The sequence below is a fragment of the Xiphophorus hellerii genome, chromosome 18 (genome assembly GCF_003331165.1).
Source record: "Xiphophorus hellerii strain 12219 chromosome 18, Xiphophorus_hellerii-4.1, whole genome shotgun sequence".
In the NCBI taxonomy this organism is placed as follows: Eukaryota; Metazoa; Chordata; class Actinopteri; order Cyprinodontiformes; family Poeciliidae; genus Xiphophorus; species Xiphophorus hellerii.
The window spans coordinates 33,063,702-33,135,790 of NC_045689.1; the positions used below are offsets into that span (position 1 = coordinate 33,063,702).

General features: G+C 38.6%; 3 protein-coding genes across 7 annotated transcripts in view; 1 reads left to right on the top strand and 2 right to left on the bottom strand.

The window, feature by feature from the left end:
- Positions 1–1,477: 1,477 nt before the first annotated feature.
- Positions 1,478–48,090, bottom strand: brip1 (BRCA1 interacting helicase 1). Of its 4 annotated transcripts, XM_032545263.1 has the most exons (21): positions 47,860–48,090; positions 47,600–47,693; positions 46,934–47,045; positions 46,040–46,237; positions 45,678–45,823; positions 44,146–44,283; positions 34,640–34,918; positions 31,733–31,954; positions 31,417–31,616; positions 31,205–31,337; positions 29,207–29,361; positions 28,945–29,122; positions 28,661–28,801; positions 27,574–27,735; positions 17,703–17,862; positions 17,056–17,177; positions 7,853–7,965; positions 7,694–7,776; positions 7,470–7,552; positions 7,268–7,376; positions 1,478–3,934 (listed from the first exon to the last, which is right to left on the bottom strand). In XM_032545263.1, exons 2-21 carry the CDS (start codon positions 47,687–47,689, stop codon positions 3,285–3,287), a joined length of 3,474 nt encoding a protein of 1,157 aa, XP_032401154.1. In that variant the 5' UTR covers positions 47,690–47,693; positions 47,860–48,090; the 3' UTR covers positions 1,478–3,284. The 4 variants fall into 4 exon arrangements, with proteins under 4 accessions (XP_032401154.1, XP_032401152.1, XP_032401153.1 ...); XM_032545261.1 differs by having other exon boundaries at positions 7,268–7,552; positions 47,938–48,090; XM_032545262.1 differs by having other exon boundaries at positions 7,268–7,552; positions 17,709–17,862.
- Positions 48,091–50,115: 2,025 nt separating this feature from the next.
- Positions 50,116–60,339, bottom strand: ppm1da (protein phosphatase, Mg2+/Mn2+ dependent, 1Da). 2 transcript variants are annotated; one of them, XM_032545265.1, is made up of 6 exons: positions 59,166–60,339; positions 55,683–55,911; positions 54,322–54,446; positions 53,405–53,586; positions 53,018–53,242; positions 50,116–52,825 (listed from the first exon to the last, which is right to left on the bottom strand). In XM_032545265.1, the coding sequence occupies exons 1-6, from the start codon at positions 59,689–59,691 to the stop codon at positions 52,454–52,456; spliced, it is 1,659 nt and encodes a 552-aa protein (XP_032401156.1). In that variant the 5' UTR covers positions 59,692–60,339; the 3' UTR covers positions 50,116–52,453. The 2 variants fall into 2 exon arrangements, with proteins under 2 accessions (XP_032401156.1, XP_032401155.1); XM_032545264.1 differs by having other exon boundaries at positions 50,116–52,828; positions 59,166–60,338.
- Positions 60,340–68,284: 7,945 nt separating this feature from the next.
- Positions 68,285–72,089, top strand: part of appbp2 (amyloid beta precursor protein (cytoplasmic tail) binding protein 2) — an 18,962-nt gene continuing 15,157 nt past the window's right edge. Inside the window, exons 1-2 of the mRNA XM_032545250.1 lie at positions 68,285–68,687; positions 71,972–72,060. Of these exons, the coding sequence (XP_032401141.1) occupies positions 68,550–68,687; positions 71,972–72,060 (227 nt within the window). The 5' untranslated portion in view covers positions 68,285–68,549. The remainder of the gene's footprint in view (positions 68,688–71,971; positions 72,061–72,089) is intronic.

Sequence of the window (72,089 nt, forward strand, 5' to 3'; positions counted from 1 at the left end):
GATGAACGTTGGTTTTGGAGACAGGCAAAACTGGCGACCCAAGATGATGAGGTGGGGAATTGAAGCCACACTGTGTCATGATTCCTCTGACATTTCATTTCACTTCATATTAAACTTATTCATAGATCAACTTTTTCATAAGTTTTTAAAATCAGAAGTGTTAATGTTTCTGCTGATGAGCCATAACTATAAGGATCGCTACAAAAAAAAGGCCTATGAATCAAATCAATCTTAAACTCTGCACAACATTTCATCAAAGTTTTTTCACTATCGCATTACTCTCTCTGGCTGATCACCAGGGTGATGTGCACCATAGATTAACACATAAAATGTGACTAGTTGTCAGCATCAAAGTGACAGCTGTAAATATGGGAATGCTGTGGTGACACTTGTGCATAATGTTGCATGATGGATGCATTGGCAACTGGGAGAATCAGGAAGGAAATTCTAACTATTGGGCCCTGATGTAATGACGCAGTTTTCCACTATAACCTGCAGTGGACTCTTCGGACTCTTCAGTGGCAGAATTCACTCTCATCCAATCACTAGGTGCTCTGACTTACAGATAAATTGTGTTCCTCTTCTTCCATATTATGGCTCCAATAGCACTCACTGGAACATTCAAAACTTTTTTGAAGGGGTACCTATTTCCATAAAGATGTATTACAACTGTCTGATTTTTTGCAAAGGTCTATTAGCTTTCATAATAGCTGTGCAATCATTTAGTAATGAAAAACCTTCTCAAGCCCATCAGTTAATATTAAACCAGCTGATACTGGCCTTCACATATAGCAACAGAAATGCTTTCTAAATACTGGCAGATTTGCTCTGGGTTCCTTGAATTTCTGTGCACATTCTTCTCTTCAAGTGTTCAATACGTATTCCATCTAATATCCTACTTCATTACTCATAACTTTATTTAAGCACCAATTTGCTTTGACTTCTTTGTATGTTTGGATTACTCAGGTTGTTGTCAACAATTTTACGTCAATAAAAATATTAGAAACATATTTCCTAAAAGCAAAAAAAAAAGACAGACATCCTCAATACTTATTGTGCCAGCTGCAGATATAAACTAAATCATCATTAGCAAGAGTACTTACTGTAACATGAGCAATGGAAGCAAATCATTTTGAGAGTAATAAATGCATCCCAGCTATAATTTTATTATTTAACATTATGGTCTAGAAATCAAATAATGTTTAAAATTTTGGATTAAGCCAAAACATTACATACAATACAAAACATTTCCCAGTTACTGAACCAGCTCTTTGACTGGCACTTATAACCCCTAACAATAGTTTTTCTAGATATGCAAAAACAAGTATGTGTGTGTGAGATTAATCATCTTCAGAATACTTGAAATGGGAAATCTTTTTTTAGTAACAGACTTTGTTAAATTGTCTCACATGCAATTTTAACACAATGTCTCTAAGTGCAGATTTAATGCTCTGGCTGAAGAAAAGTCTGAAATATGTTAATGGAAAAACATTTTAATTGCAGACCACAACTGAGTCTTTGAGTAACATGGGCTGCCCATTAAGAGCTTTTAACACACATTCGCAGTCCTCTCTACGCTCTGAGTTTTCATTATGTTAACGAGAGGTCATGCACGATTACACCGACAAGGGTCTTGGTTAGGCAGCTGATGGGGAAAGAAAGGCTTTAATGGAACACTTGTCTCCTCTGCGCAAATCCCACATTGGTGAAGATTTTTTTGTGTAATGAGAAGGATCAAATCAGGGTAATCATCTTTCATGTTATTGTTCAGTCTTTCTTCCACTCAGGCTGTTTGATGAGCCTACACTTCGCATCGACCTGATTAAATGACATACACTCTTCATGCTGAAACACTCAGATATGGCGCTTAAAGTGCTGATTAAAAGACTGTATCCAAAGTCACAAATGTGTGTTATTTAAAAAAAATTAATAAATAAAAAAAAAAACTGTAAAGCCCGGGGATGTCACGATGTAATGCCAGGTGTAGGCTCAGGTAGTGAAGCACTGCAGACTGGAGTCTTTTTAAGACTTATAGATATCTCACTACTGACCGCCATGATGAGCTGTTACCTCAGAAGGACAGTCCAAAGCTGAGATCCTTAAACTAGCTTTTTTTTTATTATTATTATTATAGGAAAAATACTGACAACTTATAACATCTCAAAACATCCATACTTCAAAAATCTAAAAAAATCCCTTTTTGCAATATTCTGTTAGGAAATGTTTTAATGGGTAATAACTTAAAGAGACAGTTGTTTAAGATGGTAAAGACCCCAGATTGTTTTGTTATATTTCATTCTTGTTCGTTTACACAGCCAGATATTAAATATTAAATCTGTATTTATTCAAACAGTTTGCACTGAAATTCCAATTGTTATTATCACAGAAAGTAAAGGAATCATTAACAACTCTAATAAGAGTATAATTGGGAGAAAATACATAAATGTATATCTTCTAACATCAGTGCTACTCAAAGAACCCCAAATACAAGCAATGAAAATAACTCAAAGCAGGGCATCATTTAGTGATGACATCTAAACAACTAACTTTTACTGATTATATCTGTTTTATTTAATGAAAGCGGCATCATCATTCATGTAGCGTAGGGTGGGTTTATTTATATTATTGCTTTTCTACCCATAACACTTTGAAGGATTTAGAAGAAAAAACAGAAAAAAAACAATTAAATGAAATAGTAAAATTCTACTTTAGCTTAACTAGCTATTTATCAGTATATGATCCAACAGTAAAACAAATCCATACCAAACCCACAGTAGATAACCTAAAACTACTTAATTAGTGAGATGGTCCTCCATTCAGGATTCAATCGGGCATAATAGAGCTTCTGCTGTGTTCACTCATTACCGACAGACACATCATTAAACTGAACTACATAATTATTTACTCCTGCAGAAAATGGATGAATTCCTACTTGTGTATTTTAATGATTTAAAAAAGAGATGTTCAGTTTATGCAGCAATCTTGATAATGTTGGTTGGTTTTCTTTATTTGAGCTTTAACAAGAAGAGCCGTCACAACACATGAGCAGCAGGCAAGCGACGGCTGCGTGCAGTGTCAGAGTATTAATTGCCTGAGGCAGCTGGAACATTCAACATTAAGGGAATATAAACAATTTAAGATCGAACATGATTAAGAATCAAGAAGCAAAAACACAATATAAACACAGACAATTTCATTGCATGGTTTGAGTCCTTTGCTAATATTTGGTGGAAACCTTCCTTCTCTGTAAGGATGCAGTGTGTGTGCTACTCTGTGTGTCCAGGCTATTGGTTACCTGTCTGACTGAGGGAAACTCTCTGTCTGGACCTGGACAGCCTGTGAAGTCTACTTCCTCTCTGTCTGCTCTGGCTCTCATTCTCCTCTGTTTTCTCACTTTGCTGCAGTGCCTCCGTGTCCTCTTTCTGGCCCTGTGATAGCTCTGTGCTTTGCTTACTGACTGAAACAACACTCTGTTCACCAAATGCAGTGGCTAAATCCTGAGATGGAGTGGCTGATCTCTCTGTGCCAGGATCAACTCTGGGAGAGGACACATGGTTCTCTTTCGGCGGGTTTCCTTCATCCTCAAAAAGTTCCGGAGTATAGAAAACACTCTTGTCCTCGTCATCATCAGAAGACTTTGCTGGTACTGGTGATTCACTTTTAAAGCCGGGAGGGGTGGTTATTGTGGACACCCCCGGAGCCTCAGTGTTTTCACTGAGACAGTTTCCATCCGTTTGGTTAGTGCGCAATGTTTCCAGATTCATTGGTGGAGAAGAGATCTGCAGGGCCCCAGGCCGGACGGAGCAGTTCGCTGGTTTCGCTTTAAAGATGGGCGTCTTAAGGTTGGTGTTTGTAGGGTTGATGGTGAAAATGTGATACAAATGCTGGGCTGAGAGTTGCTTAGCTGGAGCACTTCGCAGTGCCTTCAGTGGCTCTGTGCAAACAAAAAACAATTTCAAATCAGCTCACAGACCACTTGTTTTACTTTTTAACTAGCAAAACTAGACAGTGTGTCATGACTGGGAGATAAAGATCCAGTCAATGTGGGCATACGCTCAATATAACCCAAACAAAGGTCAATGGGAATTAATTAAAAGCAACAGTCCAACATCTGCTCATCAACTCGCTGCAGCGCCACTCAGGCACGCAAAAGATCTTACAGTAATGAGGCGAGCCACTCTACCTACCCCATGCTACCCCCCAAAAACCGCCCACCCCCCCAATTCTGAGGGAGCCGGAGGGGTAGAAGGAGGTGGACTGCTGCCTTTCTACCATTTCATTCACCTCACTGAAATAGCTGCTTAACCTCCACATGAACCCAAAGACAATAGGTGCTCACCAAGGCAATGTGCAAACACGCCACCTCGGCACATTTTCTGCTACTGATGTCATCCCTACACATATCCTGAGTGTAAAAATGGTTGAAATGGAATAATAACTATTTCTGTACAAAACATTCAGTAGTTACGTTGGTCCAACTAGAACAAAAAATAGTAAAAGTGTCCTTTATTAGACACATAATGCACCACTGTATCAATTATTAATAACACACCAATGAACTTTAGTGTTGTATTAAATTTACATGTTTACATGAGAACCTAAGGTCTTAAAAACATAAATGCATTCGAAGTGCAGTTTACACATTTTCAATGCAATAATCTGGTAAAAAATGTATTTCAGTTTTCATTCTTTAAACAAATGTAAAGAATTGTGAATAAAGATACTAGAGAATCAACAAATACAGTGGTCAAAATAAACACATTAAGGCTTTAGGACTTAAAATTGTGTATTATGTCAAAATATTTTATGCTCAAAAATCTTCCGGTAACCACAAACTATGTTTTGGTTATAATATGAATTCATATTTAAATATACATCTGAACTAACATCATCCACATACAAAATCTCTTTGTGTGAGCTCATTGGGACTCATTGGGAAAGTCTAAATGAAATGAGAATGTGATCCTCTCACTAATTTGTAAATATTTTCTTTGAATTTTTATGGATTTTAAATGGTAGCATGTTCAGAATATTTTCTGTGAAATAAAAACCCGTAAAACATAGGCACTTAGGTGTTTCAGTCTTTTACTGAGTAGAAGACTGAATAGAAATAGAATCTATTTGTTTTTATTTCTTGAAATACAAATAATGAAAAACAAAAAATGATTACAGAGCATCAATCTGAAGTCGACAAACGTGCTGTTTTTAAGATATTGCAATCAGTCTTGATTGTACATATACTTTTTCATTTTCAAACAGGCATTTCTTGAGCCAGCTGTTGTGTTGACAAAGTGAGAAATACCATAAGTACTTTGCTGTTTACCAAAGACCAAATAGATCCTAGAGCAACATGCATACATCTATACCTGATCTCCAGCTGTCTCTGGATAACAATGACAGTTGGAACATTCCAACATCTGCTCATCAGCTTGCTGTAGCGCCACTCAGGCACGCAAAAGACCTTACAGTAATCAGGCTAGCCACTCAACCTAGCCCATACTACCCCCCAAATCTGAGGGAGCCGAAGGCGTAGGTCACCAGTCCATCACAGGGCAACACAGAGACACACAGCACAAACACCATGTTCACACACACTCACACCTAAAGACCAAAATAATGGCACCAGTTAATCCAATATGAATATTTCGGGACCGTGAGGGACAGCAGTAGTACACAGAGAGAACTTGTGCAAGCACATCACATAGAGAAGGTTCATGCAGGAGGGCCCTGACTGCTATTTGACTCCTACAACCCAGCAAGCCAACTGCTGCTGTGCAACCTGCGGTTGGCTCTCTATGTACTAAATTCTAAGTAACAAAAAATCATTACCAGAGAAAACAGTGCATTCTTAAATTCCAAAGCATTTCTTTAAAGTTAAATTAAAAAAGGAACATAGAAAAGTATTCATCAGTTTAAGCCAATAAAGGATTGATTTGTTTTCTAAATTGCGTGTGTGTTGGGGCGTGGGGGAGTACAACGGGCGACAATCTAACAACAGAGAATAGAACACAAAAGAAAATTTTAACAAATAAAAAGCACAATTCATCTGTGTTGTTTGTTTTTGTACAGCTGGAACAGCATCTTAAGGTCAGGAGCTGGAACGAAACAACAAAATGTCTCCACCACCAGGTCAATAGAATTACAAAAGAAAAACGAAGCTTCTGCTCCAACCAGTTCACTTCAGTCTGAGTTCCCAGAATGAATAAAAACATGTTAGCTAAATGAAACAAACAGTACTGTCCAAATATCCCGCTTTAAACTTTAAATATTGTACGCCAACCTGTAGTGTCAATATAAGGTTAATGTGGTGAACAGGATCAGCATTCTGGACCAGGTTAAAGACTTGCTGGGAGTTTGGAGTATGCTCTTACTGAAACTGATAAACATAGAAATATGATAAGGCTATCATATTTCTATGTTTACATGTTTACATGAGAACATGTAAACATGTTCTCATGTTTACATGAGAGCCATTCATTAATATGAATTAATTCATATTAATGAATTAATTCATTAATATGAATTAATTCATATTCATTAATATGAATTAATTCATATTAATTCATATTAATATGAATTAATATGAATTAATTAATATGAATTACATATTAATTCATATTAATATGAATTAATATGTAATTCATATTAGAGTATGAATTACATTATCTTTTTTAAATTGCTCTGAAACTGTGAAAAACTGGAGATCATGTAGGTATAAGTTACAGTATGAATTTGGAAAAATGTTAAATTATATTTTTATCTCCTTTTTTTCATATAACTGGTACCTTCAGTATCCTAAAAGGTTTTCACAGCTCTAAACATCCCAACATGAACCCATGTGTGAATCTCATCACAAATCCTCCAGTACATCTTGGTATTGAATCTGTGTATCCTCTTCTCTGATCCTTATATTGCTTTCCTTTCATACATTAGTTAATGTCTTTTCATACCTTGATAGTTATTCAGTTAATTTGTTCCTTTATTTATATTTGTTATGTAAAAGTGGCCAAGAAATCTTACTTTAGTCACATCAGACATGACGGAACTTCAAAGGTAGTAGATAGAAAAACACAGCAGTAATCCTGGTACAAATGCTGCATGTTTAAATGCCTCTTCTTGCCATTTAAAAAGGAACCTTATCAGGTATGACGTTCCAAATCAGTAGATAAGTTTCATATGTAAAGTTTGGTTTGTGTTCGACAATAAATAAGCATGTCTTAAGACTTAAATTCTAAAGTAAGTCAAGTAAAATTTTATGTTTCCTCACCTGCTGTGTTACTGTGTTCAGTTTTCAGCTGTGTGATTGTGTTCTGCTGGGAATAAGGGGGTTTGTTACATGAATTGGTTCTCCGAGGTTCTGGTTCTCCATTAAAACTCTGAGCCGACACAGACAAGGGACTACTGTTAGACAAATCAGAAACGTTGAGCGTCGGGTTGTTCACAGGGGCCACCTCCACATTCTGTTGCACCTCAGAGAAAGCTTTCAGGGACTGCATAGCATTGCTGAAGGTGTCGTGATGCTGGACAAGCTGGCGGACCCATTTAGACAAACCTAGGATTGCACAAACAGACAAACAGCAGAGGTAACCGGCTCAAAGAGTCGCTCAGTGGATAAATATTGCCATCTAGTGCTCAAACTGAAAGGTTATGTGAGACTGACTAACAAATTGAGTTCATCAAAAACATTCAAAACCTGCAATGTATTTATTAGGATTGTTCTTGTATCGGTCATCCACCAGAATCAGGGCACCCCAGTCATTTCTGTGCCGGATGCATCTGTAAAATAACATGGAAACATGTCATTACAGAAGGAAGTGCAAATAGCACCTTTAGGACAGAGTGAGGCGTTTACCTCCCCAGCGCCTGGTTTAGAGCTCTGTAGGCCTGGATCTCATACCAGCGATGGCCTGGAAGGAGACCTCTCGACTTGCAGTGCTGGTCATTGTACTTCATCTTTAGTTCCACCTAAAAATCACATACAACACATTTGTTACGTGATGTTTGTTTTTTTACTATTCTAAAGAAAACACTTTACTTTTGTATATTAAAGCTGCACCATGTAACTTTTATAAACAATATGCTTTTTACATGTTTCTTAAAACTGTCATTGTATCCTGACAGTTTTTTCTGTGAAAAAAATCAACTCCTCTCCTTTCTCCCTGTGGTCCTACTGCCATCTGCAGAAGCTCCCTGTCGGAAACCAATCAGAGCCAGGCGGAAAGTCTTAGTCTTAGTGCTGTCAGACACTCTCGTGTACATGCTGATGGTTTTAACAAATATATAAAAAACATTTTGTTTATAAAAGTTACAAGGTGCAGCTTCAAGCATTGCACCAGGCATCTAATAAATCTGTGCTTCACCTACATTTTCTTGTAATTATTTGGACTATTTGTAATTTACTGCACACAAATTATTAAATGTGCTAAAAGAATAAAAACTTTCACAATGAAATTGTGCATGTACTGTACACTCTAATTGTTGAATAAATTATGAAATTAAGCAATATTATAGTTTCAATTCAATTAAAGTAAAGACGCTAGAAATTAGTCATTCATAGTAAATTCAACAACAGAGTCCAGATAACCCTGCTTCAAGTACAATTCCAGTCAGATTCATCATAAAAATGTTAATAAATATTGGTCTCTGAGGTATGTTTTAAAGTGACGGATTGCATCAAATCTTTACTTGGATGCAGTCATTTGTCTTGCGTAGAAACATGACAGTGGCAAGGAAGCATTGTTTAACTAGGTAACGGTTTAAAGGACAGGACATAGACAGAGACACTGATGGGGCTGGTAACAATCTCTTTATTCCATAAAGTTAGTAAACATAATTGTGAATGTTAACATCAAGAAGAGGGGAAATGTGATGGAAAATGCTCAAACTATTCTGGCCTCCAAACAGCCTAATCTCAGCCTAATCTCTAGAAATATTTGTTTCTCTGGGTTTTATCATCTTATTAAAATGGAACATTTTAAGCACAGTTTTAAGAGTAATGTGTCTGCCTCACAGACAAAACCGGGAGCTGGTTACACAAGAAGAGTGAACTGATAAATGAAGGTTCAGTTTCAGATTCTTTCAGAAACTCGAGAAACTCACAAACCTTACAGTGTGAGAGCAAAGTGATCTGCAGGGAGCAAACAGAATTACAGCCTCTTTAAAGAAGGAGTTTGCTCATTTGGGTTTTTATCTGCAAGGAGAAATGATCTATTTGACAAAAGCAGAGCTTGACCTGGTTCACCAAGGTTCCCCAAACTAAAACTAGAAAACAAAATAATGTCTTTCAATGTCATTTATGGTTAGTACATTTCTAAGTGATTAGTTTGAAGACAAGAATGTCCTGTTTTGTATTTGTTTTTAATTTGGGAGTTAGGCTAAATATGACAGATTATCATCAGCATAAAGACGGAACTTATTTCCACGCAGTTCACGAATACAGCCTAATAGAAGAATGTAGAAAGGCACTGAACTAGTGAGATAAAATCCTAGCCTGATGGGTTACATTTCCTCAGGTCATGATTCTAACAAACTGTTATATAAAGTCACATTAAACACAGTAAAGTTGGCAAAGTTTTATCCAAAATGATTAATATGTAAGATGAGACGAAGCAGTAGGTGGTCATATAAGGTCTGAAATTGCGAGATATTACCTGGCCTCCCCAACAGATGTCTTCTAAAAGGAAAATAGAGAGCAAAGCAGAGGTGGGAGGAGGCAGGCAAGATGGGCCAGGCAACATCAAGCATCCCTGCACAAAAATGCCAAGAAAGCATCCATCCATTTGCATCTGTCGCTGCTGATTTTGGCGCTAACCTTTCAGAATTGACAAGTGAAAAGTTCAGCTGGCGTCTGACGAGATGCCATACAGGGCAGGCTGCTGAGCACAGCTCTAACTGCTTTTGACAGGTACCGTGTGTTCGCCCAGAGCCACAAAACACGGGGCCGCGGCAGGTACACCCTGTCCCCTCACACGCATCAAGCAACAGCACTATGGCTTGCCAAAGATGCTATAAACAAATAAGCAGTCACAGGAAATCCAAAAAGTCAGCCCAAAGTTTTATCACAATTGATGACACCTCAGCTAAGACGTTGTAAAGCCGGTAGACAATGAACGCCAATGTTTGCTAGCAGATCCAAAACAGTAGCAAAGGCTGTCAGAGGAAGCCAGACTGTAACATAGGAAGGTTTAGAAATGCTGTTGGCTTGGTGGTGAGAACTTTGCCAACATATGAGACACCAGAGCAGTTAAGGAATCCACTTCTCAATCCACAGAAAGGGTACTAGCCTCAAGCCAGCGGTGTCATCTAAATGCAATCACAGTCCACTTCAGCATCAGAGCCATCACATTCCCGGTCTCTACCATGTCACCGTTCAATCCAACATGACAGGTTGCATATGTGAAAAAGCCAATTCTGGCTGCTAGCAAATATCACAAATGTGCAAGAAACCACAAGCTAGAAGGGATTAGTTAAAATGTCAAGAGATCACTCAGCTTGCTTTGGCCTTGTCCTCCACAGCAACCTGTTCATCTCCACAAACATTTATTCGTCCACGAGGCATGAGTCGCAGCTCAGCGCATCTGCCTCAGCTACGTTTTACGTGGGGTGTGTGTGCGCGTCAGCGTGCACGCCCCTGGCAGTCAGGGACATCTTGTGCCTGTCACTCAGATTGCTGAGCGCCTCATCTGCCACATGTGGCTGAGCTGACAGCTGAGAGGCTCAACTTTGAAACTGTGTGTGCTCTTGTGTGTGGGTGTGTGTGTGTGCCCACACTGACAAAGGCGTTAGGCTATCACGCTCCTTTCCAATAGACCCATGGATCAGCTCACACTATCTGCACAAAGTCACCCCTCATCTTCCAACTCACTTGTTGGTATATAGAAACATCAGTGTATAGAAAATATGAAAATATTTGGACTGAAGGCTCAACCTAAAGACCATATCAGCTTAAAAATCTTGACTTCATCAAAATTAAGAATTTCCTTAATTTTGTGAAATCAATTATCAGCTGATACATGTGAAGCCAATCTTATACAAAGGTCTAAAAATCAAATACTGTCCTCTTCAGCTCTGCCATTAGAGAGGTTCGACTGATAGACCAGCCCACCAGGTCATGTCTGCACGTTTGCAGTTAATAGTATATATTAATAGTCACTCGACTGTTGCCAATTCAGCAACTTTCTTGCTATATTTAGACAACATTTCAGACAAAAAAAAATGGGTATAGGCCATCGGAATCGGCAGGTCAGACTTTTTAAAGATCTGTAATGGGCCAAACTGGAATTGGTACACCCCTAATCAGAACATTAATTCTTTCACTTTTTGCTGTGTAAAGCAACATGTACTGTGAATAAATATTTCACACAATTTATTTGAAGTTTTTAGAAAGCAAACAGACGTCACAGAATTTGTAGTTTCGTTGGACGGAGGAAAGCGCTCCCTCCCACTCTCCTCCTCCCCGTCCACCCGGTTGAAAGTCAGGAGTTAGAGTAGCGAGCGTTGCCATGGCGACTGGTGAGCTTTGATCGATAGTGTTATCCAGCTTTAAAAATGTGTAATTTATTTGCAATGTGGACACAGAGTGGAATGAGTCTGCTGTGCTCTCACTATTAGTGACGGTATGGTGTTAAACAGATGACTGTGTCAGACTGACTGAAGAGTTGAGGAAGCAGGAGAAGCTAATGGCGGCTAATGGCCGCTCTTGCTGCTCGCTGAGACCAGACAGGCTGTCTATAACCGGGCCGCAGAGCCTTAGTGTAGAAATGCAGAAATGTATCTTCCTTATCCAATTATATTTTTTTGGCAACTAAAGTATGGATATAAGTTTTAGCCAGTTACCAGCATCATCACATGCAGAGCTTCTGAAAATGTGCAGTTTCAAAATGCTAAAATTTTCCATCATACTGTTGTTTTAAAGTTATTTTAAAGAGAAGCCAGCAAAACTGCCTGTGTGACCAGGGTGTCCTTTGACTGTATGGAACAAAGAGAAACACAAAGTCTCTGAACACCACTGGTTATCTAAGGAAAAAACACTTTTCCATAGCCTACACAGAAATATGTCTAGTTGCACAACAAGGACAGTCATGGCTTAGACACTAAAAAGAAAAAAAAAACTCACTCTTATCAAGTTCATTACAAAATGTCATCACACCACTGTGAATTATATTTACAGGTGGCATGGCCTGGTATGGCTGCCCGAAGGAATTCCCATTAGTTAACTTTTATTTACAAGGCATTACATGGACTCCCGCCAGCCTGTGTCTGTTACACTGAGAAATGTTGACTTTTATACTTCTTGCTCACACAACTTGCTAGTTCTTTCTGTCCTGCTAAGAAGGCTTTCATTCACTCCACTTCCTTTTCTTGGAACTTGCTACAAGAAACTTTGAGATTGACTGGATTCAATATTATTATTGAAGAAATATTCTGCTTCAATATTAGGCCATACTAAGGCTGGGCAATATGGCTGAAAAATGCATCACGATGAAAGCATTATTCATCTGTCAATATACAGGGTTTGGACAATGAAACTGAAACACCTGGTTTTAGACCACAATAACTTATTAGTATGGTGTAGGGCCTCCTTTTGCGGCCAATACAGCGTCAATTCGTCTTGGGAATGACATATATAAGTCCTGCACAGTGGTCAGAGGGATTTTAAGCCATTCTTCTTGCAGGATAGTGGCCAGGTCACGACGTGATGCTGGTGGAGGAAAATGTTTCCTGACTCGCTCCTCCAAAACACCCCACAGCGGCTCAATAATATTTAGATCTGGTGACTGTGCAGGCCATGGGAGATGTTCAACTTCACTTTCATGTTCATCAAACCAATCTTTCACCAGTCTTGCTGTGTGTATTGGTGCATTGTCATCCTGATACACGGCACCGCCTTCAGGATACAATGTTTGAACCATTGGATGCACATGGTCCTCCAGAATGGTTCGGCCCATCTAGCACAAGTATGGGGCCAAGGGAATGCCATGATATGGCAGCCCAAACCATCACTGATCCACCCCCATGCTTCACTCTGGGCATGCAACAGTTTGGGTGGTACGCTTCTTTGGGGCTTCTCCACACTGTAACTCTCCCGGATGTGGGGAAGACAGTAAAGGTGGACTCATCAGAGAACAATACATGTTTCACATTGTCCACAGCCCAAGATTTGCGCTCCTTGCACCATTGAAACCGACGTTTGGCATTGGCACGAGTGACCAAAGGTTTGGCTATAGCAGCCCGGCCGTGTATATTGACCCTGTGGAGCTCCCGACGGACAGTTTTGGTGGAAACAGGAGAGTTGAGGTGCACATTTAATTCTGCCGTGATTTGGGCAGCCGTGGTTTTATGTTTTTTGGATACAATCTGGGTTAGCACTCGAACATCCCTTTCAGACAGCTTCCTCTTGCATCCACAGTTAATCCTGTTGGATGTGGTTCGTCCTTCTTGGTGGTATGCTGACATTACCCTGGATACCGTGGCTCTTGATACATCACAAAGACTTGCTGTCTTGGTCACAGATGCGCCAGCAAGACGTGCACCAACAATATGTCCTCTTTTGAACTCTGGTATGTCACCCATAATGTTGTGTGCATTGCAATATTTTGAGCAAAACTGGGCTCTTACCCTGCTAATTGGACCTTCACACTCTGCTCTTATTGGTTCAATGTGCAATTAATGAAGATTGGCCACCAGGCTGGTCCAATTTAGCCATGAAACCTCCCACACTAAAATGAGAGGTGTTTCAGTTTCATTGTCCAACCCCTGTAGATAAGTATTAGTTAGTTTTTAGTATTAAATATCTGAAAAACTGCCAGACCTTTCCTCTATTATCCAGTTTTCACTCCATGCTCTTGTTATTTTTAATTTTCAGCAGCTATGAGGCACAGTGGCAAAACCTCATATGGCTGCTGAGCAAGTTACTCAACAAGTGGTTGCTAGGTAACCAAAGACAGTGAGATAGTTGATGCCACTCAGCTTCCTTAGCTGGCCGTGAGACGTGGAGTAGCTAAAGCCTTTCCTCTGACTACATCCCCCAGAATGCTGTGTAATTTTGGATCCGAGTTCAGTAACTGACACCTTCTTAAATAATGGCTTAAGTCAATTTTGAGAAAAAAATATTTTGTTTTTTAAAAAAAAAATCACTACCTCTTGTCAAAAGTTGATATAGGCAAAAAAAAATCCCTTTTGTCAAAAATTGACTTAGGCCATTATTTATTGAATCTATTGATATTGATCATGTGTCTATTGTGATACATATTGTTATTGATTATTTGTTCAGCCCTAGTGCATACTATCATATAGATTTATGTTTTGTTTGTTGAGTCTATGTTGCATGACTTTGTGTTTATGATGTAAAGCACTATCATTGCCGCTGAAATGTGCTATACAAATAAAATTTGATTGATTGATTGATTTATATTCACATTCTAGGTATTAACATGAGAAACAGCATAATAATTCTTTATGTCTGTATTCTCCCTGTCCTTCTAAATATCCAAGACTTGCCTGCAAATCTGGTTTAAACAGGGCCGGCCACTACATCTGGAGCAAAGGCTGACCTTTGATTTTTGTGGTAGTTTAAAGGGAACAGCAAATCACACATTGACAGCTGCTGCAAATACCTTGCTGTTAAGAAAACAACAGCAGCAAAACAACAGCAAGCAAGTAAAACCTGTCACAACGTTAAGGTATTTGCTACTACATATAGCGACAAAACTCTTTTTTAATGACTGCTAATTCTGCAGCTAATCAATATGCTTGACAGCAAGTTGGAACAAGTTGTTTAAACACACATTTATTTCAATAAATTAGAAAGCAAGTTCTTGGAGGAGCATCTGAGCTCATAAAAGAAATGACAATAATTAAACACAAACAAGTGATAATCTGATTTTTTTTTTTTACCAAAAACTTCAATAATTTTCTCTGTACCTGTGTTTATCCTCCCCTAAAAAAAGGACTGTGCATTGGTTGGTTTAAGCAGACTAGCTGCATGGCCTTGTGGTCATTAGTATCAATGTCCTCCTCATCCTCTCAACAGTGTAACACGAATGGCTCACAGACCTTTGCAGCCCCTAAGGGCCTCTCCAGAGGCAACACTACCTCTACTGCTACACAAGGAGACATGAGGAGGTCAAAAAACCCTTGGAAAAGAAGAAATGAAAATAAAAAGACAGGGTGTAAAATATTGTTGGGGTGTTTCTTATGATGCAACCTAAGCAGTAGTACAAACATACATTTCATCTCTACAAGATAGTAACTTAAGTCCTTAAGAATTATTGTCTGTCTCATAATTCTTTTTATGAGGCAGACAAACATAAAAATAATTAATTACTGGTAGCATAAAGAAAACCAGATTGTGGTTAGATGAAAAAAAAAGTAAAAACAAAATGCAAACAATCTTTTTTCCTTTGAATGACTAAAAACAAAAACCTGAGGATGTCACCTTTAAAGACAACACAAAGTTAAAGCGCTAGCAGTTACCACCTGAACCTACAAGCTTCACAGTTATGACAACAGTCAACAAGAGACAGCAGGAGCTGGCGAGCTCTCTGTGGAGCTCTGCATGTGCAGCACATAAACAAAGGCTGTGGATGTGAGCACAGAATATGTCATTAGAAATGTACGCTTCTTCACGCTCGGTCAGCTCCACCTTGGTCCTAACTAGCTTTGGCTTTCTCAATCCTCCCCCTGGTGCTCTGTGCCATCCACTCATTTCCTGTTTTTTCCTGTCTGTCACAGTGGAACATCACATTTTGATACTGTGCATTGGATGTTTTTAATTTAGTTATTGTGTTGACTAAATAAATAAAATAACACAGTAAAATGGCAAAGCTGAACTAAATGAACTTTAATTTTTGATACTATGAGAATACACTCCTTTTAAATCAGTGACAGCAGTCTAAACAGGTAATGCTGGCGTTACTAAGGCCAAAATTTGACATTACATTACACCTTTTAAATCCATGGCCCAAACCTAGGTTGCCTGTCAGTCATGTGCATTTTGTTGGATAGGTCCGGCTGCTGAAGACTGGCTATGGATTTTAATGGTTGGGTTAAAACATCAATAACTACTCCCACTGTGGACCCATATTATCAAGGGAGTTTAAATATTTCACCAGTTTGGGTATTACAGGAGAGTTTCAGTGACCCATGATGGTTACTTTTCAGATCAAATTATTTCAGAACTCAATAATGACACAAAACTTACATGAAGGTGGTTTAATTACAAATCACCTGCTATGGTGAAACTTTACCATATTTAAAGTTAATTTTTCACAACCAACTCAAAAGTACTAAAATAAATAAACAACAATGATGATACATAACAGAAGCAATGACCCGAGTGCTGACAACTAAGGTGAAGGGCTAAAGTGAAAGGGTCTAAGAAGCTTCAATCACCAACACGTCCTTCCACGCTGACAGAACAGGTTAGTGAAAGCTTCATCATGCTCTGACAGGAGGATGAGTAAAGGGGAGGAAAAGTAGGAGGCAGGGGAGCCTCGAATTTAAAGGTCAACTTTTCTACTAAAGATGAAAAACACACCACAACATTGTTTGAGGTTGTTGTTTTTTTTCATGGATCACCAAAAAAAGGATGCTTTTCCTTGTTGTTGGTTTGTGTAACTGTGTACCTAAGTTTTTCCCCAAAGTGTGTCAAATGTGTCAGATCCTAGAGCCACATAAAATGAAAAACGGATGAACTCCTGAGAAAATATTGTTAACGTGTTAATCCAGTTTGTTTCAGGTGGACAGATGAATGTTAAAAACGATGCAACAAATAAAAAGGTAAACTAGGGTAGTAACTTAGATGTCACTTCCTGTAATAATGTGTATTCAACCATTTTAATATAATCCAAGAAGATTTTAACTCATGTTGCTCATGTTGTCAGATGTAGTAATGTTTCCTTATCATATCTTAGCATTCTAGCTTTCACTCTAGCTTTTTTTTTTATCTTTCCAATCTCACATAAATTGTATTCTGAGTTGACAATCCAGATGATCTTATTTACATATTCTGCTTTTCCTTGGGAAAGATCGACAGGTTTCTGTGAGTCTACTTGCCTGGAGGTCTTTGATGTTTGGAAAAGGAATTCCAATGGTCACTACTGCTCTGGCATTGTCATCTGTGAAGTCTAGGCCTTCACTGACCTTACCCCTGCATACAGCAATAAGTAGTGCACCGTCTAGAAAAGAAGCAAACAAAGTTCCAATCAACACAGTACAAATACCAGCAAAAGTCTGAAAAAAGACAAAAATATACCCTAGTAGATGAGCATTCTTTCTGACCAATTATACTTTACATACTGCAGCAAAGCTTCTCTTTGGGGGTGCAATGATAAATCATTCAGCAAATAAATTGGCTATCGGTTGGTACATGTCAAGCTGACCTTATGAACTGATCTTATTACTGACCGACGCACCCACCAGGTCATGTCTGCACATGCTTGGTTAAACAACTCAAAAACTTTATTGCTGTAAATACCGACTTTTCAACCAGAAAAAATAAAAAAACGGTATCGGCCAAAATCAGAATTGGGAGCTCAGACCTTTTAAAGATTGACGATCCCGATCGTTCTGATGTAGCTACACATCATCAATAACATTTTACAGCAGGAGTCACTACTGCAGGGTTGGGCTAATATACTTAAATACTGTCATGAATGATGCTAGTAGTTTAGAGTCAAGTTGGTAATGTGTATCTCTCTCACCTCTACCTTCACAAGTTTTTATGGCATCGTAGTACATCTGAAGTAGCTCGTCAAAGTCCCCCTTCCCACCACCGCGGGGCTCTGTGATGACGGTTTTCTCTTGTTCCAGCTTCTCCCACAGACCAGTGTTGACCCAACGGTCTTTCAGCTTGTCCAGCATCTGTTCAATTAAATTGTTTTGTTGTTTTTGCCTTTGCTAAATGGTGACACACCATCTCAACAGATGATTTCTCTGCAACACAGGCCTTACACTATTGACACCAATCAATAGCTATGTTTACATCCATAAAATTCCTTGATTGGGTTGATTTAGTACAGAAGCACTGATATGAAGATAGGTGAAAAATTTCCTTTAAAAAACAACACAGAAGCTGTATTTCCATCTATGTTGAACATCAAAACAAACAAATGTAGTAGTGTGTTCATTCTGAGCGCCCAGAATGGACCCACACCAGTTTCCAATACTGGCTGAGACCTTACTGCACTTACTAAGGTTTAGCTGCGATAAGCATGGCGTCTAACCACTGCAGGTATAAATGTGTCATGTTGGCATAGGACACATGCACTGTCGGCTCAGTTTGCCACTGTGATGGCCAAATCCATGGCCACACTCCTTTGTTGGTAATTCCTTTTATACACAGTTTATTTTTTCATATAAACACAACAACACTTTAGTTTCAATAAAAACATTTATTAGTTGATTTGAATGCATTTGTTCTATTTGTTAGCGTGCACATTTAGTTGGCATATGTATTTATATCAACTTAAAATTAATTTTGTTTGCTTAAGGTTAACTCTGTTTGTTTTCCTGCCGGTACTTGCCTGCCTTGGAGTTGCCAGAAAGGATGGGGGCCAGGGCTCAGCAGACTTAAATGCTGATTGGACTGCACCACTAGTTCCTGCTGGCAGGGGGAATTTGTAGTTTCTTTGTTTAGATAAGTTTTGTATTTAAGTAAATAGTAGTATTTAAAGCTTAATATTTTTGATTTTCATTTTTGGGTCTTTAGTTTAGCCAAACTTAGCTGTACTGTTATTTGTTTTTGTGTTATTTGTAATTGTATTCTGTTTAGTTACCCTATTGTGTCTTAATTGGTCTGATCAGCCAGTATATAAACCCCAGTGTGTCATTTCTTTGTTAGGTCAGTTATGTTTGTTTGTGCAGTCAGTTTGTTACATTTTTTGCCTGAGTTCAGTTTTGTTTCTTTGACCTCTTCTATGAGCTCAGTCTATCTTTGTCATTTATAATCTTTGGGTTAAAATAAAAAACCCTATTTTTCTAATATGTCCTGTGACTCCTCCTGTTTTTAACTCGGTCCATCACAGCCACAATAAGGCTGATCAGAGTCAGTTTCCTTCCGATTTGCTTGACTATGATCAGAATAATCCAATTGGGGTGTTTACATCATGCATTTTAATTCTGATTGACAGTTTATTTCAATGTCCAAACTTTTGGTCTGTACTGAATACAGACCAAAAGTTTGGACACACTTTCTCATTGAATTCAATGAGAAAGTGTGTCCAAACTTTTGGTCTGAACTGAGTACAGACCAAAAGTTTGGACACACAGTTGTGTCCAAACTTTTGGTCTGTACTGTATGTCCATGTAAAAATCAATAACTTATTTGCTCTTTGTTCAGAGTAATCACAACAGGAGTTCTGCAAGTATCTATAAGTTCAACTTTGATATTGCCCTTTAATATTGTCTTAACCCTCCTGGAGTTTCATGAGACGGGGTCATTTAGACCCTATGAGTGTTTTACTCTGTGCGCGGTCGGGCAGAGTCACGTTGACCCTGCGTGCGCTTCTACAAAGTTTTCTTTTGAGTGGTTTTGGAAACTGACCGTCTGACGGGGCAATCACTTCATTTTAAGCCAAGTTAAATCCATATTGTTTTTGTGATGTAAGACGTTGGTTGTAAATCCCTAAAAAATATATTTTGATTGCATTTATTATTTTACTTTTATAAGTTTGTTTGGGAGGAACATATTTAGAAGTGTACTGTAAGGCTGAACTTAACACTTAAGCCAGTGCACAATATGACTTCAACACATTACCTAAATGAAGCTACATAATATATAGTTCACATAACATGTTTTCTTCTCATATCTGCTTATCATGTTTAGTCCTGTGCCTTCAAACAGCCCGAGTTTCTTTCTTTTGCATCCTCCTAGAAAAGAGCTGATGTGTTGAAACCGTCCCTCCAATAAAAATCACTGCTGTTTGACTATTGTTAGTGCAAAAGTCAGCAGCTCTCAGGGGAGGCACATTGATCTAAAAGCCCTCTTCCTAGCAGGCCCCACTCATGTCTGTGCAGTGCAAATTATTCCCTTGAATAAACATGGCTTCACAATCAAAAAGAGGCTTCACTGGCTTGGAAATGTGCTGCAGGGGTCAAATAGAAGTTCCTCTTGTTAAGAAAACTTCTCAACATGCTCAGAGGGCCAAACTACAGAACTCTGATTCAGAGTCCTATCAGAGTTTGAATCAGCCTTACCCTTCTTCTGGAGATAGAGCCTCCAGAAGAAAGGTAAGGCATAGGCAACCACGTCTTCTGGCATTTACCTAGATAAACAGCTTAGGACCAGTTCCTTTGTTTTTTTTTTTTACATATATATTTGTTTACTTCTTGAACAGCTCAAGGTAGAACAGGCAAGAACAAGTCTCAGCACAGCATATAGCTACACAGTTAGTTCAGGTGCAACACAAATATATATACATAAATCCATGGTTAATCTATCACAATGCTGTTTAGTATGGATGCAACAGTGAAGTTTTAAAGTGGAAAAAAGGAGTCGAGATAAGTGAAAATTGTTCCTTTGGTAGAATGAAGAGAACAGGTTAAGTATTCTAATGGAAAAAGCTCCATGACAATTTTGTGCCTATATTGCAGGCTAACTATAATGTTGAGCAGGTTGAGAAATGAGATCGTAAGAGTCAGTGCTATTGCTTCATAGCAGTGAAATAAGGCATGTGGAGGAATTAATCTGGTTGGGCACTTCAAATATAAGTGAGGTCAGGATGTTTGCATCAATAAAACATGACACCTTGACTAAATATACAGTTGCATTGGCATAGACAAACCCCCATCCTGCCCTTGCACCTAACGTGCGTCTTCAGCTCAGCTAACTGTCCCGCCATGGCTTTTCAGTGCAATCTTAAGCGGGACATGAATAATTCATGTCATGTACTTTAGGCAGATCTAGTGCTAAACAAAACAACCATTATCTGCCAGGTTGCACTTAGAAAGAAACTGATTCCACAAGGAGATGAGCACAAAGGCAAATGTTCTCTCAGATAACGCTGGGATCACATGGTAAGTAAAAACTAAATGTCACAACGTTTTAGCATCACAGCAAGACAAATTTTGGTGCTTGTATTTTTCTCCACCATTAATACGAAAAAAGAGTTATGTTATAAAGTAAATATCAGTTTTTGTACTTATATATACATATATACAGTCACCACGCTTTCTGATTGGCTACCTGCTACATTCAACAGGTTGCATTCTCGCTCCTAGTCGGGGAACACCACATACGCTACAATAATCGGGGAATGACAATTCAACATGTTGAACATCCCTAATTTTAGATCGGAGCGGTATCAACGTTCTACAGCCTGGACCAGATCAGGCTTAACACGGCAGGATGATCGGTTACAATTAAGCGATAATCTTAGAACGCCGAACATTTGAAGGGAAAAATTGGGACAAAAAAAATCTTGCCATGTGAACCAAAACACAGCGAATTCCACAACACACTACAAGTTATGGTTGTCAAAGTTATGCTAAAATGACTGATCTATTTCCCTCTCCCTAACTATTTTTCATAATTATAACTTTTTCCTGACCTTGTTGGTGGTATTTATGCTATACAGTTTAACTGAAAAACAGACCAATATGTTGGAGGAAAAAATGTAAAAAATTATGAAGTAGTGTTGACAATTAGTAACAAAGTACTGCCTCACTTTTTCTTTTGTATATCACCAGGCATACATTTAATATTTAGTGTGTTATATTAACTACAATCAATGGTAGTCATAGTTGGCTACATTTCTTTGCCCTGCAACAGGAAGCTGGGAGGGGGATCTTGCACACATGATGTCACACTGCAACCGAAATGAGTCGTAATCTTCTTGTTGTGCCCCCTGCCCCGTCGTAGTAGGAAATGCTGAAGTTTATGTGTGAAACTTTAATAAACCTGAACATGTTTTCAAAAGACAACAAAAATGTCATTTAGAAGGGAATTTGTTTATTGCGCAGCACTTTGAGACTTTAACAATATATTTCACAACAGAATAGTTTAGATGTCCATGCATCATGAATGTGAATGAGCAATATTTAACACATAAGGGGCCACAAAAAAAGTGAATAATTCATTATTCTTCCTAGTCATGCTAGATGCAAGTCTCTGCCACTGACGCGCTAAAATGGGCCAGATCTCTATACCAACTGGGACCGGGTGGCGAAACAACCAGACAAAGCAGTGTCCTGTTCTCTTTCTCGCACTTTTACACTTCGCCTGTATTCACCTTAACCCCTGTAAACCCCCTTGATCCCCCCCCCCAACCTCACCCCCACCCCCACCATTCGCCTCCTGTGCATGTGGCCTCACTCTATCTCCTTCCCCATGTCCCTGGTGTCAGTGAGCAGTGTGGCAACACATCGCAGCTCCTGTAGTGCCTGCTGAATAATGGAGTTGCTTTGTAGGCAATGGCATTAATGAAACATGCAGCCCAGAGCCACATTTCACAGTGGCGAGGGGAGATGTGTTGTTGCGCTGTTAATTATTTAGCCCCAAAATATCACAGCAGCCGTCACGCCACCACTGGTGGCAAGAAGCCACCTGCCAACTCCAGTCTGCCACCCTTGCATTGTCGTTCGCTCTACACATTGCAGTAACTAATGATAATACCAGAACACTTCAAATACAAAAATACTTTAGTAATTCAAAAGAATATTACCAGTAAACTCCTTTTGTCCCTCCCTGAATGCCCCTTTCTTTTATCGGTTTTAACAGTTCCTTTAGATCACTGGTGATCCAGGGTTTGCCACTGGGGAAGCATCTCACTGTTCTGGTGGGAATGGTGTTGTCCACACAGAAGTATATAATCGATCTTACACACACATTGATGTCCTCTCCATGTGGCTGACACAGAGCAATCCAGTCTGCAGCCTCAAAACAACACTGTAGGGCTTCTTCAGCTTCCTGTGACCATCTTCTCACAGTTCCCTTCTTTACAGGTTGCCTCTGAATATGGGGTTTATATTCAGAGCAGAGAAAAATAAGATTGTGATATGATTCTTCCAGAGAACATTTTGGCTTGGAAATGTGTGAATCCTTGACATTTGTATAAAATAAAAAAAATCTTGTTCTCTCTGGTGGAGCAGCTGACAAACTGTTGAAATGTTCCAATTGTAGCAGAGAGTGAGGCATGATTCAAATACCAGATATTTAAACTAAAGTCAAATAAATAAATTAATAAATAAAAAATACATGATTCAATCACACTGCACCAATTACTCTGCTGACGCCTCTGCACATTGGCCGCCTAGCAAGCTACTGCGGCTGGATCTCTGAAGTTTATCTCGGCGTGGATCGCACGTGCCTGCTGTCACTGAAACAGCACACGACATTTATATCAACCCCCTGTGAGGACGCATGTTTCTCTGGAGAATTCTACATTTGGGTATGAGTCAAGTTTAAAAGCCACCACGTTTGTTCTGCTTGCACAGCTCTAGGTGAAGCACAAATTTAACCCACAGTTGTGCTTTCAGAGGTGTGAGCATGCAGTGAGAATGATATGTCTTTGTGAAGATATATCATTCTAGTGTGCGTTTGTATCTCAACACGCTCCCTAGCACGAGGCTCTGCATCTGCGCTGAGAATGTTTATGGATGTGTTCCTGGTTAGAAGGGGAACATTAGTGGGCGAGCACCTTTTGCACTCGCCTCATAGCCACGCAACATGTTGATTTTATTTGATTTATTTCTATTTTCTTTTATTTTTTGCAGCAACACAATGTTTTGTCTACTTACAGTCAGGCAGTGTTGCTGCAAGTGGTGATCAGAAAAACTCGATCCATAAAGTGCAGGCTGGGGGGTTGTCTGTTTGTTGTGAACACTTATGCAAAGTTCCAGTTATGGCATTCCCATCTTCAGACACAGAATAAAAAAAATGGGAACCTGTCTTGCATTTAAAATTTAGACTACTACAGCTGGAGTTTACGTTCCAATATCCAATTCGAATGCCAAGCAAGGGATTACAATGAGGAAAACATTCAGTAATCTTGGTAGCTAATTGTAATGTGGCTAGCAATAATTACATGAGCAAATAATAATTTTAAAAACAGACAAACTAACAGCTTTGGGTTTGTTGGAAACATAAAATTCCAGTTAGTCAGCTGGATCTCCAGCTACTGAAAAAGACAAAACAAATTCCCACCTTAACTAAAAAGTTTTTGAAACAGCTGCAGAACATTTTAAGGCCAACGTAAAATGTGCTGCTACATTCAATAACAAGCATTAACAAACACATTACTGCCAGACATACTTAATGCATGAAATTTTTATAATTAGCTAATGTTTATTGCAGTCGTAGCAGCTTTTTGTGATATTGTGTACAGAAATATTAATAATACATTTCCAGTATACTGTGTACTGCCAACTACACCAAACATAGTACTAGTAGTAGCAGTTATAAATTGCTTATTTGCATTTTGCACTTTCATTTTCAGGATTGTTCTGATAGGACCAATTATCAAAAGAGTTAGAGGTGACATATGAAGAAACATGTGCAACTGTTTTGTGAATAAGTTACGGATGGCTTTTGTGATTGGCTTTTTGGTCTCAAGCTGAAAGTTGAACAGAGCATGTAATTCCATTAGGATTATTCTGGGCTGGAATTATTCACTTCACTTTGAGCATTAGAAGTGATTGAATTAAATGATTAATAACCAGCAGACTCCTTGATGTGGGATTGTAGGAGAGAGATGCACGGGAAAATCATCTGGTTACTGCAACCAGACCATTTTCACGCCAAGCTTTTAAACCTCAAATAACTCTTAACTCTAAGTTGGCCATTTTCAGTTAGTATTCCTAACTATGCCAATTGCAATAACCACAAAACTAAGATGCTAAAAACCAGTTTTACAGCCAATCCTTTCTCACACAGTGTGATGTAACCTCAGTCCCTATTACCAGTGTTTAATAACTGCTCACAGACAGAAGTCTAGAAAGATTTATTTCAAATTCTAAGTAGAGTTCTTAAAAAAGACATTTTCAAATATCTAAAACAGGAGATTTTAGATATTTAGATGTCAACCAGAAATGGTTGTTATTCCCGTTGTCTAGTACATTCAAAGCTTGCTGAAAAAAAACAACTCTTTTAAAAAGTAACAAACAGATTACTCTAGTTCCTTTAATAAGTGCTTTTAAAATCTGAAAATGCCAGCCTTCCCAAACAACTGTAAAACAATCCAAAGTTTCCATGGTAAAAAGTCAAATAAAACGTCAGCTCAGCTCCAACATCAACAGAGATCATTTACACTGGGCAAAGTGATCCATCAATCTAATTTGCTCTAAAAACAGAAAAAGCATCTACCCTGATTTAAGACATTATTAGAGGTGCAGCTGCAGTCTCTGGATGTGCATGCTGGTGGGTGAGCAGCGTGCATTCCAGTTTGACTTTGATTTGACACGAGCTCAGTGGAGCCCAGGCGCCGGACACTTCTTCACACAGACAGGGAGGCGACTTCTTTAATGGCCCTTATCTCTATCTCCTTTAAAAGCATCTTGTATTCCCCTTCATGCCTCTACTTCTACAAAAGCCTGCTTTTCTTAATTAACCGTAACACCCTCTTTACTTTGTGAAGCATTGGTCTTTTCTTTTGGTGGCTAAGGCTGGACGGCTGAGTACGCTGTGGTTTTATAGACATTTACTGCTTACTAAAGTACCGCAAAAACAGAACAGATTTAAACTTTTGGGATAGCAAGTCCATGACCATAACTGCAGGAATGTTAGCAGGATTGTAGAACTTTGCATGTATAGGTAATGCCTAATAGATTTAGAATTTGCCTATATTTAGAGGCACTGCAACAGTGTCACGATTAATGAGAATAAAACAACAAAACACAACACAAATGACCCCAAAACCCATTCATCTCTCTGTCCTCTGCCTACTGCAGAGGTAGCTGTGTGGATGGAGCTGATACTCATCACTTCAATGTAGTGAATAGAATTGTCTTGAGATGTCTTACCATCTCTATGTCCACTGCCTGCACACAACCACACACAGCAAGAGGCAGACGGGACTCTGTGGCACCACCAAGGCCTCCATGGGCTCCAATTAATACCCAGCCCTTCATATTCCCTCATCTCCTTATCTTTAAGAGCTGACTGCAGATTAAATATTTATGAACCAGCATAGAGAAGGGAAAGACTTCTACATGAATATCAATAATAGACAAAAAAAAACCATCCCAAGGCTCATAGATGCTGCTTGGCTGGTACTGCGGGCTGACAAAGGGAGGTAAAAGGGGAAAACAACACAAACCTGAGTCTTAGCTTTCCCTTGCTGTTTACATGATGGTATCATAAGCTGTTGGAGAATGCAACCTGATAGCAAGCAAAGACTGCAGACGAATCAAACCAGTGATCACTGGACGAGACACACAGAAATACTGCTCCAAGATGAGACATGAAAACATGCCAAAAGCCAAACTAAAACCTGCCATGTGCAGGTTTTAGTACATCTAAAACCTGCACATGGCACATCTCTGTATGACTCATCATAGGAGAATGATACATCAGCACCATCAACAACTTTACATTTACATATATTAAATACATAAAATGATATATGCTACTTAATTACACTGCATATGCAATGTGATTTTTGGACAAATTCATACAACAACATATGAAATCCATTTGGCCTTCACTAAACCAGAGTGACAACTGAGCTACAGAGAACATTCATTATTCATGAGGATAAGGCCGCAACAAACAAAGGGGACAAAGTGTCTATGAGTGTGCACTAAGATGTGTCCTCATTAACTGAAAGAGGATACAGTTCTGTCAGAATGATGTCATTTAACAAGTCCCTGACAAGTACCTCTATTGATCAGGAAGACTCTATTATAACGTGATAGTGTTGAACTTTAGCAAGGCAAACAAATCCAATAAAGTTCAGGTTTGGCTCTTTTAAAACTATTAATTTTTAAATATGGTTGTGCTTAAAAATTTTGATTGTTAATGTATGTTATATACCATTATGCTCCCTGACCTAAGTGCTTTGTTGCAGCAAAATTATTAATGTGTGGTCTCTTCCTCCTCCTAGTGGTAAGACCTAGCAGTGATATTAAAACAAACTGAACCACCAGCTTAAATTATTTAAGAAAAGATCATGGGCAGATATTACATAAAGATAGAAACAGAAAATAGATAACACCATAGTGATTATCTAATAGTCAAATCGCTGAAAAAGCAACTAGCTTAAAATTAAAGCTCCACTTGTTTTATCAGTTCAATTAAATTCAGTTTAGCACTAATTCACAGAATGACTTCTCAAGGTATTTTACAAAAAACAAGTCCATTCTTAAACTTTTGGAACAGACATAGAATAAGTATTACTTGTAGTAAACATTCAAAACAGAAATAAATATGTCAATGTTGATTTCTGATCAGTTGCATCTGATGCATCCTCTCTCTTACAGTAAATACAACATTTAAGTCCCTTGCCGCTTTCAAGCAGATGCTGCAAGGTGTTTAGGGGCTGATAGTAGTCCATTACAGTCTGGTTTATTGTCCATCTTTTTCTAATTAGATTTCTATATCTTATCTTTGAGCTAAGAATGTTTTGCTGGTGTGTTTACCTTGTAGGAAGGCAGAAAGCAGAGCACGCCTTTGACCATGACTCGGCAGACATGAAGCAGCAAATCCCCCACCTCATCCTGGAAGGCAAATGTTTCAGCGTGCTGAAAGGTGGCGCAGAGTTTTCGGCCTTGGGGTCCTGCACCAACAGTGCCCACCCACACCTAAGCACAACAGAAAACAGTGGGTGAAAAGCTAGCCAAATTAGATTTTCTTTGTGTGGTGGAATGGCCTAGTTAAAGTCCAGCGCTAAATTCAACAGCATCAGTGGCAAGACATAATAATTGATGTTCAGAAACTCTCCACCCAGTCTGATTTAGCCTGAATTACTTTCCAAAGTAAAATTGGCAACATTTTCAGTTTCCATATGTGCAACAGTGGCAAATACTTTTGATATCCATTTTTTGTTTGTGAAGATTTAATTTTTGTAAAAATCTGGATTTTTTTTCTTCTCCAACCATGCATTTTTTTGGATTTCCACAGTTCAGAATGATGTCAGAACACCCAGGACCTACCATCTGGTTTCATAAGTATATTATACAGAATTTATATATTTGGACTTTGAATTCAGATCAACTTCCAGAAGGGATGACTGAAATAAAATCATGCTTTTGAAGATATTTTCATTATCATTAGTAATTTTTTTAAAGAAAAGGAAGTAACAAAATTTTTTATTAAAATCAGAAATTGGGTACACTATGATAACATCTGAGATAAAAAAAATTAAATTGCACTTGTAAACAATCTTAAAAAACAAGCTGGTTTCCTTTTCCATCCATGTTAGAACTACTTTCTGTTGGTCTGTCACAAACAACACAATAAAAAATATATATATTCTGGTTGAAACACAAAGTTCAAAGGAATTGTTAAGCAAGGCACACCATCTTCTTATTCGGCCTAGGTTTTTTACCACTTGTAGACATTGTGACATCTACTGGGCAAAAAATGTACTTGGCAAAAAAAATAAGTCTTGCAATTATCTCTGGAGTCAATTTAATCAAGTAGTGTTAATAGGTTTCCATGTAAAAACAAACAAACACTGCTTTATTCATGATCACATGTCAGAACAGGTACCAAAATCTCATTAACCTGGGATTTGTTGATCACATGGTTGGCTTCTAACTGGATGGTGAATTTTACCCCAAGTTCAGAGGAGAAGGAGCCCATAGGGGACAGTGTTCCTGATGTCAGCACGATACTGCGCACTGACCCACTCAGGTCAGAGAAAGCCTGAAAATAATAAAAACAAATTCAGAGTTCTATTTTATTTAATAACAAAAAAACAGGGAAACAGACATTCTTATTGCCATTGAAATCGGCATATTTCTTAAGGTCAGCAATAACACCCTCTGTTTACATGTCAAACATCTCACCACAGCAGGGTTGAGACACCAGAAACTCAGCGTGAGAACTTCCGTTTTGACCCGTGCATTTTGACGGTTTCGGTGGCGAGGCCGGACCAAAAAGCCCTGGGCATCAGGAACGTCAGGCGGGACCTGATTGGTCCAGGCGTAGCTCCTCTGCAATGCAATGCGGTAGTCCTCAGCAAACCTGCAGACAAAGGAAAACCTCCTGATCGACCGGCTACCAAAGAAACACAAAGGACTTCAAAAATGTCAAAGTTTGGTCTCTCACCGGCAGCTGTCCCTGTAGAGAAAATCCAACACCATGAAGAGGTTTTTCAGGACAGTTGCTGTAGATGCGCTGATAATTGGGACCTGCACCATGTCCTCCTTGCCGTTAACCAAACCGACACGTTCCTCCTTCTCCAACACAGATGCCAGGTTTTGCTGTCTCAGATATACAGTAGCGCAATTAATCTAAGCTGCTCCAAAGAGCTTAAACTTTCAACTTCTAATGCACTCTCAAAGGAGACCTATTAGGCAAAATTCACAATTTGCAAGTTTTTATACTTTCATTTGTGTTTCTACTGCTTCTAAAAATAGGCTTAGCCTTTAAAAAAAATAATCAGCCAGTTTTTTGGTGTCTGAAAAATCTCAACTTTCAAAACCTCTGGAATGTAACATCACAAATCAGCAGGCACTGCTCCTCACCTAGCAGTGCACCAAGCTGCACTGCATTGCACTTCAAAGCCAGTGGGCTTTGAAGCCCAGCCCATCACCTAGCAACCCCAGCAAAACCCAATCCGTCACCTAGCAACCCCAGCAAAACCCAGCCCATCACCTAGCAACCCAGGGTGTTTTGTCAGCTGGTTTTACCGTCCAGAAACCACTTGCTGGATTCTTGTTGATTGTGCAGGAGTCTCTACGTCTGCTTTTCAAAGATGTATGGTTGAATAATTGCTATTGATACTCCAATCAGGTTTTTTTTGCAGCCGACACAGATACAGATCACCCATGAGGGCCGATCACTGCCAACCACTGACACCAATTTGATGAATTGGCTGTTTGTTGGTTTAGGTATAAATGCTTTCGGCCATGTGATCTGGCAAAAAGGAACTAGAAAATCACCTTAATTTAGACAAAAACATACAAAAAACTTGCAGGCATAACGCAGTCAAAAAGACAATTTAAAAAATCTATCAGTAATACAGGCTCTCAACAGCCTAAGTTATACAGAAAGTTAAATAAATAAAATAAAATAAAATTTATTTGAAAAAGAAATCATTCAAAGTCAAATGCAGGTTGCATTAAAATAAACAATCCTAAGTGTTACTAAATCAAAGGTGTAAGATAATGGATGGATGCTGCAGCTTTAAGGAGACATTTGATGTGAGTCCACTGCCTGGTAGGAATCTGCCTGCTAGTTCTGTGAAATATTGTGCCCCAATAGCGCGTGGCAGCAGTCCAACAGCGAGAGCACTTGATGGAAACCAGCGTCTTCTACCCCTCAGAAAGGCTGGTCATCTAGTCCAATAAATGTAATTATTTTTTGAGTTATTTGCTCAGCCTTCTGATTGTTAAGCTCATTGTTGACAGTTGTGGGGTGCTTTAATTGTTTCTCTTGTCATTTTTTTCTGAACTCAGCTTTGATATACCATCAAATGCTCGTTTTCTAAATGTGACATTAAATTCATTAGGTTGCTGCGTTTTGACATGCATTTCCCTTGAGGTATTTTTCCAAGATGCAAACTTCACATCACTCTCAGAGCGCAACGGTTCCACTCGACATTGTTCAGGATTGGCTGCAGCACGCTTGCTCACTGTGAAAGAAGGGGGGGCGATACGCTGTACACAGGGCCTCTGCTGGGTTTTTGTACTGATTTTTTTTCATGATCAGTAACATTAAACAGTGGTCGGCTAACACGATCACATATCGGCTGATAATGATCAGTGGCTGATTGATCGCAAAGCCACTCAAAGTTGCCCATCTGCTAGCAGTTATTTTCATAACTGTGTAAACATTGAGGTGGAAATCGTGGCCTTCAGTAGCTTCTTTGGATGTAAAGTGATAGGAGGCCTTAAAACAGCTCATTCTGAAAGGAGCTCAAAATAGGCAGAACTAACCAGACTAACATCACAATAACATCTCAAAATGCTTTCAAATAAAATGATTTTGTGCAAAAACTGTAATGAACATGTTTGTGTAGCACATAGACCCACCCTAAATTGTTCAAGGAAGCATAAGAGGAAGGAAGCATAATTTAAATTCAGCAACTGTAGTTTTTTTTACCTTCATATTACAGAAGGTGTCAAATGTGACACCCAAGCTGTGGAAAACGGTCAGTATATCGTTTCCACTCCAGACTTTGCAGGCACTCTCAAACCCTCGTTCAGACAGCAGCACCTGGCTCTCTTGAATCCAGCTGAGTTAACAACAGAAAACTCTGAATAAAACTCAGGTTCTGAGAAAGAGAAAATGGTATGTTTCCCTCAAACACTGACTTGATCAGGGCGTAGCAGAAGTTCCTGAGAGACTCGTGCTTGGAGCGTCTAATGTTACTGTGGACCATGCCGTCCAGTTCAGCTTTGGTCGTCTGCAGGCTGCTGAGCTCTAAGGTGTAGCTGGCGCTTTCCCTTGCACAGTCTTCTATGTTATGGGCCTCATCCAGCACCAAGATCTGCCCTTCCAGGTCAATTTCCATCTGCTCCAGAAATATTGAAAATAAGAACAGAACTGATTATATGTTAGGATGTGATGAGGAGTTCTTGATCTGCAGCCTTCATGGTTCTTCCACTGTTCATTTCCATTGGAACTCACACTCTCTCTGATCATTGGATCCAGCAAGTAGTTATACGGACAAAAGATGATAGAGGCATCCTGCATAAGTTCCCGAGCAGCATAGTAAGAGCAGGATCGGAGCCTTTTCCCCAGAGACACCAGGTCTTCGATGTCCCAGGCTTCACGCAGTCCATGGACCCACTGCAGGGTGTGCTGGTCCCGCATCTTCTGCACACCATGGTAGAACCTGCATGACCTTCCCTGAAGGTCAACAATACGAGCATGTTGAAATAAAAGAAAAATGTGGTTTTAAACAAAAGTTTTACATCTTGCTTTGTTTTTACAAACTGTAACACCTGGGCAAGAAATTAAACCAAAAACAAGCAATAACTACCAGTTAACAATTGAAAACAATGTTTTTTATGATGCCTAAAATAGTGCAAGTGAACAAATAAAATGTGGTAAACATTATGCTGTTGTAAAGTAGTCAAGTTTTTAGCAAGGCTATGAGTACAGGTGAAGTTGGTTCCTCCTATTATTTTAGTACTGACCACAGTTCCTCTGTGGATCTGCTCTTTGCTATGGTTGCTGTTAGAGCTGACCCAACAGCAATGAACTAACCGTTGTATCGAGTCAGCAACTATTTCTGATTTCCAAGATTCTAGAATTTTTTCACTCATGGGGGTAGCATGTTGGAGTTGCTCTGTTATGTTAGTTCTGATTTGTTTGTTTGTTGACTTTGTTTGTTTTTTTCTTTGAGGAATTGCAGGTTTGGATGGTTATTTCCTCTGGTGTTGAAAGTTGGAACAACTGGAGGGATTTTTTCTTCTTACTTTTAGACATATGTGATGCATAATTGATCATAATGGGCAAACATCAAGTTCCCAACTTCATCTCTCTGTCCATCTTTCCAGCCATACAGTCAGACAGAGATTTAAAGAGGAAAAGCAAATGAGGTAGATTAGCAGAGTTGTCAACAACTTATGGTGTAATTCAGGACATGTTACTGTGGAATATTATCTCTGCTGCCTGGATATTAAACTGTTGATGACAGCCATGAGACTGTCAAACAGAAACAGTCATCAGTCAGAGGCTATTTTAGTTTTGTGGCAAGACTGACTGCTACTGGAGAACTTTACTGCCCACAATATCACCATTAACAATGACTCTCAATATAACTTGTTGATATAAGTTACAACAACATTTAATTTCCACTTAGGCTCAAGTATTTTGAACTTAACTTAATTTATAAGAGAGTAACACTAAAACTGAAGTAACTTTGTCCAAGAGAATATCTTTACATTTTTTAAATAAATCTGTACAAGGAAACATAACACTGAGTGATAAGTGGAGCTATTAAATAAATCACAAGTTTGGATCTTACTTTACATCCATTATCACTAACTATATTAATATTCCAATATGGATGTGTTGTTTGGAGTAACACATCCAAACATTCATGTACTGTAGAGAATGGTGAAGCAATGTGAAGAAGCAACATCTAATGTACCAGGTCCTAATTACTGCCAGCAGAGGTCTCTCACCCTGAACTTTATGAATTTAACAGCTTGAGGTGTCACTGTCACAAAAACACTGTACACAATTTCAGACCAACAATCACAGAGGATGAAACTGTCTTCTTCTCTAAACGACGTACCACATGGGAACAGTGACACTGAACCCTGTCTGCATGGCAAAACAGGATCTGATGATGGGGGATTAACAGCCCTCAGCTACTGTTAGGATGTCCAGAAGAGCTCTGAGCGAAGAGGAGCCTGAAAACAAGCAGCGGAACTGCTGTGTGTCCGTACGGCCTGCTAACATGACAACGACTGCACCAGACCCTGAGGAGATACAGGGTGTCGGTGACAACTTCTGCAAATGGGGGTTATTTCTGGGCCACTCTTTTCATGACAAAGTCAGACAATTGCTTTGGAAGGTGAACACCTCCATTGACAGCGTAATTGTTCTCATTACAGTAGGCGCCTGAACTTCAGGACAGTAGGGGGTTACAAGTGTATCATGTCTCAGAAAAATGGCTTTTGACATTCTAGGGTGTCAAAAGTTGTCGTGTGGCTCAATTGTACAAAATTTCTCTGAGGCTATGAGCTCCACAGTTCACTCTAACCTGAGTACACAGTCGAGAAAGTGCATCTATCTCCTGATACAATAAAAAAAACACTCTATTCTGAACCAGGGTAATAATAGTTTTAGAATTTTCATTATTGTTTATTTTTATTTTGTTGTGACTTTGTTACATTTTAACCAGTTTTTAGAAAGTGTTCGCTAATTTTTAGTAGTTAATTTATTTTCAGTCTTAGTTTTTATCAGTTTTAGTCTTAGCTTTTTCATACTTTGACTTTTTTAATTCTGCACCTAAAAATTAACCAAAGTATTGTACTGTGATAACAAACACTCAACAGAAGATACCATTTTCAAAAAATTTATGGAATTGTTGAACAACCAACTGACTCAGGTGTTTTCTCCCAACTTTTGCTGTCGCCATTTTGCCAATTGGTGCAAGTGTCACCAGGAGGATTGTGGAGTGCAGTAATTTGCCAACAGCTGACGTAAACTGCTAGTGTAGCGGTGGTGGGTGGTGAGATTTATTTCACATCAGTACGAAAGGCTAATAAATCATTTCATAAAAACAAGACTGAAGGATATTAGATCTATAATTTCAGTATGTTTTAGTTTTGTAAATGCATGATATAGATCCAGTTAATTTGAGTTTTTTCCCATTAATTACTGTTTTCATTTATTTCAGTTAAAAATGTTCTCAGTTTCAGCTTAGTTTTAGTTAATTATAATAACCTTGTTCTGAACACATCGTGAGTCTTTAATCGTTTTTATGAAGATGATAGACTAGCATATAGTAATGACCCTGGAGTTGTTACTATATGTGTGTATGTAGGCATGTGTGTGTGTGCATGACTCCTTCCTCACATCTTTGGCCTCCAGCAGATCCTTGCAGCGTTCGTTGCGGTTGAAATGCGGCGCCACGTCTGGGTTGACACAGGTGTGATCTCTGCTGGAAAGGATAGTCATGTGCACTCCGGAATAAACGGTGCGCTTCAGCTCATGAGCAATCTGAGTTATCTGCTTATGGGTTCGTGTGCCAAAAAAAATCTTTGGAATCTTCTTGCTGCCATCTTTGTCTTTGTCCTTGTTCTTCAAGTTGTCTTTGACTGATGCACACGGGCAGCGGGAGCAGGGTTCGGAGGACTGGACAGAGAAAAACACTGATTTCTAACAGGTTATAGTTTGAGTTCAACATAGTTTCATTTTATTTTCTGTTAATTCTATAGAATACCAGCGTTACAGCAAATGTCACAGCATTTGCAGGACAAACAGGTCCAACTCATCTTCTTTTTTGTGCTAACAATAATGCCAAAACTTAAATGTGAATGCCATACGATCTTATTCAATAAATTAGGACATACAGTATGTCCTGATGAGGCTCATCAGATTAAAAGTACTTTTTGAAAATGACCTTTTACCAGGTATTAAACATTTTAAGAGTAAACATGATAAAACGTCAGTCGTCTAATTAAGCTATATAACGTCTTTCCCCTGGTGATGGAATAACTAAAAAATTAACTTTTCAGTCATATTGTAGTTTATGGATTGAGTTTGTATATTTGCTCAATGATTGCCTACAATTGAAAACAGTTACAAAATTCAGTCATATTTTTGTTAAGAATTATCACAATAATACAGTTGCATTTTATTGTCCAATTTTATCAAGTGCTCAAAAACATATACAATATTAGATGAGCTAACAATCAAAATGCTCTTAAAGAAATAAAAAACAGAATAAACAACTTCTGTCTAAGCCAAATGAATCCCTGTCAGTGGAAACTTTGTATTTTCCATTTGTGATACTGACTCCACAGCTGTCCCTAAATTGGCTGGCATAAACCTGTGCCCTGCTGAATTACACATAGCAGAGGAGATGTGAGATGATACAGTAAACATATTTCTTTAATGTAAAATTACACAATAAGACAAGTTTTAATTCATTTTACATATATTTTTCTGTCTCACATGTGATTCTGTAGTCGTCACTACTTCTGTACTCTGCTGAAAAGCCAATAAGGTGTACTAATGTCAGTGATGTTACTGTAACCAGTTTCCAAGTCGCATCTGTGTTTCAGCCTCGCCTACAGCCAAACTACTCTGGGTTAACCAGTTTTTGTCAGATCACAGAAGCTAGTTGTTCTGTCAGTAAATTACCTTTTCTAGTCTATTAACTTCAGTAAACAATTAACTGATCACTAAATTAGTTGACAATTATTTTAATAATTAATACATCAAGATACATCATTTCATCCCTAAACTTAATTACGTTTCTGAAGTCTGGCCTTGCTTGCCTTTATACTGATGCTTTAACAACTAGCTCAAAATAATTTTGTCTGGACTGATTCCAGGTAATTCCAAATTCTCATCAACGTTTTCCTTGAAAGGGCATAGATATCAAAGAGAATGCTGCAGCACATTGTGGCTAAAACATAAATAAACTGAAAGTATGGTGACTTTCCCTGGGAATTATAATACAAATGGTACCGACACAGCAACATTGTTCATGGCATGAACAGGCAGTCTGACAGAATGTCTTGTATACTCTTTTGAAAAAAAAAAACATACTGAGAAGAATAAAGAATTTGTATCCATACATAGAAAACATCCTGTCACTCATCACCAGGTGACCTTTGCTAGGTCTGAAAGATGATAGGCCACCATTGTGGTGACTGAGAAAATCTAGCTGCTTTATAATTGGTTGTCCAGTGATGAAGTGAGTTCTTTTTCCCTGCTCACAGGTAAAGTGTAGAGCTTATGAAACTGATACTGCTAATGTGTCAAGCTCTTAAGTGGTGCAGTCTTTGACTGTTCAGTTATTCACAGGAATAGCTATTCTAAATTCCTGACTGTTTGAAGGTGAGTCGGTTTTCACAAATAGCATATTTAGGAACAATATCTGGCATTGGTTGCATGTACTTTAAACAAACACAAACTAACATAGACTGGGAAGTAACAGAAAAAGTACACAAACATTAAGCAGTGGTAAAACATTCACTGAAGAAGTCAGAAGAAAATTATGTTTTCTTCCCTGGTGGTCTTTACTGTTAATTGACAGCAATGTCTGATCACATTACACCATAGTTTCTTCACTCTGACATAGTCAAAAAAAACACAATAAGTGTGTTTCCACACCTGATAGTCCGTATATTTGGTTCGATTGGGGACCAAAACTGCAACATTTATTAAATTTTCAGTTGGTGCGGTTCTCTTTCACACGGAACTGTATCAAACGATCCAACTGAAAACTGAAAAACCTGTTTACCCCCTTCGCCTGTGGTGGCGCTGCACCAAGAACTATTGAAGGAATTGACACAAAACCTCTAAAGAAGACCAGCACAACTTCCTTCTTCAAAAAATGCAAACAAAAATTAAGTGGTATCAGATTTTAGCGGTTGTAGGATTTCTCCTGCAGCTAGTGATGCTCCTGCAGGCGCCATTACTATGCATTGAATCATGTGAGCAAAACCAGACTGTTCAAATGGGAGTAGATATCTGTCCCAAAATGATCATAGCGCTATTTCTAATCCGATTTCTATGAAATACAGCTTAAATTGCTGATGTTTTAATATTTAAGTTTATATATATACTGTATGTATATATATACATATATATATATGTATATATATATACACTGTATATATACAGTATATATATATACTGTATATATATATATATATATATATTCTCCCTGGATATAAATCTATAAATAGCTAAATAGCTTGGTTTCTGTCAAGACGAAAGAGAGGACTACGCAAATTTCTCTTTTATATTGGTCAACAATATAATTTTACATAATTAGCGCTGTTAAAATTAGTTTGTTAAAATTTAACAAACAATGGCTATGAAATAGTTTATCCTATTTGATGATCGTTATGAATATCACCATTTTCTAGAAATAAGGCGATTCGTCCAGTTTTTGTCATTTAATGAAGGTTTAAACATTACAGTGGCTACAGTGAGCCAATTGACACAACATCTCTGCTAGCCCACAGACCAGAGACTAATATATTGACCAGAATACCCTGTGCTGTAACTAGCTTACTGCTTTTGGAGCGGTCTCTGGTCTGCTTGCATTCACACTGCTTTCAAAGGACTGTGTGTCTAACCAGGTGGTCAGCAACACAGGAGCACCACAGGGGACTGTACTCTCACCATTCCTTTTCACTCTACACCAGGGGTGTCAAACTCCAGTCCTCAAGGGCCGGTATCCTGCAGTTTTTAGATGTGCCTCTGCTGCACCACACCTGAATAGAATAATTAGGTCATTAAGGCTCTGGAGAATTGATCTACACAAGGAGGAGGTAATTAAGCCATTTCATTCCAGTGTTTTGTACCTGTGGTACATCTAAACACTGCAGGACAGCGGCCCTTGAGGACTGGAGTTTGACACCTGTGCTCTACACACTTCAGACTTCCAGCACAAGTCTGACTTCTGTCATCTACAGAAATACTCAGGTGTATTGCAGCTATGCAATTGGCAGAAATACAACCTAACAATATATCATCATTGTTTATTTATAGAATGATTTAGAAAACAAATTGCTGTACAGGTTTGTCAAAACTATTTTGACCCATATTAGAACTTTGCATTGATTTCCCTTCATTTTAATAGCTGCGATTTTGCCTAACCCTAACATTAACTAAAACTTAATTAGCATCTTACCTCTAAATGTTACCCCTGACCCAAAGCAATGAGTCCATCATATTAGGACTGGACTTTGGTCCTTATATGATGGAACTAATGCAGTGTTTCTCAATTCCGGTCCTCAGGCCCCCTGCTCTGCATGTTTTAGGTGTTCCCCTTCTGCCACACACCTGGATTGAATCTGTGGGTGATTAACAGGCTTCTGCAGTAGTAGAGAGATGCAATGAATTTATAGCAGTTGTTCGAATTATCTAATCGTCTGTTGATTTGCAGCAATCCACGTTAATAGCAGATATAGACGGCCCCAAAATAAAATTCTGCTTTGTCCCCATGGAGGCTTGGGCCAGCGGCCCTGATGTCAACATCTCCAGAAAACATATTAAAGATTGTGATTGTAGCATTTGTTACACACACCAGGACTGGTGTCAATGTAACAGATGCTAATTTTCCTGTAGAAATTAAAGAACAGGTAGGAGTGATGAGGCAGAAACAAATCTGTGCTTCACTGATCCTCCTGGAATCTGTTCTGTATAAACATTTATTAAACATTTCCAAACAGCACCAGATCTGATCTTTCTTCAAAATAATCATTGTGTCCATGTTATTTTCTTTGTCCTTCTAGACAATATACTTATTCCTGTAATAAACAGTTTTAGATCCTTTAATACAAACGTACAGCTTATGTCACACACTTAAGTCTCAGAATAATCCCCATTTGTTACCTGCATAAACGATATACAATATATTTGGGGTTTTATCTGTACACCAACAAGTTCACAGAAAAACACAATATAGCTAAACAGATTCAACTCATAACGTAAAAATGATCTAAACAAAATAATATTACTTTCCAACAACGTTCAGAACCGTTTTCTTTCATAGCTGATAACTGACAGCATGTTAAGCAATCTGTACATAACAACAGAACGCAACAGCTCCTGTACAGTAGCTTTATACCTCAGCTAACTAGAACCACTGTCGCTCTTTTTCCTCCCGTTAGGTCAGTTGCTATGACAACGGTAAATAAAACACAAAAGGAGTAGAATTGAATGTTCCACCATGTCTGTAGTTCTGACATTTCGCCATCACTGTGGTTCTAAAGAGCAGCTCAGAGGGGCAGACTAAATTCTATGTCTATTTTGAGTCTAACTGACACTGTTTTGTGACAGTTAGACATTTGTTTTGAGTTGAATTTGGCTCGTTTTTTGTTAATTATGTCGCCATAGTTACTAGAAATGCCAACAAAAGTAATAGCTTCCCTGACGGGATCGAGCAGCACGTTTTGATATGTATAGTGTGAGGGGGCACGCAGCGGTACGAGCTTCTGTAACGGTAGTAGGAAGCAGCAGTTATTCTGAGGTGTAGAACAATAGGTGCCTGTCATAGCAATGCATAGGGAGAGCAGTGACTGACTTGCTCTCCCTATGCAAGTCAGTCAGTTCTACACTATTTTGATGTTCAGTCCAGCAGAAATAGCTGCTGATGTTGATGTTAGATGGATTTATTTAGCTGCAGACGCATTGCTTGTTACAAATGATAAAGTGTTCACTAAAGTTGTTTTTGCACTTGGGTAATAAAAGGTTTATATTTTTAATAAAATAACTAAATTATTTGAATGTTCCTATGTATTTCTAATATTGCTTAAAATAAGTATAAGTGGTTAAATGAAAATCTGCAGAATACAACAATTATTTATCCAATTTATCAATAAATCCTCAAAATAATCAGTTGAATAATCAAATACTAAAATAATTGTTAGCTGCAGCTCATTTATGTTTATAACAAGTAAACATATCTCCCTATTCTAGCCAACACTTATTGATAAGTCTTCCATAATGACGAGAGCGATTCCACACAAGAATGAATGGTATGTGATGTCATGCATTGGTACTGGCTTTGCTACTTATCAAAGGGATCAGAAAGTAACACTTCTGATGACATACAAGAAGCTCCAGTTACCCAGTGGCTCAGATTTTCCAAGAATGTTTGCCCATCAAAAATGACAATGTGTGGTGAAGTGTAGGCCAGGTAGCGCTCTTGGAGAGCTGCCTCTCAGAACTAAGGGGGATAACGAGCCCTGAGCCCATGTGAAAAACAAATAGAGGTGCTCAGGCCCCCAACACCAGTTCAAGTTACCATTCTCTGAAACAGTTACGCTCCATAGCCTGGGCCTAAGGCCCGATCACCTTACCTGCTGCCGCCACATTAAATAGAGCTATCCAAATATCCTGCACCAAGATGGCCAATAATTACTTATTCATTGGCAGGTAGGGGGAGGATGGGGAGCTTAGGGCAGCGTAGAGGGGCATCTTGATGAATAGAGGCCCTTGTCAGGAGCTGCAGCAGGAAACAGCTGACACAAGAGTATCTTTTTACGCGGTTGCTTCACGAGATGCCAAGACAACAAGGTCTCAAGCGTGGCCCCGGAGTCCCAAGCAGACACCCCTTTGAGAAGAACGCAGACAACTGGCAGAGCAGGAAAACACAACGCTGCAGAACGGTTCTCCTGCTGCCGCTCAAACAGAATGCTTTATAGTAACACAAACACACCACGCTGTTCTTGGCTTTAAAACTGCTGGTATACTGGGGGTATTCTTGTCTCTCTCTCTCACACACACAAGCGCACCCACACACACGTTGCCAAGTGTAAGCATACTGCTTGTGGAACTGACAGAACAGAGGTCAGTGGTGTTACTGAACACCTCAGAATGTTCACAGGTAGCTCTTTGTTGCTCCACTCCTGGCCAACACCTGAGAGATGGAAATCTCACACTCCAGAGGGGCCGGTCACAAGGAACCAAGGGGCCACAGGCAGCGGATCACCTAGGCACTGCTGGCGCCTCTGACTGGACACCAATATGCTCCTCATTCCACAGCTTTCGAGGGCTTGGAATTCATTCCAATAAAGGGTGGGCTTCAATAGGCACTACCTTGGAAGACCTGACACCCAACACCCCTTCTCCAGATATGACCACACAGCACAGGTAGGGGCCCTGGCAAATATCTGCCCTCCGAAGCACCTGTTTATCCCTCGGGCGCAGTAACCAGCGGGTGAACCCCATTCAATATTTATCCCTGTGGCTTTCACAGATCAGCAGCCCAAGCGAGGCAAACCCTCTTAATTAAAACTGGAGCTTGCTTCAAAGGGCCCCATTCAGGCCATCAGTCAGCGCTCGTGGGACAAAGCAGTCCGGGTCATGTAGCTAAAGTGAAACTAGAGACAAACGCGCTTTTTCGACTTCACTTTCCCTCCTCCTCTTTTTCCACATCCGACTATCCAGAGCTCTCGTTCCAAGCTCCACAGCTGTGGCAGGCTGAGGCGCTGGTGTGGGAGGCAGAGCACCCTGTCAACTACCAGCAGCAGGAGATCATGACGAACTTGCTTTAGTCTGGATCAGGATTACTTCTGAACCCAAACCAGAAACCACATCACAGATCCTCTCAGAACATTATGTTTCTGGATAGATCTCATTCAGCTGCTACTACAACTGAAAACAGGTTCAAATGTTAAAATATTTATATAAATTTTCATTCCCTGGATGACTCAGATCATATGTGGTTTATATAGGAGGCAAAGAATTACATTTTCAGGTAGAGAGCAGGTCAGTTTGAAGTAAAAAGAATGATGAAATGACAAAAAAAAAAAACCAGCAAGTTACAAATATTGCAATGAAACAGGATGCATAAAAACACATTTCAATTTATTTAAATGAGTCGTATTGCTTGAATTCAAAAGAATTCAAGCCTGTTCTTTTGAAAGAACAGCAGTAAGAATGTAACAGAGGGTGGCAGAGAGAGACAAGAACCAGAGCATTTAAATTCATCTTTCAATAAATCTGCCATTTCTTATTTCAGTGAAAATGGCCCAAACTAAAAAAGCAGCTGTGAAAAGTATAACTAAAAAAACTACAATGGGGAAATTTAAAAGAAGTGCAGGCTTAATATTTTATCCAAAACATTGTTCCTGGTGTAGCCAATCAATGAACTCTGATAATAATCCATCCGTCAAATTCTATAATCTGGCATCGATGATTCACCATTGAACTGGATCCCATTATTTGCAGGAAACACCTGAATGTGGTTACATCTATTTCTCACTCAACTATTCTGATTTTTTTTGCCTCCACTGGTTTGTGTCTGTGTCCTACCAACTGTATTAACTAATATCTGTTTCCATTTTTTCAAACAATCAAGCAAATTAAACTACTTGTAAAACATAAGAAAGAAAGATCAATCTTTTTCTAATTAATTATTTTACAAATGATTAGGATGATCAATCAAGGATGATGGCAGTGAGACCTTCTTTTTTGTTCCAAATTGTTTTGAATATTGTGCTATTTGTTGCTGCTTTAGCATGAATATCATCCCTCATCTTATCAGAGTGTGGCACAGCCTCTAAGTAATGCAATGTATAAATGTGAATAATATAAAGAAAATATGAAAATTTTACAAAATGACCAAGAGAAACACTACTAATTATCAAAAGTAAACTGTGAAAACAAGCATTCGGGATGATGAACTTGGATTTTTTTTTAAATACTACATTATCAACCACCTGCATTTAAATAAAACCATTAACATAAATGAGAAGCACAGTTGTAAAATGTCAGCAATGTGATAAAAACCTACAGGACACTTAACATTGACAGCTGGCAGGCTGCAGTGTGACACACAGATAGGAAGAATGTTTTAGTTGTCACAAAAATGCTGTTCAGGAGCTCAAAAATACAGAAACCAACCAGCCCTTCTTGTAAAATGCAAAGGCAGCATTTTGTGCAGCAACTATTTAAATTATTATTTTTTTAGAGGTATCTTGTCAAAACTCTCTTCTGAACATAAAAAAATCATAATTATGAATTTCTTTTAAGAAAACTAATAATAATAGTTAATCAGCTTTATCTGAAGGTAATATCTCATACTTTATTTTTTAATTCTAACTTAAAACTTTTATTGCAATTCATTATTTTTCATCTAAAGCTTGGTCAAGTTTGAACATTTCATGTTGAATTTGTGGAGCATACCACCATCTAGTGGTCATTCTTAATTGTAATCCTGAAATTTTGCTGACAAAATACCTGTATATCAGGATAGAAAGCTCATTAAATCTAAATCAGCTGCAGATCCTTTAATGTGCGACAATTTTAGCCTCAACATACAAACATCCTTCATCACTCAGATTGCCATGAACGGAGAATGAAGGAGGATGTGTTTCATGCTAGTATTTGGTAAAGCGTGCAGAGGCATCTGTACTGGATCTTTTCCCACAGGAAACATTCCGACACGTCATTCAAGGAAAAGTCAGCTGAAGTTACTGACGGCTAAGGGTGACCCATTACATAGCAACAAAGCAGTGCATGCTGGGACATTTTAGAGATTTGCTCAAGATGCCTGCCCTTACTGATCATACAAGTACTTCATAGTAACAAGATGCTAGGAAGGGCAGTGCAGTGATCACAACAGATGCACAGCATAATGTGAAAAAGCACTAAATAAAGCTCAACCGCACTCACAGCACTTACTGAACAACAGATTGGATCCTTACAGCTTCATGAAAGAGCTGGTAATGGAGAGGAAGGGGAAAAAAAGCACTGATCTATTTCACATAAATTAGCTTGTAAAGTTGAGCAAAATGACTAATAATACGTTTAGAAAAGAGAGAAATGCTGCAATGGTTTTGTGGCCCGTTACACTGAAGACATTCTATCCTGGTGTGAAATGTACTTACACTGCATGATGAGGACAAACCGGCTGCCTGGTGGGTTGAGGCAGTTTTCCAGCTCTGAGGACCAGATGTTTCACTCTCCAAATCAGGTTCATCATCAATGAATATGACGCCTTGTTGTGTGCGCTGCCTTTTATGGCTCTAAAAAGCAAAAAAGAATTTGACTTCAATATACAAGTACGATTTTTTTTGAAGAATTTTGCAAATTATTTATTCATTGGAAAGGTAAACAAAATAGACCAGTTATCTGTATTCTATGGAGCTCCCTAATGGACATTTGCAATACCTCGCAATAATGTATTTACTAGTCAGTTCATGCAGCATCTCTAATACTGAAAATCTTTCTGCTACAAAGTCAGATTATTGTAAAGATTTTTCATGAATGTTAATATCTCGATTATTTAATCTTTATCTTACTCAATCACACCACAAATGGAGGCAAAACAGGTCAAACATTGGTTTTCCATTCATGCTCTAAGACAGTGGTCCCCAACCTTTTCAGTACCGCGCATCTGGTTTACATTCAAAGTCTATGTGGAGCATTGGACGTGCTTGACGTGTCAAACGGTCAAAACACTCCAAATGGTTCAAATTGCGCCGCGCTAGATGCTCAAAACGCACCGCAACGGCCCTCGACACGCCTCCACATAGACTTTGAATGTAAACCTGACACACCTGACGCTCAAAACGTGTTTGGTGTGAACGCACCAGAAGAAGGAAAGAAAATATATCCAAACTATTTGGACTATTTTGAGTTATTCCCACCCTTCCCTGTAACCTTCGGACTAACCTTTAATCCCCAAATCATGACTAAAAGAGCCATTTCCACCAAAAGAGTAATTAGTTGCTATTGTAAAGGTGCCTGATAATCAATTAATCTTTTACTTCATCAGCATGAAATCTTCTTGAAGATGAGAACATTACAGTGTATAATTTGTGAATGTTTATGCAATAGAGGGGAACTCTTCATTTTATTTCAACAAAGAAAAAAAAACGCCGTGGCATCAATTCTCTTTTTACTAGAGGATTTCTAGTATAGACTTTTAAGAGATAAAGTAAAGAACCAAGGATGCTTCATAGTTTGATTACATTTGGTTTCCCTTGTGATGTTAAAAGAGAGACTGAGACTTATTCAGAAAAGAACTGCTTCAAGTTATTGAAACATGCTCACTTAATAGTTGTGTAAATTCTGGGGGGAAAGGTTTGTTTCTTTTTTTTGTTGTTGTTGTTGTGCACCTGAGGTGATATTTACATAATTTCATAAAATAATTTTTAGGATTCTGACAATATAAAACTCCAGCACTGACAGACCCTTTGTCCTGGGGGTCCACTGTCCAGCACACCTGAGTCAAACAATTACATTCCCTCCTCATCATGCAAGTTCTGTAGAAATTTACTAAAGATCAGTTCACTGAATCAAATGTGTGCCAATAGCAAAACGAGTAAAGCAAGGACAGAGCGCTCTGGGGACCAAGCTTAAAGACCCCTATATGAATACATTAAATTTAGGGTAAATGTCTGAGGATACACAGCACCTTGTACTCTGCAGTACGGATGCGCTTCCTGTCTGGTCTGAAGTCCTCATCTTTATTGAAGTCGGGGTCTAGAGAGGCCTGGACTTTCTCCGACAGACGGGATGCTAAAGACGGGCTTTTAGCTTGAGACTCACCTGGTAGTGGCACTAAAACACAGAAAGTAGACCACTCATGAAGACATGTATACCATGAAGAAAGAAAACTACACATAAGACCCTGCAACTGTGGTCATCTTTATGACTGATTTAGCTGTCAGCATGTTCCCATTGGGTCAAAAATAAAAAAAGTAGAAATCAGAGAAATCAAACAGTTACATGAAACAAGCCTGAAATTGTATCAAAAGTTATCAATGGGCCACTGACCGTCTTCTGATGCTGTGTGCGATGGCTGGGCCGTCTCTTTGCAGGGTGACTCAGTGAGGTCCACCACAGCAGACTGGGCTGCTTCTCTGTGGCACACACAGGGACACGGGCTGGGAGGTTCTGACTTCTTGCAGTCGCCCACATCTTTATCTGACTGGCTTCTGTCTCCAGGATGACCTCCTCCTTCTTTCACTTTAGCTGACAAAACAATACAAGACTTTATGCTGTCAGGTAGCATGATGGGCCATATGGAAGACCTTATGGTCTGGCTACGGAAAGCAAATATTTGCAGTCTAAAACTCAGAGAGAATATCAAGCAAAAGTATTAAGACTCCTTGAACTGTTCAATTAATGTCTCACTTGCCCTACATCTGCCACAAAGGTCATGACATCTGTCACAGAAGCCACACCAAATCAGTGGCAGCTGCATGTGTGTATGTACATATGTGTATTTATTCTCTATTTTTAATTGATTTGTTCGAAATATATCTTTTCACACTCAATCTGCCACCGAAACCGTGGCAACTGTTACAGAAGTTACAGTAAGCTGCCTGGCGGCCAACAGCAGATGTGCCAAAATTTGAGCTTGACCCTGATGAACTACATTCTACTGTGTATCACATGCAATCATAATAACACACTGACAAAGTTAATTTGGTATGAATAATTTTGCAATGTTTTGTGTTAATTTATTCAAACAAAATAATAAAATGTTATGTAATCAATTATGTTAATTAATAAGTAAAGAAAGCTAAATTCAGTAGATGAAGATAACGTATTACAAAAAGAAATGGAATAAAAACATTCTTAATTAATCAGAAGGTATTATTATATTACCATTTTGATACTGACACTGAAAGTGGGTTTGTCTGCTGAAAACACATGCAGCCTTACCCATCTGAGCCTGCTGCCAGCCCAGGGCAGAGCAGAGCAAGGCCAGACTTTTACCGCTGCCCGTGGGGCTCTCCAACAAACAGTGCTGTCCATAGTTCAACCCTCTTATGATCTGCAAAAATAATGACACAATGTAGACCAAAGCAAAAAGACAACTGCAGGCCCAGTCTATCACAACATTTTACATCCAGCAATCATTACAATATCCACACATGCAGCGTATGACTAAAATGTTCTGACGGATCTTAGAACAGAACTATTCAGTCACTTACATCCATCCAACTCTAGCCTGTGCTTATCCTTAGCAGTCATTAAGAATAAGAATACATGTAGGACAGTTTGTCACAAGGCAACACTGATACATACAGGAGAAACAACCATTCACACACACTCAGTGCTGCTGTAGGTTCTGGAATGTGAGCAGTACCAGAGAAGACCACAAGGAGAATATGCAAACTCTACATAGAAAAGAGGGGATTCACACACGGGATCTTTTTGGCATGAGAAAACTGTTCCTGCCGTGGCCCAAGTGGTGACGAAAATGAAACAAGTCCAACACTGAGATTCAGACCCTATACTGCTGCTCTGCTAAAGCAGCTAACAACTGGTGAATATGACAGATGACAGTATGGACGTTAAGATTCCCTTTAATCTGAGTTGACTTACAGAATTCATCATGGCTAGCTGGGATGGATACGCCTTGCAGGGGAAGTGGACCTTCACTCCCCCGATGGTGTACTCCACAGGAGAGGCCATGTTTCTTTAGAACAGAGAAGAACATCCGCTTTAAAATATCATCAGCAACAAGAACACGACAAAGTCTACGTCCAATTATTGCCATTCATCAGCTCACAACCTCAAAGTCCTTACACAGATAAGGTATTAAGTATTCTAAAGCACTTTGGCCAAACTTATTTAAATATTACCTCCTGCCACCAACCTGAAATAAGATATGACCTGAACAACTGTCTGAAAAGCTAATACTAGATTTTTGGCAACTTTACCTTCACTTATGACAGCCGTTTCTAATGTTTAGTAACTATCGTTTGTTAATAAAATAAATATTCTCAAGTAGGTAAAGGTTGCTAATACAAAGTGTTCATATTCTTTCTGCTGTCCTCATAATTCTTCCCGCTCTCCAAAATCACATTGGAAAGCCAAACAGGATGTTAGCTACGTCATAACAGACTTCTTCCTACAAATCATTTCAAAATAAAAGCTACATGGAAAAATCCTGTTGATCGTACGCTCAAACAGGATTTGACTTCAGTTTTCAATCACTCACAGAATTCAATCATTAAACATTAATGTATGTAAACTTTAGAGAAAATATAATAAAGAATAAACAGAACATGCAACCTTTCCACCTGTTCAAACACTGAACAGGTGGATCAGAACACAGAGTAACGTATTTACCGTTCAATAGTGAGTAAACCATGGCAGAGTAAGACACATTCTTAGCATAAGCAACCACAGATTTTGTTTTACCAATGAATAACTAGCAAATTATTTCTCTTTGTTGTAGTATTTATATTGTTTCTGCATTTTATTGTACTTTCAAGGCTTTTAATTAAGTATTTTTCTGGATAGTTATGTATATATACATGCATACATAACTGTACATGTACAGTCATGCTCATAGTAATAGTGTGTTTCAAAAGGTGAGTAAACCTCAAAATTCGTCAATTAAATTGTATTTTAATTAACGCGACACCGCACATTCTATTTCAAAGCAAGAAAATTGGAAAAGTAGCTGAATGTGATTATATTTTATGGAAAGTCAAGAAATGTTAAAAAATAGCAGTGTTGATATCTTTCTTTACAAACTCAAAAATATACTGTATAATATAAGAAGTGTTTGAAGATTCAACTTTCCTCAGAATTATAAACTAACATTTAGTTTATAATTCTAAATATAATAAAGTCGGAAACCAACATTTCCGATAACTGCTTCACATCTGTGGTTCATGGAGTCAATCAATTTCAGGCACCAGTCAACAGGTATTGCAGCCCTGTAATACCTGTTGAATGCAATACCTGTATTGTACAGGTACTGCCCTGGAAACATTCCACAATTCCTCTGCATTTTTTTGTTTAGCCTCACGAACAGCATTTTATATGTCAGCCCACAGTCCAGGGATTGTGCTGATCCATTACTTGAATTCTATTTTTCTGGAACCATGATTTTGCTTGCTTGGTGGTGTTCTTGGGGTAATTGTCTTGTTGAAACTCTAATTTCAAGGGCATGTCCTCTTCAACATGACTATGTCCAGTACTCTGGTGTACTTAAACTGATCCAGTTTGAGTACACTGGAGTACACTATATATCCCCTGGTATGCAATATATAGGACCAACACCATAGTACAAGAAACATCCCCACTTCAGATGCTTGAACCACCATGCTTCACCGCCTTCACTGTGTACTGTAGCTTGAATTCAGTCTTTGCAGGACATCTGACAAACCGTCTGTGGCCCTTAGAACCAGAAAGAACAATCTTACTTTCATCAGTCCACAAAATATTACTCCATTTCTTTTTAGGCCAGTCATTGTGTTCTTAGGCAATTTGTAACTGCTTCAGCGCTTGCATTTTTTTTTTTGCAATGGGACTTTGCGGAAGTTTCCTGCTGGTAACTTCACACCGACGTCATCTGAATATTAAAGTACTGACAGACAATGTCAGGTCTTCGTTGATCCTCCTGGAGCTAATCTTTGGCTGAGCCTTTGCCATTTTGGTTATTGACCATTCCATTCGAATAGTTGTGTTTCTTTTTCTTTCTCGCCTTTCTGGCTTTGGCTGCCATTTTCAAGAGTTTGAGATCATTTTAGCTGAAGGTGCCTTAAACAAGGGTTACCTGCATAATTTTTTTTTCCACATAATCAATGACCTCGCTAACTGAACTCAGCACTGCTAATTTTTTTAACACAACCCTTTTGGTAAATGATTTGGTTTCACAGAATCAGCAGCATGTACATCATGCCTGTTAGTTTTCTATACCTTTACAAAACCTTCTAGAAACTTGTTTATAGTGTAGAAGAAGAAATTCTAACAATGATTTATCTTGCTAGTGATGTGGTACTGCTATTATTTTGAAAACAACTGCATGTATGTGAGCAACAGACTGCATCATAATTTCCTTGAGATTAATAAAGTACTATCTAACTTAAGTAAAAGTAAAAATGTCTACAAGTGAAAATTTATTATTTAACTTCAGGAAAAATTATTTTAATAAGTTCATTTCTGGAATAAGTGGTTTTGCTTTTCTCCACATTTACACTGTACACATGCACAACAGCTTTTAAAACTAGGGTTGGAAGTGGAAAAATGACATTTCATAAGCATTTTTCAAGAATAAAATTACAGATATGAATCAACAGACCCAAAACCAGGCAACAGAATGTATATATCTACAGAATGAGTCAAACATAAAGATGAGCAAAAAAAAAAACATGCAACATCAAACAGGGTTTGAGAGATTCATCAGTCTTGGGTATTGGTCATTCTGTTCAGCTTGATTTTTTTTTACAATAATTTTACACCAATGCTCAAGACAAAAGGGCTTGGCTTCTGTAAAACTTCACGTCTGTAACAAGGATGCTTCGTCAGGTGCTTCACATCCCTGCCATAAACTCAGATTTGTATCTTTTATCAAAGAAATTAATTTGCCTTAGTCCCCCTAAGCCTGGCAATTGCCTTCCTACTTAATTCCACATAATTCTCATCTCCCTTCAGTGCTCTATATTGGATTTCTCTTATTGAAGTGGATTTTAACCAGGCCAGTCAAAAAGGAGCAGTTGTGAATGGTGATGTAGTTTCTGTACCGTTTAAGAACTGCAGTCTGCCTACCACTGTAGTTTGACAGAGGAGGAAGTGAAGGAAGTCATTCAGTCTGTTAGCCACGCTTCCAAATATTAAATCAACATTAAAGCTGCAGTAACTTTTATAAAAAAAGAAAATTGACATATTTGATAACTGTCATTATAGCATAAGACAGATAATCTGTAAAAAAAGTAATTGAGCTCCTCTCAGTAATAACTAGAAACATCCTATTAGAGGCAGGAGGAGGGTCTTAGTCCTGACAATCATGCTCATACCCATCTCCAGTCAGAACTATGGCTGAACAATATGGGAAAATCTTGGGCTACTGATGATATTACGATAACTAGTATATATAACTAGTTGTCATATATGCCCATTTTCTACTTTCCTCTCCATCTCATCTCTGTTTCCATCACTCTGTGACCTTTAGCATTTTGGGCAATGTCATTAGTGTCCAGTAGGAACATCTGGTGCTATAAGACTGTCAAACTGATTGAATATTATATTAGTGAGAAAAATGGAGATTTATGACACTAGAAATAAATCCTAACTGATTGCATTCTAAACAGTTCTTGGTGACGTGAATATTGCACACACTTATTTTGCAATTCTGATTTTACAGATTCTCGTAGACAGAATCCACTGATTTCATGAGACTCCCATGACTTTGAACATGACATCACTCTAAATTTCCTTTAGTGCAGCTACAAAAACAGATCTACCAGTTGCAAAAATCTGTTAAGACAGAATTGCCAACATCTGCAAATAGAGACAGAAGACAGTTTTGGAGCACAGGCAAATGTCTAGAATAAACACACCAAACAGCTGAAAACTGTTACTAAATACAACTATAAAATATATGAGGGAATATTCCTAAATGATGCAATATTTATCAAGGGTTTAACATGTATAAGAAAAACGAACATTGTCACACACTAACAATTCATATAAATATACAGAGTACTAGCTTACTGATTTGTTTACTGTAGTAGCACCTTCTGTTTATATTCAAGATAAGTTTTCAGTGATTAAATAAAATACATGTCAAAACTCAAGGTCCATTTAACATGGAAGCTGTGGGGTGTGCACATCTAGAAGGAATTTTATGTTCTATCACACAATAAAAGAATGTATAAAAATAGATTCATTTTGCATAAACAGTCCTACATACTTAAATACTCAGCTATAAAATTCATAATATTTACACCAGCAACATTATGCATACCCAGTTCTTCTACTTATTACCACACATCGTGGTAGCATAAGCCGGAATTTACATTTGAATATGCAGCATTTAGAAGGAGATCTAATGGGTGTACTTCAGTTTAAAATAAATTCTCTTCAATTCATATTTTAATAAGTGACTTTTCCACAATATACCAAACACTGAAGGTAAAGAAAGCCATTTGTATTGGAAATGGCTTTAGGAGCAAACATAGGTTCTCCACCACAGTAAGGCCAAGAATGTTTATGGTGAACTGGCTGCAGCCCAACATTCTGATATAAACGTCCCTCTCCCTCAGCGTCGATACTGCTTCACTAGCATTTTAGGAATCAAAAATCAGATGAGAAAACGTTTTAAGTGGGATTTGATTAAACACTTAGCACAACCTTTAACAAAGGTTGCTCTGACAATGTCAGAGGTGCAATCATCCCAAACAGGAAGCCATAGGAGACAAAGATAACAGCTGGTGTGTCTTTTCAGCAGACACACACTGTGGTCTTGTTATGCTGCTGTAGAATGGGAGAGACAGACTCCTTCTGTTTCTCCTCAGTGTTGTGCTGGACCAGCGGTGGCCTGTCAGTTCTGCGTTTAGCCTTCTTTGCCAAAAGGCCTGACGAAGGGGATCCATTCAGAGTTCTTTTGGTGGATGTCTTCCTGGTTACTGTTCTGTCAGCTAGACTGGAGTGACTGGGCGAGTCCATGGTGCTGTTTGAACATAGAGGTGACAGACTAAAAGGGTCCGACAGAGTCATGTGGTAGAAACTGTTGCTTCCAGATAGTCCATCCTGTCGCTCCAGAGCAGGGAACAGCTCAGACATGGCAGAGGTAGAGTCTTCATCTGGGGGTTGCTGCTGGAACCATAAACATAGGTGAGTTATTTAGCAGGAATATAAATCAACATTTTTCAAAATGCAGTATCTCATAAAAGGAAGTGTTAAATAAAAGGAAATGTTTAAAACCAATGAAAAGTGGCTGGTTTCATTCTGAGGATTTTTCTAAATTATGAGCAGCTAAAAGAATTAGCTTTGAGTCATCATTACCTGTAGTAGCGGAGTGTCTGCACGGGATATAGATGTAGGAGGACACTGGGACACTTTGGCCAGGTCCAGTAGCACCTCTTCATTGTGGAATGTTTCTTTGGACCCCCCAGGTTCCAGCAGGGCAATCACAATGGCACTGGTGTTGTCAGCACGTAACATTCGTTGGCGCCACCGCAGCAACGAATGGCTCACAAGCTGCCTGGCACTTGTTACACCACATGGTACCTGGAATGACAAATGCTTGTTATTGTTGTGATGATCATGGATAATGAGATAGACCTTATTGATTAGCCATTACACATGAGTCTTTTGACCAGGCTTTCTTATCTGACTGTTAATCTAAAAACTACAAAGTACTACAGAATCACATCAACCCAAACAACTTACCATTTCCTCATCGTTCTTCTGACACATGGAGATGGCCTCTTGAGGTGGCACCATATTCCACAGACCATCACTCCCCAGGACAATGTAGCGGTGTTTTCGAGGGTCAAGAATCACAACGCTGGTGTCTGGCTCAGGAGAAACCACAAACTCTCCACTGTAGAAGTCATAACTCCACAAATCACCTGTGGAAGTTCAAAAATAAATATCAATGAAGCTGCATCAATGATGAAAAAAAGACCAGCATGTTTTAAGAAGGTATCAAAGCTCAAAAAACACACAAATGCCATCAGTTGTAATCACCAGCTCCAAACAGATAGTAAATGTTATGTCTTGAAAGTAATCCACACCACACTGACAATTCCTCCTGCTATAGAACCTTTTATTAAATGACATGCAACTCACTATCAAAGTAATGAATGTTGCTTAATTTTTCCTGGAAATTTTAAAAAGATGAACAGAATGGTTTCCAGTATGTTTATTGATGTAACTCATGCCTCTGTAATGAATATGTACAAGATGACCTCGTCGTTTGTGTCCCTGGGTAAGAGGCTTCACCTGGACGACAGCGCAAAACTTCAGCCTGGCCTCTGTCAGACTGCCCCAGGGCAACTGCAGCTACAATCCAGTAGATTTCCATTATCTGCATGTGAATTTGCTCTTTGAGATTTCAATTTGATATATAAAGGGAATTATAAAGAAAATTGATGATTATTATTATTATTATTATAGAATTAAACAACTAAGCTGGATTGTTGCAGTCAACAACAGTTCAAAGTGTTGCTACAATGGTTTATTTTTAAGTTAATATTTAAGCTTCTGAAATAAATTTCTGAGCTTTCTGAATGGCCAAATCATCCGTTCAGGCAGCACCAGCTGAGGCGTAATTGACTGAAATTGTTTTGTTGGTTGTTTCTCACCTAAAGCTCGAGCAACAGCCAAGAAAGGTATCTGGTCAATAATGGTGCTCCGACGAACTGGACCATTGTGACTGAGTCTGGGCCTCTTCCAGACCACACGGTTCACTCCTGACTTCTTGATCACACTGAGGGAGATACGAGAAGAGAGGCAAGCAAAGTCCACATAAAATTAGTTTTAAGCAACAGTAAGGTGTTGCTCACCTCCTTTACTACTTTTCTTGTCACAGGAACAGGTCAAACCTACTTCTCTATGAAACTTACTACTCTCATCCACAGGGAACAGGTCTAGGATTAAAATTCTAATAAACTTCTAATGACAATGAAATCAAATAAATAATTAAGATTTTAACCAATCTGACTTTATGTAAACATGCTAGAATAAACCTTTTGTTTTTAAAGTAGTTTCACCAACATAACCTGGGAGAAAAATTGCAACCTGACTGGAATTTCAGCTGGCTATGTAAAATAGCATTATAATCATTACTCATGATTTAATCCCAGCCTTTACAACAATAAGTATTTCTCCAACCTCTTCCACCCAACATTTACCTGCACCTGCATGTTCCTCTGACTTGTAAAGCAAGTGAAGCAAGTTCTGGTGACAGAAGCTACAAACATCTAAAATCTTTTAAAAGGCTGCATAAAACTGTTTACAAGGCCTACAACACCCTTAAATATATCGATAGCCTCACAAGCTTGGCCAAACATGTAAAAACAACACAACTTTATTTTGTTCAGTCCATTTAGGTCAAAGATGTACAAAAAATACACTGCAACAAACTTTCTTTCCAGTGAAAGAATGATGTCACTCAGAGCACAAAGAATAGCATTAGACTGAATAGATCTGTCTTATAGATTGGTAACATTGTCACTGATACCCGAGCTAGATTATTTTTCAATACTGGGATCGATACAATATTGATATCGGTTCATTTACGAAAAAGCCCATCCCCCAAGGCTTCAGTGGATTCTCATCCAGAAAGATATTTAGACATTTTTCTTTGTTGGTCTAGACCACAGGTGTCAAACTCCAGTCTTCAAAGGCCACTGTCCTGCAGTTTATAGATGTGCCACAGCTACAAAACACTGGAATGAAATGGCTGAATTACCTCCTTCTTGTGTAGATAAGTTCTCCAGAACCTTAATGACCTAATTATTCTATTCAGGTGTGGTGCAGCAGAGGCATATCTAAAAGTTGCAGGACACTGGCCCTTGAGGACTGGACTTTGACACCCCTGGTCTAGACATTCCTTTCCGATTAATCCAAAATTTCCAGATATTACAGCAATGTCTACTTCTAAATGTTCCTGATTATAGACTGTCATCAATGTGTGCAGAGCCAGAGAAAAATGTTGGTTTACCTCCCTCCAAGACCTTCGATACGTTCTCTCTCTTTGGGTAATTCAGGCTTGTGGTCCTGGGTCACTTCGACAGCTTTGATGAATGGAACTGAAGGATCATCCTGGACACCCAGAACTATGGCTGAATCGCCGACATGAGCCACATACATGCGGTTTCCTCTGAGCACTACAACACTGGCTGTGGTGCCTGATGTACTAGGAAGCCCTGTGAGAGTTTTTGGCCATTCAGCTGTGAAGAAAATAAAAAGACAATACATGTTTACTGATTGTGTAAACATTATTAGGGGTTCAATGTTAACCACTTGGCTGACACCAAAAATCAATGCACAGTACAGAAAAGTGCATTAAAAATATATATATGCATAAAAATTATTATATCATTCTTGTTCAGCAGTTTTTTTCCTTGTTTTAAGCTTAGTTCTCTGATAGTAGCTCAGATTTTAAGGACAAGCCTCATCTGTCCAGAAACGGGCCTATGCTGACCTCAACAGACACTTACAGTGTAACTACCGGGATAGAAACTGTGACCTGCTTAAAAATACAGCTGACATGCTTCAGCAAGTCCAGCCCGACACAAACACACCCACTGAGACAGTATCTGAACAACCCAAACTCAGCATAACGTGTCTATAGTCAGGCAAGCTAATTATAGAAACTAAATTTCATGTTTGACTATAAAACACAACAGATGTCGTTTATGGTTTTGAATCAGCTCTGCTTGATTCTGTGAACATCCTCAGTGATAGGGTTAGGTGCTTTGTTTATAGTCCATGACTCGGAGGCAGCAGCTAACAGTGCTGCAGCTAACACCGCCAGCTGCGCGAAGGGCTGAAGTTGGCATCCGATTTAGCACATGAGTTCATTGTATGCCATTTTGGATTTTGATATATGACTGCAATCATAAGTCAAACATGTACACAATTATTATCTATAGATTTGCAAAACCTTCACTTCACTTGTGAAAACAATGCAGTTTTGATTGTTTATCTTTTGGCAAATAGATGTCTACATTGCAAATGGCTTGTGTAATTGCTTCCATTTTATCATAAATTCACATTTCAGATCTTTTATTCTTTGCAGGGAAATGTGCTAAAATGTCAGAGTCTCTGGTAGAAGCAGGTCACAAGAAAGGAGAGGAAAATATATACTAACACTGCCATTGCTGTATTCAGCCATAGGTATCATTTCTAATACTTCACAGCCTGTATGTAGACCACTAAGCTGAATCAAAACTGAAAACTGCAAGACTCAGAACGGCCAAGCCTAGTCTACACTGACTGAGGTAAAGTCAGCTGACCTTAGCTCTCCCCAAAGACTAGCTTCATGCATGTTGGACAGTGATAGAGAAGCAGAGGTACCCTTGCTGGCGAAAACTATCAGAATAAGACGTAACTGCCACTACCATATGCTATATCCATAATATATGTATAGATTCTGTAGATTTTGCAGCTTCATGCAAGTACTTCATAGGGTATATTTTGTCTCGTGTTCAGGAATTTATTTCTCACAAATCCCAAGAGTTGACAACAAACTTTGAGAATATTATGCTAAAGATTTGCCTATGCTATTACTAGAACAAATATTCTATAGTTTTACTGTAGATCTTTGGATAAACACCGAGACTCATTTTCAAGAATTTCTTCTTGATTTTTATTGGCATTTGGCCAAGTAAGTAAAACACCTAAAACACACCTGTTTTCAATAAATTAACGGCTTTCTGTAGCACTTGATGGGTGAGGAGGTATTATTTCTTTCAGCTGTATTGGAGTAGAGAAACATCTACTCCACAGGTGTCAAACTCCAGTCCTCAAGGGCTGCTGTCCTGCAATTTTTAGATGTGCCATAGATACCATACACTGGAATGAAATGGCTTAATTACCTCCTTCTTGTGTAGATCAGTTCTCCAGAGCCTTACTAATGACCTAATTATTCTATTCAGGTGTGGTGCAGCAGAGGCACATCTAAAAGTTGCAGGACAGCAGCCCTTGAGGACTGCAGTTTGACACCCCTGATCTACTCCAACACACTCATCAGCTTGCTATTTATTCTATGCCTCTCTGGCCATGTTTATGTCTTCTCAGACAAGTGATGAAAGTATTGAAAAGAACAGTTTCCCTCCATCTGTTAAGCTTTCTCAGTCAGTAAGTCAGTATAAGCCCAGACTGAAAACTCATCTATTCTCCCTGGCCTTCAAGACCAGTAAAAGAGAAAAGGTAAAGGATGGAAGATAATCATTGCAGCTAAATTTTAAAATTGTTTGGGTTTTATTCATGCTATTAACTTTTGGTATCTCTGCTAATTTTATCTGTCTTATTAGTTTTACTAAACTTAATTTTATTTCTATTTTTTCTCTTTTCTAACTGTGATGTTTGTTGTGAAGCATTTTGGTCAGTTGAGGCTGGGGGGAAGTTTTGTCTTCATCTTGTGGCCAAATGCTGTGAGTGTGGCTATAGTCCACCTCTGCTGTGTTTGTACTTTAAGTCCTGTTGTATTTTCATACCTTTGGTTGAAAATACAAATAAATTTTGACTTTGAAAGTCAAAGTCAACTTTGAAAATGGGAAAGACCACATATTGAAAACCAGTGCTTTAAAATACAATTTTTGATTTATGAGACTAACGGCAGTTGTCTGCTCCTGATCCAGATTTATTTAAAATGCAAGAAGCCATCCTCAAAACTTTCATAACTAGAATAGACTATTAGGTCATACACTATCCTTTAAAAACACAGGTCCCAAAAGGCCATCTTTGAGGATCAGTGTCCTGCAACTTGTATTTGTATTTTTGAAGACCGAGTACAAATTTCACTGATTACAGTTTTATTAAAATATAAATTGGAATTATTTACCTTAACACAGAGGTGTCCAAAGTCACTCTTCAAGTGCGGGTATCCTGCATGTTTTGAACCTCTCCCTGGTTCAACACACCTGGATCAAATGATGGCTCATTTGCAGGCTTCTGCAGAACAATGGCATGCTAAGGCTAAGGAGGTAGTTACCAACATCTAAGAGAGAACTAAAACATGCAGGATACCGGCCTTAGGGAGACTGACTTTGGACACCCCCATCTTTAGCATATTGGAGTCGAGGAAATGAAATCCAAATCTTTAAAAGACAACGGAATGACCCTTTAAACAAGCAACTATTCAGAGGCTTCGAATCTGATACTGACTTCAGTTACGTTAGCGGTCATATTAAATTCGAAAAGAAACACAAAATACTCTTATTTATACCTAAACCCGACTTAACCAGCATTTAAAATGAAACAACTCATGGTGGAACAATAAAACGCTTGTCAGACAGTGGAAAATTACTGTTGCCGTAGAACCTTCGAGTAAGCTAGCAGTAGTTCGGTGTCGGCAAAACATTCATGTACGTTCCACAAAGTCAGGTTTTTGGCCATGTTTTAAAAAATGAGGATTACATAATTTAATTTCCAACTGGTTGATATTAATTAGAATTTTGTGAGTTGATGTTAAACTTACGTAGCTTCTTCCACATAGCATGGTGGCAGGCTACAAATCCTTTGCGTATAGCTGAGCAGACCTCCCGGTCACAGTTAGACCAGAACCCGCGTTGTTTCTTTATGTATTCCCATAAACAGTCTCGCGCAAACTGCGCAGCCTCGCTACCCCCGTGGCCATCGAACACCGCGAAGAACGCCACGGAACGGCGGGAGCGACCGGAGGTACTGGCTTGATCTCGAGGTGGACACTCGCTTCCCGGTGAAATGGTTTCCTCAAAAATGTGTTTTTCTGCAGTTCGAACTCGTTCACTTGATAATTCTGTAAGCTGCTCAGTTTTGGCTTTTCCATCTTTAATGTCTGGATGTGAATCCACAGCCGTAATGCTGACGCTAAAAGCTCCCCCATTACCCGCCTCCTGTTCACTCGGCGTCGGCTCATCTTCCCCCGGCTCGGGCTCCACTATGACCTCAGTCACGTCTTCCATGTATTTCCTGCCTCCTTGGTCAGTAAAGACACTAACTCGCATCAGCAAGGCGTTTTCCATGGTTCCAGCTCTATGAAGCTTTTCAATTTTATATTTGTTAGCATATAAAATTGAAGCTGGGTCTGATTTGAATGCGGGGAAACGTCCTGCCTTTGTTTATGTTCGGGCGTAGTAAGCATGCTCAAACCGTACGTCTTGACGTCAGAAACTGCCTTCTGCTGATTAAATGACGTGGCAACGCCACTGCGGCTGTTGCCCTCTACAGGTTAATCCAAACCTACTCTCATTAAAGCAAATAGACCACATAATGTAAAATCAGGAGCACAGCTGAAATCTCTACACCAGTGTAATTAGCAACTTGTCTGTCATAAAACAGTTCAAGGGTTTGCTGTGGTTACAGTTCTTTATTTTGCAGAGTTGTCAGACACATTTATGTAACCTGTGTGTACGATTAATGTCCTTTACTGATAGCCCTAGACTTATACTGACAATTAACCTTGATGTGTTCAGTTGAAGGGACTCAAACCACAGCAGCTGCTGGCTGTTCTTTAATGCAGAGGCCTGCACAAGTTGTTACATTTAGCTATTTATATACAGGTTTTTTACTGTCTTTCTTTCTTTAGAATCGGAATCAGATTTATTGACCAAGATTGTGTGTACCAACAAGGAATTTGACTTTAGTTTCTGTGCTTGCTTTATATCCATCTTATAGAAAATGGAATAAAGGAGAAAAGGAACAGTATGTACATGTGAGTGTGTACAGCCATTTATCAAAATAAAGAAAATGCTTATGATTGTGCAAATATGCCATTTTTTTTGTTGTCTCTCAGTAAGATGTTTATTGAATTGGGGAAGAAACTGTCTCTGTGGCAGTTGGGTTTTAAGTGTCACTCTGTAGCATTGACCTGAAGGTCTAACAGTTTTATATGTTAGACCTGCAGAAAAACACAAGTCCTGGACGGAGAATCAGCCTTGATTCTCTCTGCAGACCTGGTTGTTCATGCCACTCTGGGCCTGTCCTGTTTTGTGGCTGAGTCAAACTGCACTGATGGATGTGAGTGTGTACAAGACTGACTGAATGAATAATAACTCGATGAAATTTTACTCGCGTAAGAGTAGTAATACTTAGTAGTAAAATTACCCAAGTAAAAGTACAACATAGTAAAAATTCTCTTAAAAGTACATAGAGAGCCCGTAGAGACCTGAAAATGACTCCACCAACGTTCACCATCCAACCTGATTTTTTAAAAATCACTCAAGTAAATCTAATTGAGTAAAAGTAGCTAGTTACTACCCAACTCTGGGTGTAAGGTGGTTAATAGGAACAGGAAGTGATCCACAGTAGACAGTGTTGTTGATGATGGAGAGGGGAGGCAGTATGGGAAGTGTTCTCTGAAAGTCCACTGTCATCTCCACAATCTTGAGCAGGTTGACCACATCAGTAGACCAGATGATCAACTTCTTGTCTGTATTCAAACTCATCACTGTCCCAGAGCAGAACAATGACAGCGATGTCATCTGCAAAGATCCTGAAGTTTCATAGACTGTAAGTTAACTGCATCATTTGCTGATCTCTTTGCCATGTAAGTAAATTGCAGGGGGACCTCCTGAGATTGACTGCTTCAACACCAGTCGGTCAAAAGACTTCATGACTACTGACATCAGGGTGACTGTTAACTTGATATCCTGAGGAAAACGTTTTGACATATCTTGCAAAGTCTGCTATGACACACCCATGACCAGAATGGAAACCAGTTCTAAAAGTTGTGGATGTTAGCCTCTTCTCTGCATTCTAGACAGCATTGTGCTCCATTTCAACACTGAGATTTTCAATGTTTTTTTTTTAATTATAATTGTTCTTACTGTCTGTCAGGCAGGTGAATATTAACACTGAATATACTCAGTTTCTTTGCGCTTCCAAAGGTGTATCACAGGGGTACATCCTTAGCCCCATTCTGTTCTCCAAGTGGATACAGAAAATATTCAGACCCCTTTAAAATTTTCGCTGCTTGTTTCATTGCAGCCGTTTGCTGAATTAAAAAAAGTTCATGTTATTTCTAAAGAATGTACACTCAGCATCCCATTTTGACAAAAAATACAGAAATGTAGAAATTTTTGCAAATTTATTAAAAAAGAAAAACTGAAATATCACATCGTCATAAGTATTCAGACCCTTTACTGTGACACTCATTTAACTCGCATGCTGTTCATTTCTTCTGCTCCTCCTTGAGATGGTTCTACTTCTTCATTGGAGTCCAGCTGTGTTTAATTAAACTGACTGGACTTGATTAGGAAAGACACACACCTGTCTATATAAGACCTCCACCAGTCAGGGCTTTATGGTGGAGTGGCTGGATAGATTCCTCTCCTCAGTGCCAGACATATGAAAGCCTCCATAGAGTTTACCAAAAGACACATGAAAGACTCAGACTGAGAAATAAGATTCTCTGGCCTGATGAGATGAAGATTAAACTTTTTGGTGTTAATTGTAACACCAATGAATGGAGAAAACCAGACACTGCTGTCACTACAATCCCAGCAGTGAAACAGGATGGTGGCAGCATCATGCTATGTGGGTTTTTTCACCTGCAGGGACAGGATGACTGGATGACTGGAATTGAAGCAGAGATGAGATCCTGGAAGAAAACCTCTTACAGAGTGCTCAGGACCTCAAATGGGCCGAAGGCTCACCTTTATTCATGTTTGATTATGGTGACATAATTTATAACATACTTACAAATAAATTAAACTGGATGCAATATGTCATTCTGTCATTCGATCTATTTCTAATTCATCTTATAAAACACACCTCTGTTGTTGAACAGCACAGAGCTAAAATAACAAAGAACAACTCTAAAACCATTCTTTACTGGCCCAGCCAGAGCCCTGGCCTAAATTCAATTGAGCATGCCTGTAGAGACCTGAAAATGACTCCACCAACGTTCACCATCCAACCTGATGGAACTGGAAAGAATCTGCAAGGAAGAATGACAGAGGATCCCCAAATCCAGGTGTGAAAAACCTGTTACATCATTCCCAAAAGGTGCTTCTACTCAATACTGAGCAAAGGGTCTGAATACATATGACTGTTTTTTTTTTTTTAATAAAGTTGCAAAAATTTCTACATTTCTGGAGTTTTTTCTGCTGAGTGTACATTCATGAGAAATAACATAGACTTTTTGATTTTAGCAAATGGCTGCTATAAAAGCAAAAATTTTAAAGGTGCCTGAATTCTTTCCATACCCACTGCAGATGAATGATATTCCACATGCTCTTAGTAAAGCATATATTTATATGCTGATGACACCTTTTTGTATGTCTTTCTTTAAATCAAAGATTATTTTATATCCAAAGTCACTTCCGTGAATGTAGAATTATTCTTGAATGATAAGGGAACAAAAGTCCTATGGTTTAACTGAAAATAAATGTTTATCTCTCCAACTTGGACTTCAATGCTACAAATGGAACCATCATTGTCTGTCAAAGCAAAAAGTGGATTTCTGTTCAAAAACCTTGACTAAAAGAAACATTATTGAAATATGAATTATTCATGTTTGATTATGGTGACATAATTTATAACATACTTGCAAATAAATGAAACTGGATGCAATATGTCATTCTGTCATTCGATCTATTTCTAATTCATCTTATAAAACACACCTCTGTTGTTGAACTGTCAGGTATTTAGCTTTCATTACAGACTTGTGACATCCACTGGCTCCTGTTCATTTATAGCACCCAACTAGATCTTTCTCCTCATTATTTAAATCACTTACTACAACAAGAATCCCCCTGACGATACAGTCCTCATTCCTCCCAACTTATTAAACTGAAAGTCCCTAGAACTAAGTCTCCTTTTATGTCTTTCTGTTTTCTTACTGCAAATGACTGTATTTTTTTTTTTTTAATCAAAATACACTGCGTCTCTACACTTTGATTTTATTTCCTGCTTTTAATCACAGACTAAAGAACCTTATTAAGTAGTCATGTCATTTTTTGCAGAATAATGACATTGCTTATTATATGTGTGTAAATGTTGGTATAGCAGTTTCAGGCTAACATTGTAAACACCAAATTGTAAAACTGGTGAAAAACAAACTAACTTTAACTATTGTCACTGCTTATTACAGTCATGTTGTTTCAAATGGGTTTTGCCATATTTTCTATTGCAGATTTTGCCTTTAAAACTGTTTATTCAGTCAATAACCCTGAATAATGCTTCACAATGGACTCTTGAGTTGAAATAAAAAATGAATGGGTCACTGATCTTAATTATTACCCGGTGGGTTTTTTGTGGTGGTTGTAGGCTTGTTTTTACAAAAACATATTCCATTTGGCTTTAAAATAATTCTGGTCTTATGAGGGTTTTAAAAGGTTCAGCTTGCATTGACATATTTTACAATATTTGTTCTTATCAGAAAAATGATAAGCTAACTTTTTTCTGTCATTGGTTAAAGACTGAGCATCACAGTTTCAATCAGTTCAAACAGATGTGTGTTATAGAAAACCAATGAGAAATAAGCAAACTGCTGGTGCAGTCTCCCTCGACTTAAAACAGGTCTTTGATACGGTGCCCCATAATTTACTGATTTCAAAGCTCTCATAATTTAAGTTGTCACTGTCTTGGTTTCAGTCTTATTTAAAAGAACATGAACAATGTGTTGTCATCAATTATAGTAAATCTTCCTTTATCAAAATTGAAACAGGGATTCATCAAGGAACTATCTTCAGGAATCCCCTCAAAGGTTCCATACTTTTAAGCTTGTGTGTTAATAGTCTCCCTGAAATTTGTCCTGAAATTAACCTGCAAATGTATGCTGATAATATTATTTATGAGTGGGATTAAAGCAGTATCGCAGTCAGTGAAATACTGAATAACAGCTTGTAGAGAATGTTGTCATGGCCAAATGACTCCTGTTAATACAAAGAACAAAAAATGTGTATTTGCTTTTCAAAAAAAGAAAGCACCCTTACAGTCCTTGCACATTCGAATCAGTGGAGATTCTATTGAACAACTATCACATGAGAAATATTTAGGAATAATTTTGGATGCTCAGTTAAGAGCAATATTGATAGAATCCACAAAACTGTTGGAACATAAATTTCAAAATTATCAGAAAATGTCTAATGCTCTACTGTGCAGAGATGTTTTGCAACTCAATGATCCTTTCACATTTGTCTTATGGAACTACAAGTTTGGTTACAAACTAACCAAACTATACTCAAATTACTGGAAAGTCTTTAAAATTAGGCCTTAAAGGCATTACATCAGAAGCTAATAATACTTCATTACTGTAATATTCTTTCTAAATTTGGTATCCTGGATTGTTTAAATTTTATAAGTCACAGCTTTTTAAAATTGATTTTTAAAGACTTAAACGGACTTGCACCCAACCTGTGCAAGTCCTGTACAGAAAATGCAAAGGTATATCAACTAGATTAGCTTTAAATGGCTACTGCACGGTTCCCTAACGTAGAGCCACTTGTGCTCAAACTACTATCTATATTAGAGGATCTGAAATTTGGAACTCACTCCCTGTCAATTTAAAGTCTATACCAGTTTATGTATGTTCAAAAACAAACAAAACTCCACTTATATCAAAAACAGAACTGTAACCATATGTAAATATTTCTCTTTTATTGTTGTGTTTTAAAATGTTCTTGCTTTTTATTTATAATTTTGCACATGTTGTCAATAGTATGTTTTATTTTAATAATTTAATTACCACTACTAATAATGACTCTCAGAGCCTCCATGCTGTTCAGACTCCGGGTCCATGGTGAGGAGGAGGAGTGGGGATTCTGTGTCCTCTAACTATCAAATTATGGGCAAGAATATTTTTTTCATGCACTGGTTTGTGAATAAAAACGTAGGTCTGATGTTGACGTTAGAAAAACTGTTTCTATTTATAGTTTCATAATCGTCCTTGCAAAAGCGGGACAAAACCCGCCTCGCCACTAAACACAGAAACGCTTCGGCTGCAGAGAAAACTTCTGACTTTAACTTAATCATTCTGCTAAATGCCCGGTTCGCTACAGGCAGCTTGAGTCGGTCCACCGACAGATATAAAGAATATCTGTCTTTATATCAGACATCCTGATATAAGACACGGTACCGACTGTCACCGCGAGTCGCAACGCAGATCAAAGCCCCGATACCACCCGGTACCACCTGCTCTCTATTCGCTCTGCTTCTCCTTAACGTTTCTACCAGGCGGGTTAAAGCCGCTGCTGACGGGATCTGGGCTGGAGGTTCGCGGCTGTAAATTGAAGTTATTGCAGAACCTCAAGTGTTAAAGGAAGATTCGGCCCATAGCATTTAGAGTTCACAAAATAAACATCAGAGAAAAAACTGTAGCAATAATTAGAACCGCAGCATAAAGCCAAACATGCCACAACTAAATGAATCAAAATGTCCCCAAAGCATCGGTGGACTGACAGGGGCCACCGGGGGATTCCAGGTAGATTCCAGGTAGATTCCAGAGATGCGCATCGCAGCAGCTGTTCCTCCAGGGCTGGCCCAAGGTAATATGGGTCCTTAGACAGAACACTCCACCCTCCCTCGAAACCGTCCTACCAAGAACCTCAGCATCACTAACATGTTTAAATATCTATAAAGTGAAGTCTGTGAGAGGAGACCAGGTTTATTGGCTGAGTTTAAAATCAATCACTGATTATTGGTTATTTGCTGTGATGTATTTGTAAACAAACCCAATTCAAACACAAAGATTATAGCATATTGTAGCCATGGTAACACAACAATCAAATTATCAAGATGATTCTTTAAACTTTTACAAAATAAACTTCCTAATTAAATCCTAAATGTACTATTTATCTTTCTCAGCTGAATGCATTAAATAAAATTTAACAACATTGTAATTCTCTATAAATGATGCTACAGGTTTAGATCTATGGTCTGTGTTACAATTAAACCATTTCTAGGGGTCCCTGAATGTCTGGAGGCCCCTGAATGTCTGGAAGCCCCTGAATGTCTGGAGGCCCCTGAGTGTCTGGAGGCCCCTGAGTGTCTGGAGGCCCCTGAATGGCCCCTACCAGCAGCTACTGCGTTTTCTTTGCCTTTATATCCCAGTCTTATAATTCTAGATCTCAGAGATGCTAACATCAAACTATTATATAGTGTTAACCCCTTTGAGTTTTTGGATCTATAAATCAGTCTGCAGCCAGGTTGTTGCAGAGGTAAAATAGATATTATTAGGGCTTCATTAGTAAAGTGGCAGCAATTTTGCTTATTTCATAACTTTATAACCTTTGACCTTCTCTCCTCTGGTCTGTTTAACAGCTACAGTCTCAGATCAGCTCAGCCCTCCAGGACTGTCAGCAGCAGAAACAGAAACTTTTTACCTGTTGGGGAAAATATAGACTATATTTGCTTTGCATTTCCCCGCATGATGGCAATGATATAGTAGGATCCAATTAGATTCTTGATTAATATGGGTTGTTGCTATGTTGTTGTACGGAGTTTTTGTTCAATGTGCCCCTTTTCTAAATTTGAGCCCCTGCCCCTCCATAGGTCTCTGCACGGCCCTGACTGTATGTATGTAATTGGGATTACTAATTAGGTAAAAATTATTATCTTTTGAAGTTTAGGTTCATTTTTAGACTGATAATAATACAAAGCCACTTGAACTGTTTTCAAGGCATATCTCAAAGTATTGTACTCATGTGCATCATAAACACAGATAGAAACTTCACTGCCTGGATTTTAGATATTGGTGTCTTAACAGCCTTCAATGTGGATCAACAGCATTTAGTCCTAAAAGGTTTATACATTGAACCTTATATCCAGACTACACTAGTTCCCCTCTAACCTGTCACCTTTGCTTGCAGGTTATAGATCTTGCTTTAAGCACAAATTATTTTATTATCAATCTGGTGTCTTTGCCAACTGATTTAGCCTGAAACAGAGGAGCAGGTGTTTTTTCAAAAACAAAATGAAGGATATTGCCATATTTTAAGTTCTAGGTTACTTAAAAGAAGATTTAGGTCTATTTGCCTTTTGTTAAAGGTTCCAAAAACCATATTGTTTTGCGTTTAGAATTATTTTATCTTTATTCTTCCTATTTAAAAATATAATATGTGTAAAAAAAAAACAGCCCCTTCAATCTCTGAGTTAAATAGAATGGGTAAGCACCATTTACTAGCCGACGAGGGAGCCGGAGTGCCATGTAGGCGGAGTTTACGATCCATTTTAAAGCAGAGTAATCCCAGTTCGGTCATATTATGAATCGAAGGACTTTTGGTACCCAGAACAACAATGTTTACATTTATTGAATCAAATAATTGAATCTGCTGAACAGCACAGCACGTATTACGGGCCGTGTCTAACCAGCTGTAGGTTTGTTTTATCTTATATTTATTTTATCAAAGGTCTATCTGAGATTGCGCTGCCTTGTATTCTTTGGTTTACTGTGACACTGTCACATTTACTCCCTCTGGCCAGAAAAGCCGTGTACATTGTATATGGTTTTTCTTATAGCTATATAAGTGAAAAACAAACAAATAGGTGACAATTTTGTCTGTTTCTACACCTCTTCCCTCCACGCTCAAAATTACGTCTCCTCGAGTCGTTTTCCGGCTGACCGTTAAGGAGTGAGCTCACCGTTTTCATCGACTGCACTATTACGTCATTGCGTCAGCGGCTGAAAATGCTTGCGTCTGGAAGGGGGCACGGAACTGCTGAAAGGGTTGACGAATAAACATCGGAGATGAAGGGAATTTGCACAGCGAAATTGAAGCTACAGCAGTGACCTGTCGGTATCACGACTGATTCTATCCTCCCCACATAGCGAACGTCATATGAGGACTCACGGAGAAAGGGCTTTGGTCGCAGTAAGGTAGCGAATGTAGGAGAGAGAGTTGGGGAGGGCTGTAGCTGCTGGGCTTTTTGGAGAAACAACATGGCTGCGGCGGAGCTCGAATGGATCCCAGAAACATTGTACAACACCGCTATCTCGGCTGTGGTGGACAACTACAGTCGTTCAAGAAGGGACATTCGCTCGCTACCGGAAAATATCCAGTTCGATGTCTACTACAAGGTGAGATGTAGCTGACATGGCGCTCAGGTGTGTCTCACAAGCAGGACTGGGTTTCTATGAGCAGCTGCTGTTGTTGCTAACCATAGCCCAGTACAAAAGACTAAGATTAACATATACAGTGAAAAATGGCATGAAAGGGAACAAGCTTAGCCTTAATGAATAAACTAACTCCTAACATGACATTATATCTTAAACAGTGGAGTTTATACATCTGCGTGTTGACTGTTATTTTAAGACCTTGTTCTCTCTCTACTTGGACGAATGTCAGTAATGAAATTATTTAAGATTATTACTGAGTTATTTAACAATGACATGTAAACAGTGTTGCTATGTTACGTTTTTATACAAGGTAGGCTTCAGAAACCAAAGTCTCAGCAGCCTGAGGGGAAAGGGACCAACACTGGAGGCTGCATTAGTATCTACCTAGTTAACAGTAGGCTGGAAAGTGTCATGTTAAAAATGTTCCTATACTACAACAAAAGGGTTCTAACTGACCCAGACTGACAGCAGGGTTTTTTTGTTTCTTTTGTTTTTACATACCCTGATTTTCAAGATTAGCAGCTGGTCCTCAACTTTAGATAAGAGGTCCTGCATGAAAATAGGACTTTTCAATTGGAGAAAACTTTTCCATTTACCAGCCTCTTTCTTTTCTTGGGTCCCAAGAACTAGGCCTCACTAGACTAAGGGTAAGGTTCTTGTTAAATCTGTACTGGTTGTAGAACTTGGGCTTTATAGATTTGGGTCAACTATTTTTAGTTTATACTGTATTCTTAGTTCATTGTTTTCATTTGTCAAAAAATGCCAAATTCCACAAATACACAATTATTCTCTGAAGTGTTGGTGTATTTTTTACTTTAAGTGTCTCATTACAGGACAAGTGTTGACAGATTGCAACCAACTAGCCAGCAGAAAGGCGACATTATCAAGCAGTACTTAACTGCAGTGATATTTCCCAGCACCTCTAGGAATTTGCTGATGACAGCAAAATAAAGCTGTACTCATTAAATTGTGCTTGATCTCATCATGAACCATCTCAGATCACAGTCCTGAGACTCCAGGTCAGCAGCAAACGATATTTGTTCTTAACAGTCTGGATGGGCTATTTGGAGGTCAGTCAGATAAATATGCATATTTATCAATGAACACAACAGCACTATAATGTGGAAATGTAAGGCCTGTGTTTATTGTGCTGCTGATGGTTAAGAATGTCAACAGTATCAATTTTACAACTTCAGATTTCAACTCTAATAGAAGATGTTGCCAAACCAATAAAAAGCAGAATCGACACACAAGCATTTTCATGGAAACTAAAATTAACGTACTGGATTACTAATATGCCAGTCCGCCAGACACAAACAAGGTTGCAGCTGGAGCCAGAGCCTCTATGGTCTCCGACGCTGAGTGAACATAGCAGCTATTGAGACCACGTGTTTCTCAAGAGGAGTCCATGTTTTCTATAGTCCCACATTAAGGAGTAACAAAAACTGTTGCTGATGATCAAACTGAACAGTTGAGCCTGAGGTCAAGTTGCTGGAATTCCTGCAGAATTGATTTTAGAAGCTAACTAGGATCTCTGTCAGACTTCTTCCACATGATTGCTGCATCAGTAGGTTCTACCATTTTCTACCACATTCACTGACCCCAAATTGGAAAATTATTGCAAAAATGACTTTTCTTCAATCACAGTAAAAGAGTCCCAAAATATTTCCTGTGTTTTTTTTTGTCAGCTATGTTTAATTGGTCAGTAAAAATCGATGCAGCCTGTAATACATAAAAAGAGTCAGCGCAGTGGAAAGGAATGGCTACTATGAGATTAAAGGTGGCAGTATGGTCATTGTATAGCTGGAATCAAGAATGGAGCCCTGCCTGGAAAGATGGCAACAAATGTAAGATTAATTTAGCCATTTTGTGTCTTTTTAGTTTGGCATGTTTTGTACAACATCAAGCCATCTGTCACTGGATGTTTTGTTCCTGCTGTCAGTGATTCGAATTTTCTTTGATGACAGACTGGTTAAATGACTTTCTGTATTTTGCTAACTGTAAGGATATGACATGATGTTATAGCTCTGATAAAAATTACTATAAGCAGGCACTAATATAGGGGACTAATATTGGGGATTTTTAGAAGACAGAACTGGTTATATTTCTGAACATGTTTTCATAAAATAATAGTGAGCACTTGGTCATGTGTAGCAAACAATGCATCTGCAGCTAAATAAATCCTTCTAATAGCAACATGTGAAAAGCTCAGCTCTTTCTGCTTAACTTAAATAAAATAAATCAATACAGTGTAGGAGATGATCTGTTGAACTATTTTTTTTATTAACCGCTTAATATTTATAGAGCAAAAGGTGCTTAGTAGGAGATTTTTTTTTTTAACAGAATCTGAACCAGGTGAAGCTAAAACTGCCTCTTGAGGAGCTCTCAGTAGGACAGTAATAGAATAGAAATAGAAAAGGTCTTAAGAAATTCAGCTATAACAGCAAGATCTATTACCAAACAAAGGTTTTTTCATATTAAATCTAAAATGTATATATTGTACAGTTTGGGCTTAATTACTGCGCTGAGTGAGTTGTTCAAAAATGGCCTTTTGTCAGTCTGTTTCCTTGGTTTAAAATTATTTCAATAACTGATTCATCACAATTTGTTTCAGCCCTAATTAAATCACGTTATGAGATTTGAGCATTTTTAGTTGGTTCTAGAATTCCTAAATACTTAAAAGAAATGAAACTGATATGTGATGCCTTCGTTTTGTTAGAAATGGTTTGTTCCAGGAATATGTGGAAATATAAAGGAGCACAAAGACTCCATGTACGTATGAAATGGCAGTATAAATTGCCAAAGGGGGTGAATGGGATTTTACAGATGGACCACCATAACATTTATATGATCATTTAGAATTTTGAGAAGACTGCTTTTTAATTTACAAAATCATATCTCTTTACTTTAAAGCAGAAGCCAAATGGACTGTGTGTGTGAGTTCACCCAGTGGCTGCTGGTGCACTGTGAAGGCTTCACTATTGAGCATTCAACTAGTTCCACCTCACTGCATTCTGATGACGGACTAGACATCAGCAAACTCTGTATTGTTTCAACTCATGAAAGCAGACAGCATTGTCCAAAGAATCATTAAAACACACCCAAAATAATCCAGAGACCTTACTCATGATGTGCTGTGGCCTAGTGTCCACCATGTTGTTCCCCACATGTATTTTATCAGGTTCATCCCAAGTTCATGTGTTTGTGATCATAGTGCACTATGGATCCCCATGTTTCTGTTTCAGCTGTACCAGCAGGGAAGACTCTGCCAGCTGGGAGGAGAGTTCTGTGAGCTGGAGGTGTTCGCTAAAGTGCTCCGAGCCTCAGACAAACGGTGAGAGCCTCACCATCAACTCTTCACTT

Excerpts from the sequence above, each read along its gene's own strand:
- brip1 (XM_032545261.1), bottom strand. The coding sequence starts at position 47,689 with ATGGCCTCTCCTGTGGAGTACACCATCGGGGGAGTGAAGGTCCACTTC. Across the intron at positions 31,955-34,639 it reads ATCTGCTGGAGGCCAAAGAT|GGAAGGTCATGCAGGTTCTA; the intron begins GTGAGGAAGGAG and ends GTTGACCTTCAG. Across the intron at positions 28,802-28,944 it reads GGTGTCTCAACCCTGCTGTG|GCTTTCTCTGACCTGAGTGG; the intron begins GTGAGATGTTTG and ends TATTATTTTCAG.
- ppm1da (XM_032545264.1), bottom strand. The coding sequence starts at position 59,691 with ATGGAAAACGCCTTGCTGATGCGAGTTAGTGTCTTTACTGACCAAGGA. Across the intron at positions 53,587-54,321 it reads GGCTGTTGCTCGAGCTTTAG|GTGATTTGTGGAGTTATGAC; the intron begins GTGAGAAACAAC and ends GAACTTCCACAG. Across the intron at positions 52,829-53,017 it reads CAGACACTCCGCTACTACAG|CAGCAACCCCCAGATGAAGA; the intron begins GTAATGATGACT and ends TTATGGTTCCAG.